Source organism: Stomoxys calcitrans, chromosome 1, assembly GCF_963082655.1.
Source record: "Stomoxys calcitrans chromosome 1, idStoCalc2.1, whole genome shotgun sequence".
Lineage (NCBI taxonomy): Eukaryota > Metazoa > Arthropoda > Insecta > Diptera > Muscidae > Stomoxys > Stomoxys calcitrans.
Genome location: NC_081552.1, coordinates 61,571,533 through 61,643,621, shown reverse-complemented (window position 1 = coordinate 61,643,621; position 72,089 = coordinate 61,571,533). Strand labels below are relative to the sequence as shown.

Sequence of the window (72,089 nt, the reverse complement as noted above, 5' to 3'; positions counted from 1 at the left end):
CTATATGAAAAATCCGCAATTACTTTTTGGGCATCCAAATAGTTACAGGAGGCACATTAGCAAGTAGCTTCCTTCGCATATTTGTATTCGAAGGAAGCTACTAGTTGGTGCAGTATACCGACCTAGTAAAAGGGTAAAATATGATGCCTCCCAAGAAAACATTAAAGAAATTATACCTCGTTACAGTGATATTGTACTCACTGGGGATTTTAACTGCAATGTTCTCGAAGAAACAGGCTTGCTAACGAGCATGGAATCGATTGGGTTATATATTGTTAATTCCAACACTCCTACGAACTATTCAACAACAACAGAAACTCTTATCGACTTCGTTTTTGTAAGTTCAAGATCTGATGTGGAACTTTATGATCAGTTGTCGGTACCCTTATTTCCGAAGCATGACTTATGTTTTTTGACATTCGGTATTCCAATGGAGGATGATAAGAAGACGTTTACTTACAGGGATTTTAAGAACATTGACTACAACTTGCTATTGTGGGAGATTGGATCTGTTGGGTGGTATAAGCTCTATACCATGTCCTTTGTTGACGAACAGGCAAACTTTTTTCAACAAAATATAAATAATTTATTTGACAAATGTGTCAAAATAAGGCCAAAAACTATTCAGAGTAGTGGAAGCCCATGGTTCGATAACGAAGTTAAAGCACTCATTGAGAGAAAAAATTATCTATACTCCCGTTGGAAACGTTTTAGGATATTTAAATTTCATAATGCTTACAAATGCGCAAGGAATCTAGTAACTTCCACAATTAAAGTCAAAAAAATTGCTAATTTTAGCTGAAATTTCAGGAGACATTAAATACAAAAGATATCTGAAGGCATATTAAGTTAATTGGAATAGGGGGCGATAATAAAGCAGTTGACGATAATGTGGATTTGGATGCAATTAATGAAAGTTTTTTTAATATATCTCTACCAAGGTCCAGTATTAACTTTTTTGGGAATGTATTAAGTAATATTGACAATGATTTTACTCCGAATCAGCTTTTTGATTTCGGACTCTTTGAACCATATGACATCATCGATGCCGTCAAATCAATTATATCAAATGCTGTAGGATCTGATCTAATTGATCCTAAATTTTTAAAAATAATATTTCCCCATATTCTGCCTTGCAAATGCAAATTTTGCCCATGAACATTCCACTTAGGAACATATCAAAGAGTGCAGTCCGATTCAAGTTTAAGCTCAATGATAAGGGGCCTCCTTTTTATAGCCGAGTCCGAACGGCGTGACGCAGTGCGACACCTCTTTCGAGAGAAGTTTTACCTGGCATAGTACCTAACAAATGTTGCCAGCATTAGGAGGGGAAAACCACCGCTGAAAATTTTTTCTCATGGTCTCGCCAGGATTCGAACCCAGACGTTCAGCGTCATAGGCGGACATGCTAACCTCTGCGCTACGGTGGCCTCCATTCTTCCTATTCAGTCTTACATTTGTTATTTCTTTAACAATGTTATATTAAGGAGCTGCTATCCACAATCCTGGAAACAGGCAAGAGTAGTCCCGGTACCGAAAAATAATCAAGAATTTAGACCTATAGCCATGCTTCCATATATTTCGAAGATATTTGAACAAACAAATTTCGCAACATATTGCGGACAACTCACTTTTAACCAACCTCCAATCAGGATTCCGGCCGAAGCACAGTTGCACTACTGCACTTTTGAAAGTTGTTGAAGATATAAAAAGGAATATTGATCACAACAAAATCACTTTTCTGGTTCTTTTAGATCATTCTAAAGCGTTTCACTCTGTTGACCCCAAAATTCTCTGTCTTAAACATAAACATTTTTTTAAATCCTCCGAATCTTCAACAAATCTGATTCATTCCTATCTTTCTAATCGTAGCCAATCTGTATCAGTTGGAAATCGTAATTCTAGATGCCTTCCAGTTTCACGAGGTGTCCCACAAGGTTCGATATTAGGCCCTCTCTTTTTTATACCCTCCACCATAAGATGGGGGGTATACTAATTTCGTCATTCTGTTTGTAACTACTCGAAATATTCGTCTGAGACCCCATAAAGTATATATATTCTTGATCGTCGTGACATTTTATGTCGATCTAGCCATGTCCGTCCGTCTGTCCGTCCGTCCGTCTGTCTGTCGAAAGCACGCTAACTTCCGAAGGAGTAAAGCTAGCTAGGTCGGTTGGTATTGGAAATGGGCCATATCGGTCCATGTTTTGATATAGCTGCCATTTAAACCGATCTTGGGTCTTGACTTCTTGAGCCTCTAGAGTGCGCAATTCTTATCCGATTGGAATGAAATTTTGCACGACGTGTTTTCTTATGATATCCAATAACTGTGCCAAATATGGTTCAAATCGGTCCATGTTTTGATATAGCTGCCATCTAAACCGATCTTGGGTCTTGACTTCTTGAGCCTCTAGAAGGCGCAATTCCTATTCGATTTGAATGAATTTTGGAACGACGTGTTTTGTTATGATATCCAACAACTGTGCCCAGTATAATTTAAATCGGTCCATAACCTGATATAGCTGCCATATAAACCGATCTTGGGTCTTGACTTCTTGAACCTCTAGAAGGCGCAAATCTTATCCGATTGGAATGAAATTTTGCGCGACGTATTTTGTTATGATATCCAACAATTGTGACTTCTTGAGCCAATTGAGGGCGCAATTCTCATCGGATTTGGCTGAAATTTAGCACGACGTGTTTTGTTATGATATCCAACAATTGTGCCAAGTATGGTTTAAATCGGTCTATAACCTGATATAGCTGCCATATAAACCGATCTTGGGTCTTGACTTCTTGGGCCTCTAGAGTGCGCAATTCTTATCCGATTTGAATGAAATTTTGTACAAGGCCTTCTCTCATGACCTTCAACATACGTGTCTAGTATGGTCTGAATCGATCAATAGCTTGATACAGCTCTTATATAAACCTATCTCCCGATTTTGCTTCTTGAGCCCCTACAAGGCGCAATTCTTATCCGAATGAACTGAAATATTACACAATGACTTCTACAATGTCAATCAGCATTCATTTATGGTCCGAATCGGACTATATCTTGATATAGCTCCAATAGGATAACAGTTCTTATTCAATATTCTTTGTTTGTCTAAAAAGAGATACCGCGCATAGAACTCGACAAATGCGATCAATGGTGGAGGGTATATAAGATTCGGCCCGGCCGAACTTAGCACGCTCTTACTTGTTTCTTTATACAGCAATGACCTTCCCAAACAGTTGCAGAGTTCTAGTATACATATGTATGCCGATGATGTTCTACTGTATATAAGCACGTCAGCTGAGAAAATAAATGATACCATAGATCGTCTGAATAACGACCTTGACAATATTAATGCGTGGGCGAATGCGAATGGCCTTCAATTAAATCCCTCGAAGTCAAAACGCATAGCCATTTCCAGAAATCGCACAATATTGCCCCTAAATATTAATATTGCAATTAATGGTTCTGCAATCGAAATGGTGACCTCAGCGAGTAATCTTTGCGTAGTTTTTGATGATTAATTTTCATGGGCAAATCATATTAACTCGGCAGTTGGTAAGACGTATGGTGTTTTAAGGACCTTATATATGAGTCGCTCGTATACTCCCATAGAAATCGGAATGCTCTTGGCAAAAACATATATCCTACCAAAAATTTTATATTCTTCTGAAATTTTTTCAAATTGTGATGCAGTTCTTAAAAATAAATTACATGTTGCCTTTAATGATGTTTCTAGATATGTTTTTTGGTTTACGTAGGATCGGATATCGGACTTTGCCAAACGGTTATATGGTGTCACTTTCGATTCATACCTTAAAATACGTTCGCTGCTGGCACTGCCCAAAATTATATACACAAATAAGCCGTCTTATTTGTCTGTTATACTTCGCTACGCTAACAATATTAGAGGCCAACAAGTGATTCAAATACGACACCAATATCGCATATCGGAGCAACAGTTTTTTATCAGTGCAATACGCCTCTGGAATACTCTTCCCAATAATATTGAAACTTTAAGTAACGAAAAACAATTTAAATCTTCAATTTTTAATCATTTTTAATCATTTTTAATCATTTCTAACCTTTTTAACATATTCAATCTAAACAATTTATGAACAATTATAACTAGTTTAACCATTTGTTATATAAGTTAAACAAAAATTTGCCCTCTACCAGAAAAGCTCTTGTGGGATTTTTAGAACTGACATCATATTTCAGGCGCTTTATTGAGGGATATGCTTCAATTGCACGACCACTGACTGATCTTCTACGGAGGGCAGCAGGTTTAAGATTGGGGGTGAGGAGATTTTAGCTTTTACCCAGCTTATAAATTCGTTAGTAAGCACGACCATTTTAAGGATTTTTGATCAAAAGTGTGTAACCGAAATTCATGCGGATGCCTGCATCTATGGATATGGAGCAGCCTTACTTCAAAAGAATGATGATCAGGAATTCCATTCAGTAGAGTACATGAGTAGGAAGACTACGCCAAGTGAGAAAAAGTATCATTCTCCATTTCCTCAGAACCTCTACTAGGCTCTAGGAAATGGAGAATTTACGTACTTGGTCTACGCGAAGAAATAGTAACTGACTGTAACACTTTTGCATTAACGATGTGTAAACAGGACGTTCCACCAAGGATATCTCGTTGGGCACTATTTTCTGTAGGATTTTGATTATACTATAGAACATAGGTAGATATATAGATAGTACATAGATTGACATGTCGGATGATAGAAGATTCTTTAAAGCATCGTATAAGGGAAGGTCAGCTACAGGATGAGTGGGTAAGGGCTGTTCGGAAGGTGTTAGAGGACAGCTCATATGATGATTTCTACATCAGATTTGATATATTGCATAGAGATCCATTTAAGGAACTGTTTGTAATACCGTCTTCAATGAAAAAAGATATAATTACTGTGGCACACAGCCAAGGATATTTTATTGCACGCAAACCTCAGTACTTAGTCTTGAGAAATCATTTCATACCGAACTTGACGGGAATGACTGAGAAGATAGAAAGGAATTGAGTGGAAACTATAGTAGCTGATTCAAAGAGGGTTGCAAGGATGGTTTTCTTTATCCTATGGATAAAACTGATAGATGTATCATTTGGATCATGTAGGGCCAATGTTGGCTATACATAAGAAATATAGCCACATTTTGGTAGTGGTGGACGGACACGAACGAGGTAGTCGATAGGTTGACGAAACAGGCGACAATATTTGGTAATACAAAAAGAGTAATAACCGATAGCGGCGCGGCATTTACTTTAGGACAAGCTAGAGAATATTGTGAGGCGCAAGGTATACAGCATTTACTAAACGCGACAGGAGTTCCACGAGGGAATGGACAAGTAGAGCGTATACACCGTATAGCAGTTGCAATGTTAGCTAAATTATATATCGAGTCACCAGTGAATTGAACGCAGACAACTACGAACGCAGACAATTTGCAACAACGAAAAAAGTGAAAGGACGCCGACAAAACGAGGCACATGCACAGGAGCAGTCGCTGAGTAGAGTTTCATTAGATGATTAGTGTGAAAACTTACATTGAACTAATTTAATTTCTAATTTGTCTTTATTTAAAAAACCGTTCAATATTATGAATGAGTTTTACTTAAACAAAAGGTAGTCAAACCCACATATATCAGGTTATAGTTCGATACTTAAAACAGTTGTTGGAAGTTTAACAGTATAACACAACACTATGTGCAAAATTTCAGCCAATTCGGACAAAAATTGAGGCTTCCAGGGGCTCAAGAAGCCAAATCGGGAGATCGATTTATATAAGACCTATATCCAAATCTAAACCGATATGGACGATTTGCAATCGCCAACTACCTACATAAATATGCAGCAATATATACTACTAGCTGACCTGGGCCCGCTCCGCTGAGCTTTCATTTACTTTATATGGAACAAAAGTTTCCATGGAATATTTATTTTCGGCACTTAAAGAGCTTTTAGTGAAATACCATGCTAACTTGACTAACAGTTTAACAATATAAGTTCCTTTATCTGAATCCCATATGATCTTTATTGGTCTACGAATTTAAGTTTGGATGTAAGGTGTACTCCATTCTTAAAATACTTCATTTCAGCCCGATTTTCTCATGATGTCTGATTTAGTGGTGTTTTCGGGGGAGAGGTGGTCCCCCAGATACTTGACCCTGAAAAAATATCAGCATCGTGCTCTTCTCTAAAATACCATTTATTAAACCCCATATTGCCATTGGCTTAAGAGGAGTTTACTGGATGAGGCGTCTCCCAAACACATGACCCCAAAATAGGTTATCAAATTCGTTTTCTAATCTCAAATACCTTTCATTTAAGCCACATATTGGCATGGTCGAAAAACTTTTTCCCTTTGGGTGTGTTTTGGGAAGGGGTGATGCCCTAAATACATGGTCCTACTTTTGGATATCAAATTCGTATTCTACTCCCAAAGACCTTTCATTTGAGCCCCATATTGCTATGGTCGTAAATTTGTCCCCTTTGGGGATGATTTGGTGAGAGGCGGCTCCCAAACACTAGGTCCCAAATTTGGACATCAGATTCGTATTCTACATTTAAATACCTTTTATTTGAGCACCATATTCCCATGGTCAGTAAATAAGTCTTGTATGGGGGGTGTTTTGGGAAAGCGTTGGACCCCCAGAAACATGGTCCCACATTTTGATATCAGATTCGTATTCTACTCGCAAATACCTTTCATTTGAGTCCCATATTGCCATGGTCGGTATATATGTCCGATTTAGGGGTGTTCTGGGGATTAGGGTAGTCTCCCGAACACTTGGTCCGACAATTGGATATCAGATATGTTTTCTTATCCTAAATATCTTTCATTTGAGTCCCATATTGTCGTGATTGGTCTAAATATATGTTTGGTAGGTTTTAGGGTGGGGCGGTCCCCCTAGGTACCCCATCCGAAATTTGGATAACAAATTTTTATTTTTTGGGTACTGTATGAGAGCACACAAAATTTCGCTTAAATTGCACCACCCATCTCCGAGATCTGGCGTTTCTGGAAATTGTGGTAAGGGGGATGGTCCGCCCCCCTTCAGATATCAAAAAATGTAGTACCCTATTTTCACCACGGGGTCATTATGCACCATCTGTGAAAATTTCAAAAAAAAAATCGGTTCAGCTGTTTCTGAGTCTATAAGGAACACACAAACATACAAACAAACACAAATTGATTTTTATACCCACCACCGAAGGATGGGGATATATTCATTTTGTCATTCCGTTTGCAACACATCGAAATATCCATTTCCGACCCAATAAGGTATATATATTCTTGATCAGTGTAAAAATCTAAGACGATCTAGACATGTCCGTCCGTCTGTCTGTTGAAATCACGCTACAGATTTTAAAAATTGAGATATTGAGCTGAAACTATGCACAGATTCTTTTTTTTGTCCATAAGCAGGTTAAGTTTGAAGATGGGCCAAATCGGACTATATCTAGATATAGCCTCCATATAGACCGATCCGCCGATTTAGGGTCTTAGGCCTATAAAAGCCACATTTATTATCCGATTTTGCTGAAATTCGGAACAGTGAGTTATCTTAGGCCCTTCGACATCATTCGCCAATTTGGCCCAGATCGGTCCAGTTTTGGATATAGCTGTCATATAGACCGATCCTCCGATTTAAGGTCTTAGACCCATAAAAGCCACATTTATTATCCGATTTTGCTGAAATTTGGAGCAGTGAGTTGTGTTAGGCCCTTCGACATCCTTCGCGAATTTGGCCCAGATCGGTCCAGTTTTGGATATAGCTGCCATATAGACCGATCCTCCGATTTAAGGTCTTAAACCCATAAAAGCCACAGTTGTTATCCGATTTTCCTGAAATTCAGGACAGTGAGTTGTCTTAGGCCCTTCGACATCCTTTATCAATTTGGCTCAGATCGGTTTAGATTTGGATATAGCTGCCATATAGACCGATCTCTCGATTTAAGGTTTAGAGTCCATAAAATGCGCATTTATTGTACGATGTCGGCGAAATTTGAGACAGTGAGTTGTGATAAAACTTTCGATATTATTTTTCAATTTGGCTCAGATCGGTCCAGATTTGGATATAGCTGCCATATAGACCGATCACTTGATTTAAGGTTTTGGGGCCATAAAAGGCGCATTTATTGTCCGATTTCGCCGAAATTTGGGACAGTGAGTTGTGTTAGGCTCTTCGACATTTGTCTGCTACTTGGCCCAAATCGGTTCAGATTTGGATATAGCTGCCATGTGGACCGATATCACGATGAAAAGCCTTGGCCCAATAAAAGGCGCTTTTATAATCCGATTTCACTGAAATTTGACACAGTGACGTATGTTAGGCGTTTCGACATCTGTGTCGTTTATGGTTCAGAGCGGTTTATTTTTAAATATAGCTACGAAAAAGAGCAAAATTTTGTTTTACACAGTTGAACAATGACTTGAATTTTTAGGATTTGGTCCAAATCGGAACATATTTCGATATAGCTGCTATGGGTCATAAGGTATGGAATTTTCACCGTATTTTAATGAAAGGTGGTTTACATATATACCTGAGGTGGTGGGTATTCAAAGTTCGGCCCGGTCGAACGTAACGTCTTTTTACTTGTTATATATAAGATACTGTTACAAACGGTGTACTAATCTAGTCATTCCGTTTGTAACAGCTCAAAATATTTACCTAAGACCCCATAAATTATATATATTCTCCACATTATAAGTCTATCTAACTTTTATTTATTAGATCACTCAATGTCCTAGAAAAATTTTGTCCAAATCGGACCGTATTTCGATATAGCCATTATGGGTGAAAAAAATTATCTATTTTTCACAGGATTTCAACAAAATGTGGTTTACATACATATATACCCGAAGTGGTGGGTATGCAAAGTTCGGTCCGGCGGAACCTAATGTCTTTTTGTTTGTTATCCCCATATTCCACCGTCATTCCGTTTGTAATTTATCAATATATTGATCTGAGACCCAACAAAGTGTATATATTCCTGATCGTCTTGAAATTCTAAGTCGATTTAGCCATGTCCGTCCGTTTGTCTGTCTGTCGAAAGCTCGCTTATTTTCTAAGCAGTAAAGACGCTTGAAATATTGCACAAATACTTCTTACGATACTTCGATTCGGCAGAAATTGTACACATGACTTCTTGAGCCCTTACAAGCGGCAATTTATGTCCGATTTGGCTGAAATTTTGCATATAGTGTTCTGTTATGACTTCCAACAACTTGCCAACTGAGCTGCCATATAAACCGGTCTCTCGATCATCCTTGTTCGGCTCCTATGACCTTTAATTTTTGCTGGTTTGGCAGAAGTTTGGTATGAAGAATAAAATTATGGCCTTCAACTAAATTTATTTTGTATACAATTTTAGCAGAATCCATGGTGGTGGGTTCCCAAGATTCGGCCCGGACGAACTTAGCATGCTTTTACTTGTTATACCCACATTCCGTTCACTCCCTTATCATTTCGTTTGTAACGTATCTAACTATTGATCTGAGACACAACAAAGTGTATTTATTCTTGATCGTCTTGAAATTCTAAGTCGATTTAGCCATGTCCGTCCGTCTGTCTGTCTATCGAAAGCACGCTAACTTTCGAAACAGTAAAGGCACTTGAAATTTTGCACAATACTTCCCTTAATGTAGGTCGGTTGGGATTGTAAATGGGCCAAATCGGTCCATGTATTGATTTAGCTGTCATATAGACTAAACGCCCGATTTTATTTCTTGAGCCTTTAGAGGGCGCAATTCTTATCCGATTGGGTTGAAGTTGGGCTAAGATTGGGCCCAGCCAAACTTAACGCGGTTTTACTTGTCACTTTTAGGCATTTGCAAGCGTATATATCAACTGATATTTTCAATATTTTACACAACGAATTACTTCTTTCTTATTTCGATAATATGTACAGATTTTGGTCAAAATTCTTCATTTAAAATTTAATAATTGCCAAACTATGTTGCATATTACGCTCCAGTGGAAAAGGGTAGAATTGTTTTGAAGCAGACCTAATACCTTTTTCCTAGCATCTTATATTGCAAACGAATCTCCATGGTGTCCCATTGATATTCTTTATATGTGCATGTTGGGTTCCAGTTAACACCCTGCATTTTTGATCGCCAAACAATCTTCCGCGAATCTCTCGATGAAGTTTACGGGCGAGATCGTCTAAAATTCGTAGACTCAGTCGTGAAGAGTTGTGTCCCCAGGAAGAGTGTTCCGCTAATCTTCCACATCAGTGACTAAAGAGTAAGACGCGAAGAGTCTTTGAATCGTGTGGGAGTGTAACAAACGAGTGTTTTGGAAGACTAATAAAATACTCTTCTAAAAGAGTTGCGCACTACTCGCCTGGCCGAGTAACTAAAGTGTTTTGGAACATATAATAAATATTGCTCTAAAAGGCTTGCGCGTTACTCGCTTAGAAGATCTAGAAACGCATGTCAAGATTAGTTGTTCATCAACAATGTAACAACTTTGAAAAAACTGAAATAAAACAAGTTAAAAGGCGTTAAGTTCGTCCGGGCCGAACTTTGGATACCCACCTCGGGTATACATGTAAATCGCCTTTCATCAAAACCCAGTGAAAATTGCATACCTTATATCCCATAGCAGTTATATCGAAATATGTTCCGATTTGGACCAAATACAAATAAGAACAAGTTATTGTTCAACTGTGTATAACAAAATATAGGTCTTTTTAGTAGCTATGAATAAAAATAAACCGATCTGAACCATATACAACATAGATGTCAAAAAACCTAACATAAGTCACTGTTTCAAATTTCAGTGATATCGGATTATAAATGCGCTTTTTATAGGGAAACGACTTTAAATCGAGATATCAGTCTATATGGCAGCTATATGCAATCTTGATCGATCTAGACCAAATTGCAGAAATATGTGGAGGGGCTTAACATAACATGTCCCAATATCGGCAAAATTGGAAAATAAATGCGCCTTTTATGGGCCCAAAACATTACAACGAGAGATCGGTCTATATGGCAGCTATATCAAAATCTGAACCGATCTGAGCCAAACTGAAGAAGGATGTCGAAGGGCCTAACACAACTCACTGTCCAAAATTTCGGCAACATCGGACAATAAATGAGCCTTATATAGCCCCAAAACCTAAAACCGAGAGATCGGTCTATATGGCAGCTATATCCAAATCTGGACCGATCTGTTCCATATTGCAAAAGTATGTCAGAGTCTTAACTTAACTCACTGTCCCAAATTTCGGCGACTGCGCCTTTAATGAGCCCACAACTTTAAATCGAGGGATCGGTCTATATGACAGCTATATCCAAACCTTTTCCGATTAAGGCCAAATTGAACAAGTATAAAGGCGTTAAGTTCGGCCGGGGCGAACTTTGGATACCCACCACCTCGGGTATATATGTGAACCACATTTCGTCAAAATCCAGTGATAAATGCATACCTTATGCCCCATAGCAGCTCTATAGATATCATCCGATTTAGACCAAATGCGTATAAGTACAAGTCATTGTTCAACCGAGAGATCGGTCTATATGGCAGCTATATTCAACTCTGGACCGATCTGAGCCAAATTGAAGACAAATATCGAAGGGCCCAACACAAGTCATTGTCCCAAATTTAGGCGACATCGGACAATAAATGCGAACAAGGATGAACAAGGAACCGAACAAGGATGATCGAAAAACCGGTTTACATGGGAGCAATATCAGGTTTAGACTGATTTGGACCATTTTTAACACAGTTATTTTAAGTCGTAACAGAACACCGCATGCATAATTGCAGCCAAAACAGAAAAAAATTTTCGGCTTGTAAGGACTGAAGAATTCAAATCATGAGATCGGTTTATATATGAGCTATATGAGGTTATAGAACTTGGCACAGTTGTTGGAAGCTATAACAGAATACTACGTGCACAATTTCAGCCAAATCGAAAAATTGAGGCTTTCAGACGCTCAAGAAATCAAATCGGTAAATAGAGTTATGTGGGAGCTATATCTAAATCTGAACCCATATGACCAGGTTGTAATCCCCAAAGACCTATACAAATATTAAGTATCTGTGCAAAATTTCAAGCGGCTAACTTACGCGTTCGACCGCTATAGTGATTTCGACAGACGGACGGCCATGGCTACATCGACTCAGAACGTCGAGACGATCAAGAATATATATACTTTATGGGGTCTTAGACAAATATTTCGAGGTGTTACAAACGGAATGACTAATTTGGTATACCCCCGTCTTATGGAGGTGGGTATAAAAATGTTTGTATTACTCGTCATAAAGGTACCAATCATCATATAAGCCAAGTGAGCATTCTGTTAGTTGTTGTGGAAGTTGTCCACTCTAAGCAAAATATAGAATAACATAATTCAATACTAATCCTAATCGCACCAGGCATGAAAATAATAAACAATTGCGGAAAGTTAACACAGGAAATTAGTAAACCAATTTTCTGGATGAGTATAACGCAATGGATTGCGTAATAGCCGTCGCGAAGAGTTGCAAAAACTTCCGCACATGCAATGGATTGTCTAATGATAACCTAGAAGGGTGTTTCACGAGTCATACGGACGATTTTATTATTATGAGAAATGTTTGTAGGGATAATACCATGGTGCTCACAAACACATTTGAGCACATACATATGTAGATTGTCAAGTGCAAAAAGACCCAACATAAGTTCAAGTGTGTTAAATTGAATATAACTATAACTTTTAGAGTTGTACTTTGCCTGACATGTTATTTGCTCTTATTTTCATTGTTTTTGTTGTTGTTGTTATTTTGTTCCATTGCTTATGCATCCATCGGCCATGGATGTGTAATATGGATTCCTTCATTCATATCTTGGCACTGGCTTCGTCACTTATGTTTTTGGTTGATTTATTCTATGATTTTCAATGAGTTTCTGAGAATATGAATGAACAAATGAATGAATGACGGTGTTGGGTTGAATGGTTGCTGCGATGCAAGGAGAGCAGGACAAGAAGATAGTCTGACAGAATTTTCAATATTTACGGGGTCCCTGTTCTTCTTATGGGGGTTTTTGTTCGATATGATGGCTTAAGGTAAGGTAAGAGTGTTGAGATTCTTTCTTTCAATCTTCAACTTACTTAAATGCATCAACATCGATAGATTCGTACATTTCCATACATATACAAATCTAAAGCCACCGTATACAATCAGAGATGATGAGGCGAATTTCAAGGGTAAAATGCAAATGTGCTCATGAACATTCCATTAAGGAACAGAGGCAAACTTCTCTTATATCAATGAGTGCTGTCCGATTCAAGTTTTAAGCTCATTGATTAGAGGCTTCTTTTTATAGTCGAGTCAGAGCGGCGTCCCGAGACATCTCTTTGTGGAATAGGTTTTACATGGCTGTCTTACCAAATGGTGCAGTACTACAAAAATCTCGCCAGCATTAGTAGAGGATAACCGCTGAAATGATGTTCTCGCCAGGACTCGAACTCAGGCGGAGATGCTAACTTCTATGCTGCGGTGCAACTTGGAAAATGGGCAAGGCCTAAAGAAATTAGAATTTAAATGAAAAGCATGTAAGGGGAAATTGTTTAAGGACTATAGTGCTAATGTTTGGGTAAAGGTTGGTTTTGCAAAGGATATTTACTTGTTTATTGTCGGTAGATGGGGGCAGGGTAATTTATATACTTTGAAAAGTTTGGGTATATCCACTATTGTACCCCAATTATGTTCTAAAAATTCCATAAAACTACACTTTTCCGGTATTCTTAAAGTTGTACTTCCTGGAAACTACGCCAAATTTAAATTGTAGGTGGTTGGTGTTAAAGACACAAATGTTTTCCACCAGGACCACCAATCCGCTAACATGCTTCCCATTTTCAAAATTGAAGCAACAAGTAAAAGGCATTAAATTCGGCCAGGGCGAACTTTGGATACGTTTCAATTCGAATATAAATATGTTAACCACTTTTCGTCAAAAACCAGTCAAAATAGATAATTTATGAGTCCGATTTAGACCAAACTCAATTTCAGCAAAATCAGACACCGGTGTATATGAAAGTCAAATCCAAATACAGTCTGATCTGAACCACAATCATCAAGAATGTTGAGAGACAAAACCCAACCCACATCAGGTAATAAATGCGCCTTTTGTGGCCCCTAGCCCTTAAATCCGGGGTGAGGCGATTTCATCAGCATAACGATAACAAGGAAAAAGGCATTAAGTTCGGCCGGGCCGAACTTTGGATGCCCGCCACCTCTGTTAACCACCTTTCGTCATTATCCGAAGAAAAATTCATAATTTATGAACCCATTGCAGATACATTTAAATATGGTCCGATTTGGACCATGTCGACCGGTATATATGGCAGCTATTTCGAAATATAGGCCGATGGGGGCCATATCGAACACGGATGTTGAAGGGTCTTACACGTCATACTGTGCCGATCCATCATGGATCGCATTTGACACGTTCTTTGAATAACATGTTCAAATAAAGGAAAGTTAAAACAAGTAAGAGCGTGCTAAGTTCGGCCGGGCCGAATCTTATATACCCTCCACTATTGATCGCATTTGTCGAGTTCTATGCGCGGTATCTCTTTTTAGACAAACATAGAATATTGAATAAGAACTGTTATGCTATTGTAGCTATATCAAGTTATAGTCCGATTTGGACCATAAATGAATGTTGAATAATGTAGAAGACATTGTGTAATATTTCAGTTCATTCGGATTAGAATGCGCCTTGTAGGGGCTCAAGAAGAAGGTCATGAGAAAAGCCCTAGTACAAAATTTCAGCCAAATCGGATGAGAATTGCGCCCTCTAGAGGTTCAAGAAGTCAAGATCCCAGATCGGTTTGTATGGCAGCTATATCAGGTTCTATATCGATTTACGCCATACTTAGCACAGTTATTGGAAGTCATAACAAAACACCTCATGCAAAATTTCAGCCAAATTGGATGAGAATTGCGCGCTCAATTGGCTCAAGATATCAAAATCCAAGATCGGTTTATATGACGGCTATACCAGATTATGAACCGATTTAAACCATACTTAGCGTAGTTGTTGGAAGTGATTCCAAAACACTATGTGCAAAATTTCAATAAAATCGGATGACAATTGCGCACTCTAGAGGCTCAAGAAGTCAAGACCCAAGATCGGTTTATATGGCAGCTATATCAGGTTATGGACCGATTTGAACCATACTTGGCACAATTGTTGTATATCATAACAAAACACGTCGTGCCAAATTTCAATAATATCGGATGAGAATTGCGCCCTCTAGAGGCTCAAGAAATCAAGACCCAAGATCGGTTTATATGACAGCTATATCAGGTTATAGACCGATTTGTACCATACTTGGCACAGTTGTTGGATATCATAACGAAACACGTCGTGCAAAATTTCATTCCAATCGGATAAGAACTGCGCACTGTAGAGGCTCAAGAAGTCAAGACCCAAGATCGGTTTATATGGCAACTATACCAAAACATTTACAGATATGGCCCTGGCTGGCACACTACTCACAATAGAACATATTCTACTCGCCTATACCGACGACATTTATTTTATTGATCGGTTATCGGAAGAAGCAATTGCAGCCTTTAAAAGAATCGAAAGAGAAGCAACGAAAGTTGGTCTGGCATTAAATGTCTCGTCTGGCAATTCCCATAAAGTTCTGTACACCCGAACAGATGAAGAAAGTAGAGAAAGTTGGGAAGATTACACAACACAAGACGCTGATACCACCCGTGTTGTTTTATGGTTCCAAGGCATGGGAACTTATATAAGTAGCTTGAAGTGTCTACAACTTTCTTATATGTTGATTTAGCGGTACATTTTGTAGAGGAGGACATAGGCTTTCAGGTTTAATACAGGGTGTTAAAATAAATGTATTATGCCATCGTGTACCGTTAACAAGATATGAGTTGTTTAACTTTAAAATATCAAAATTTTGACTTTCTTAGTGTTTTTTCAATATCTTCAGCCGTTTAAACGGTGAATTTTAGTAGACCTCTACACCTTTTTGTCGAATATGGCCTGGATCGGACCATTATTGGATATTGCTGTGACATATGAAAAATATTTCTTTCTTTCAAAAAATTTCAAAAATTTTCAAAAAAGATACTCGCATTTCCTTTAAGCTTTTGCAAACTTTGGTTAACTTGACTCAGTTTCATACCCTCCACCCATTTGAAATTTTGCAGGTCGGTTGGGATTGTAAATGGGCCAAATCGGTTCATGTTTTGGTATAACTGCCATAACAACCGATTTCGGATCTTGATTTCTTGGGCACCTAGGGGGCCAGTTTTCATTTGATTTGGCTGAAATTTTGTTTCTTGTGCCACTATAGGGCGCAATTCTTATCGTATTGGTTGAAATTTTGCACCAAGTGTTTTGCTTTGACTTTCAACAACTCTGCCAAGTATGGCCTACATCGGTTTTAAATCTTATAAACCGATTTCGGACTTCTCGAATCGCTAGAGGGAGCAAAATATATCCGATTTGGCGGGAATTTTCCACGAAGTGTTTTGTTCTAACTTCTAACAAGTGCGCCAAGTAAGGTTCAAATGGATTCATAACCTGATGTAGCTTCCATATAAACAGATCTCCCACTTTTATTTCTTGAGCCACTATAGGGCGCAATTCTTACCCGATTTTGCTGAAATTTTGCACAATCAATTCTACTTTGGCCTCCAAAAGCCAAACCAAGTATGCCCCCAATCGGTTCATAATTTGATATAGCTGAAATAGCATTGCAATTCTTATCCATTATCCTTTGTTTGCTTATAAAGAGATATCGGTCAAAGAACTTGATATCCACGGTGGAGGGCATATAAGATTCAGCCCGGCCAAACATAGCAAGCTTTTACTTGTTTTGATATCAACCCCCCCCCCCCCCCCCCCCCCTTTATTTTAAGACCAATGTGGCCAATTTTGTTTACTAAATTTCAAAAGTTTCTTGTTGCCAAAAAATTCCACGGGAATCTGATGCTGGTTGGATGACGGGAGGCTTAATACAAGTGACTGTGTCAATTCCAGCGAAATTGGGTAATAAATTCAGCTTTTATGGGCTTCAAACCCTTTATCGGCAGATATATGGCAGCTATATCTTAATATAGCCCGATCTGAACCATGTTAAGGCCAGATATCGGGAGGCTTAAAATAATTTATTGCTTCAAATTTCAGCGATATCGGATAAAAAAAAACTTTTATAGGCTTCAGATCCTTTATCGGGAGATCGGTCTATATGGCAGCTATATCTAAATACTATCCGATCTGAACCATATCTGAGTCAGATCCCTGGAGGCCTAAAACTACTCACTGTTTCAAATTTCAACGAAATTGGATAAAAAATAAAGCTTTTAAAGCTGAATTTTTGCATGCTGAAATTTTAGGCTGAAATTTTGCCAATCTCCCGATTTGACTTCTTGAGCCTCTGAAAGCCGAAATGATTTTAATATGTACAATATTACTGTATAGAATATTACTGTATATACTAATGTGTACATGACTGGTACGGCCTTTTGTTTCTTAAGTAAAATGGTGCTAAGTTCGGCCGGGCCGAATCTTATATAGCCTCCACCATAGATCGCATTTGTCAAGTTCTTTTCCCGACATCTCTTTCAAGACAAACAGGGGAAAAAAGAAAATAATTGCTATAATATTGGAGCTATATCAAGTTATGGTCCGATTCGGACCATAATTGATTTGAAGGGGCTCAAAAAGTTAAATAGAGAGATCGGTTTATATGGGAGCTATATCGAGTTATAGACCGATTCGGACAATATTTAACATGTATGTTGAAGGGCGTTGGGGAAGCCGTTGTTCAAAATTTCATATTTACGCCCTCTGGAGGCTTAAGAAGTCAAGATCCCAGATTGGTTTATATGGCAGCTATTAGGTTACGGATCGAATTGAACCATATGTGGCGCAGTTATTAAAAGTCATAACAAAACAAATCGTACGAAATTTCAGCCAAATCGGATTAGAATTGCGCCCTCTAGTGGCTCAAGGTGTCAAGATTCAAGATCGGTTTATATGGCAGCTATATCAGGTTATGGACTGATTTAGACCATACTTAGCACAAATTTTGGAAGCCGTACCAAAACATGCCGTGCAAAATTCATCATCATCAGCCACATCGGATAGAAATTGCGCCCTCTAGACGCCCAATAAGTCAAGACCCCAGATAGGTTTATATGATAATATCCGGTTATAAATCGATTTCAACCATACTCAGCATAGTTGTTGAAAGTCATAATAAAACACCTCATACTCAATTTCAGCAAAATTGGATAAGAACCCAAGTGGTTTAAGAAGTCAAGACCCAAGACCGGTTTATATGGCATTTATATCAAAACAAGGACCGATATAGAACATTTACAATCCTAGCTTGACTCCTTCGAAAGTTAGCGTGCTTTCGACAGACAGCCGGACGGACATTGCTAGATCGACTTTAAACGTCATGACAATCAAGAATATATGTACTTTATGGGGTCTAAGACGAATATTTCGAGGAGATACAAACAGAATGACAAAATTGGTATGGGGGAATGGTCGAAGGTATAAAAAAAAAGATTATGGAAAGTATACGTTCAGTGCGGATTATAAACATCCACTGAGATACACACTTTGTATTATATTTTTATACCCACCACCGAAGGATGGGAGTATATTCATTTCGTTTGCTACACTTCGAAAAATCCATTTCCGACCCTATAAAGTATATATATTCTTGATCGTCGTAAAAATCTACGACGATCTAGCCATGTCCGCCCGTCTGCCTGTTGTAATCACGCTACAGATATTGAGCTTTAACTTTGTGCAGATTCTTTTTTCATCCATAAGCAGGTTAAGTTCGAAGATGGGCTATATCGAACTATATCTTGATATATCCGCCCTTTTCAGGTCTTATGCCCATAAAAGTCACATTTATTATTTGATTTTGCTGAAATTTGTGACAGTAAGTTGTGTTAGGCCCTTAGACATCCTTCCTCAATTTGGCTCAGATCGGTCCAGATTTGGATATAGCTGCCATATAGACGGATTTATCGATTTAAGGTCTTAGGCCCATAAAAGGCGTATTTATTGTCCGATTTCGCCGAAATTTGGGACAGTGAGTTGCGACATCTTTCTGCAATTTGACATCTTTCTGCAATTTGACATCTGTCTGCAATTTGGCCAAGATCGGTATACATTTGGATATAGCTGCCATATGGACCGATATCCCGATTAAGGGTGTTTGCTCCATTAAAGGCGCATTTATTGTCCGATTTCTTCGAAATTTGATACAGTGAGTTGTGTTAGGCTCTTCGACATATTGTATTTCTGCAATTTGACCCAGAGATACGCTTGGAACGCGTTCGACCAATGGGACAAATGTACCGTCATAACTAATTAAAGTAAAGTAAATTAAGTAGCTTGCAGGTTTATTAAGATCGGGCAGATGCAGCCGTTTCAACTCCAACAGACCAAGGATTGAAGGCAACATACAGGACATATGTCCCAATTGTGAACCGACCTCCCAATTTGACTTTCTGAGCCTCTGCAGGGCGCAATTATTACTAGATTTGCTGAAATTTTGGAGGTGGTATTTTTCTATGACTTCTAACAGTCAAGACATGTACGATCCAAATAGATCTATAACTTGATATAGCTCTGAAATATTTCAAAAAGTTATTCAAAGAACTTGTCTCATGCAAGCCATGGCGGAGGGTATATAAGATTCGGCCCGGCCGAACTTTACGATCTTTTACTTCATGAAAACTATATCGTTATTTCAACAGTGGGGAGGGCAGACATAGCTAGATTGTCTTAGAATTTTGTGGTTATCAAGTATATATAAAAACTTTAAGGAACGGAAGTGGATATTTCGATATGTTCCCAAACGAATGGTAAAATGGATATACCTCCGTCCTTCGGTGGCGGATATAAATAAGTTGAAAAATTTCGTAATGAAAGGCCTCTTCGTTTAGGCCCTGCAAACCAGCAATACCTTCTCAAAAATTCTCTCCAAGACTATCCAAGTAGGTAACGTACAATTGTTGCCACTAATTGCATTTGCATTTCGAATTGAATTGAATTGGTTTGTGTGGCGTGTGAACCATAGAAGCGGCAGCAACAACACAGCTACAAGCTTTATGCGTACTCAGAATGAGCATTGGATTTTCTTGAGGTTTTTCCGGCCTTGTGGCCACCATTTCAGTTTCTCATTGGCAACGCAACGCTGATCATAGCTTTGCGGTATCTTTGTTGATGTGCCATTGCAAAGATTTTCCAGTTTGCATTTATGAATTTCCAAATGAAGTAAAATTGTGGTTATGTTGGTGCAACAAAAAGAAGAACGAACAAGTAAAAGCGTGCTAAGTTCGGCCGGGCCGAATCTTATATATCCTCCACCATGGATCGCATTTGTCGAGTTCTTTTCCCGGCATCTCTTCTTAGGCAAAAAAAGGATATAAGAAAAGATTTGCTCTGCTATTAGAGCGATATCAAGATATGGTCCGGTTTGGACCACAATTAAATTATATGTTGGAGACCTGTGTAAAATGTCAGCCAATTCGAATAAGAATTGCGCCCTTTGGTGGCTCAAGAAGTAAAATAGAGAGATCGATTTATATGGGAGCCGTATCGGGCTATAGACCGATTCAGACCGGTCAACCATATGTTGATGGTCATGAGAGAATCCGTCGTAAAAAATTTCAGGCAAATCGGTTAATAATTGCGACCTCTACAGGCTGAAGAAGTCAAAATTCCAGATCGGTTTATATGGCAGCTATATCAGGTTATGAACCGATTTGAACCTTATTTAACACTGTTGTTGAAAGTAAGAATAAAATACGCCATGCAAAGTTTCAGCAAAATCGGATAGGAATTGCGCCCTCTAAAAGCTCAAGAAGTCAAGTCCCCAGATCGGTTTATATGACAGCTTTATAAGGTTATAGACCGATTTGAACCATACTTGGCACAGTTGTTGGGTATCATAACAAAATACTACGTGCTAAAATTCATTCAAATCGGATAAGAATTGAGCCCTCTAGAGGCTCAAGAATTCAAGACCCAAGATCGGTTTATATGACAGCTTTATCAGGTTATGGACCGATTTGAACCATACTTGGCACAGTTGTTGGATATCATAACAAATTACGTCGTGCCAAAATTCATTTCAATCGGATAAGAATTGCGCCCTCTAGACGCTCAAGAATTCAAGACTCCAGATCGGTTTATATGGCAGCTATATCTGGTTATGGACCGATTTGAACCATACTTGGCACAGTTGTTGTACATCAAAAGAAAACACGTCGTGCAAAATTTCATTCCAATCGGATAAGAATTGCGCACTCTAGAGGCTCAAGTCAAGACCCAAGATCGGTTTATATGGCAGCTATATCAAAACATGGACCGCTATGGCCCATTTACAATACCAACCGACCTACACTAATAAGAAGTATTTGTGCAAAATTTTAAGCGGTTTATAATAATATATATTTTATATTTTTTGATAAAAATATTTTATTACAATATTTTAATACAGAAATTATCTCAATTTCAAATTTAAATTCTTTCATTATTGAAAATTCCTTATCTCTTAATAAATTATATAATTATCCAACTAATTTACAAACAATTGTATTGATAAATTATTTATTAATCCCATTAATTGCAGTTGTAAATATTACAAATTTATTTACGGACTTCTACGACCTATATTTAATTAAGCTAATGAATAAACCTTTACGACTTAAACACCCAATTTTAAGAATTGCAAATTATGCTTTAGTAGATCTTCCAGCCAGTAGAAATATTTCCTCATAATGAAATTTTGGATCTTTTTTAAGATTATGTTTAATTATTCAAATTCTTAATGGATTTTTTTATACCCTCCACCATAAGATGGGGGGTATACTAATTTCGTCATTCTGATTGTAACTACTCGAAATATTCGTCTTAGACCCCATAAAGTATATATATTCTTGATCTTCGTGAAATTTTATGTCGATCTAGCCATGTCCGTCCGTCTGTCTGTCGAAAGCACGCTAACTTCCGAAGGAGTAAAGCTAGCCGCTTGAAATTTTGCACAAATACTTCTTATTAGTGTAGGTCGGTTGTTATTGTAAATGGGGCCATATCGGTCCATGTTTTGATATAGCTGCCATATAAACCGATCTTGGGTCTTGACTTCCTGAGCCTCTAGAGGTCGCAATTCTTATCCGATTGGATAAAATTTCGCACGACGCGTTTTGTTATGATGTTCACCAAGTGTGCAAAGTATAGTTTAAATCGGTTCATTACCTGATATAGCCTGTCATATAAACCGTTCTTGGGGTCTTGAATTCTTGAGCCTCTAGAGTGCGCAATTCTTATCCGATTGGAATGAAATTTTGCACGACGTGTTTTGTTATGATATTTAACAACTGTGCCAAGTATGGTTCAAATCGGTCCATAACCTGATATACCTGCCATATAAACAGATCTGGGGACTTGACTTTTTTGAGCTTCTAGAGGGCGCAATTTCTATCCGATTTGGCTGAAATTTTGCATGACGTATTTTATCTTAACTTTCAACAACTGTGTCAAAAAAGGTTTAAATCGGTTCATAACCTGATATAGCTGTCATATTAAACCGATCTGGGATCTTGACTTCTTGAGCCTCTAGAGGTCGCAATTATTATCCGATTTTCCTGAATTTTGAACGACGGATCGTCTCTTGACTATCAACATACGTTTTTATTATGGTCTGAATCGGTCTATAGTCTGATACAGTTCCCATATTAATCGATTTCTCTATTTTACATCTTGAGCCCCAAAGGGCGCAATTCTTATTCAAATTGGCTGTCATTTTACACAGGTCTCCAACATATAATTAAATTGTGGTCCAAACCGGACCCAATCTTGTAATGTCCAAAAGGGGTTCGGATTGTGGTCACAAAGACGTTATAAGATTTCTACTACCCAGAAGGTCGCTAAAACTCGCCTTTCGACAAAATAGATTGTGGTGGAAGATGTTGACTTAATTTCCAATTATAATTCCTATGCAAACAAAGAGGACTGGGAGCCATTAAAAAGGGCTAGCAAGACAGTCGGGTGGGGGGGTTCGGACCTCCTTTATTCACCTGATTTCCACAATCTCGGACACAACAAAATATTATTTTAGACTCCCAGTAAACAAAAGCACTATGGATCTAGACTTTGAAAACTTAATGGACCAAACCAAATCAGAATGAAATTCCCCCATTAATTTGGTATTGTAATCTATAGTAAAGAAACATAGGCGACAAGCTAGTTCGATTCCCTGATGTTCTGGGAACCATGGCCTCCAAACCCTACCCTACCATGGCACCAGCGGCCTTAACAATTGCCAGTGCCCCAAACGCAATATCTACTCCATCTCTATATCACTACCAAGGAAAGTAAAAGAATTTAGAAATCCATTTCAGATTATATATCTATATTTAATAAAATTCATGAAGATGATGCCATATAAGCCAAAATCTTAATAACTAGTATTATATAAATAAAATATGAAATATTTGGAACGAACAACCAAAAGTTTATAATTCCAGTTCATATTTAACGATCTAAGGGTTAATCTCGTAATATTTAATTTAATCGGATAATTATTCAAACGCGTTCAAATTCTAAATATGTCAGCTCAGGGAAAACTCAACGGTCAAAAAAAATATATATTTATGCAAGCATGCAAACTGAGACGAAATAGTTCAAAAGGAAGGAAATGTAATAATTAATAGTTCATTGAATTTTCCTTGACATGACCCAAAATTGATTTCTTTTAAGTTTATAATTATAATGGACTAAAATTAACTTTTTACTACATTAACCTTTCATATGCAAAATTTAAATGAAAATTGATTTTTTTAACTCACTTTTGTTTTTAAGCCTTTTGGCTTTACTTTTTAACCATTTCCATTAGCCAGGTTAGCACGATGATCGCCGAGGCCTCGATGAGCATTTTACGCTGGACGTGGATTCTATTGGGCTTTTAGCTGTTTAGGAATGAGATAGGATGATAAACTTTGCATATGATAATAATTACACTTATCTGCTAATTTAATTTAATTAAAAATTATTCATCCTGGCCGGCTCGGGAATTGAACCGGAGACCTTAGATAACTGATGCGGTAAGTAGGTATCTGCTAGCTCACTCAGCCACTAGCCAGATACAATTGAGGGCGTCTTGTTGATGACGTTATTCGTGTGTGGAGTCTGTTATGCGGAGATGATTAAGCTGGGCTCCACGTTCCCATGCGTCTATTTATAGACTTAGCTCTGTCGTGTGTGGGTGTTGTAATTGGGTGAGCAAGAGGGGTTATGTCGATGAGTTGGCGCTGCTAATAAATGGGTGGCGGCAGTTCGCTGTCGACTTAGATAATAATGACCACAATTAAATAATGTCTTCAAAAAGGGGTAAGTCAGCACTTTATAGGCAAGGACAGCTTTGTATGGAACTTTCGTAATTTCTCCTCGAATTATGGTAAGTGTTTAGTCAAGCAACCAGACTGGCTGTAGTACCTCAAGCAATAGAAAACTACTCCGCTCCTTCAGGCCCCTTGGCTGAATTTTTTCACCAAAAGGTTGCCCTTAACTCATGCAATTCTCACCAAACTCTAGCAAGGAGGTGGATCCACACGTTAACTCGCAACAAGGCCTATGATTTACCAGGATAAGACCTAGTATCACGGTTGGTTTTCGTCTTTTTTCTTGGGATTTCCCCCAAATTGCGAACAAGTTAAGAAAAAACTCCACCACAAATTCGAAGGAGTCAATATAGATTCCCTTATAACGACACTATAAGGGAATGATGGCAATTGCACCTAAATAAAACCCTTGATCAAAATAAAACTTCATTGGTTACCACGTATAAAATTCGTTACCTTTAGGGTTTGATACAAGATTCACTTTTATATCTCCTTAAATAAGGACTCCACTGCTTTAAAAGGCTCTGTTTGGCTGTCTGTACGCCTTTTCGACAATTTAGAAAAAAAAAAAAAAAAAAAAAACACTTCACTTAAAAACTTTACCACAGGAGCGATGTGATTTAGATGATGTTCAAGATGGAAAGAATTAATAAAACTCGAAGTCTTGACACCATAACTGAAGCCAATGGAAAAAAGAAACTGACTCCAACCAAAAAAACTTGACGAAAATGAGAGATACTGGAAGATCCAGTGCATAAACCGTTAAAAGAATCCGATTGGCTAATTAAATCCATGAACATCCATCGGGAGCCCAAACAAGTTCACCTTGAACAAGTCTAGCATATTACTTAAAAGCAACAAATATGCCAACGGTTGTTCATGGTCGATCTCTTTTCCGCACATAAAACAATTCCTTTTCATTAAACCATTTGTCTGTCGACGAACAGAAAAAAAAAACTCGAGAAAGGGAAAAAATCCAGAAAAATAATGGCCTTAACTGGGCTCGAACCTGAGTCCACTGGCTGGTAGTCCGCCGCAATCCCCACTGACCCATCGCCAGCCTGGCTTAAACGACAGCTATAATAGAGTTTCATCACTTGACACCTACACTTGGGAATGCATTCACGTAGATACATCTCAATAGACATGAGATAAGAGCAAAAAAAAAACAATTGTGTATAAGAGTTAGAATGATTACTAAAGCAGAACTTCCTTACCCAGCAAACATTCCTACACCAATGTAAGTAAGTCTCCACTGATTGTAGATCACGATATTCGAAACAATATTGGACAATCGTCCAGCACAAACCGGGTAATCTCGATCGTATCGGTCAGGAGATTACCAGGAATTATACTTAAGGACGCATATCTTTCGCGTGATACGTTCCGCTTGAATTACCATCTACATCTTGTAACACATAGTAATTAGTCCCAAGTTTGGATTTCACTACCGCCTTTACAAATACCGGTGCGAACTTCGCACTGTACTGCTTCTCTGCACTGCTCTGTGAAAAGTTCCTGCGGAAAACGGTTTGCCCTACAGAATAGGAAACAGGACGAGTTCTCAAGTTGTACCGATCTCGATTAGTGGCATGAGCCTTCGAAATATTCTCTCGCAAGTCTTTCCTCAGCAAAGCCAGCTGATCTTCCCTCTTCAATGTAGAATGAGATTCATCTAACATATGGACATTACGCAGTAATCGATAAGAATCGCCATGGGTCACCATATCGAAGCCAAAGGTGGCAAAATAAGGAGAGCATTTGATGGTGTGATGAACAGAGTTGCGTAAAGCACAACTTATGGAACTAAGGTGTTCATCCCACATTTTATGATCCTTCTTCAAAAATGCTCTGATTCCTGCAATCATAGACCTATTCACCCGTTCAGATGCATTGGCCTGTGGGGAATAAAGAGCCGTGTAGGTATGCTGAATGCCCAATTTAGTCAAAAATGCATTAAAGTCATTTGACCTAAACTGCGAACCATTATCGCTAACGATAACTTCGGGTACTCCATAGACATGGAATATGTCTGACAAAAGAAATTTTCCAATGACCTGCGCCGTGAACTTTTTCATTGGGCATAACCAATGAAACTTGGTCAAATGATCAAGTACTATTAAGAGCCCAATGTGGCCGCCTTTCGATCTTGGATAGGGGCCCAAGATATCGATATAAAATCGCTGAAAAGGTCGCGTCGTAATAACTTGTTTCCCCATTTCCGGTCGTAAAACAAAATTGGGGTGTTTCGTCCCTTTACAGATCTCGCACTTGCGAACAAAGTCCCTAGTATCGGAAACCATCCCTGGCCAATAAAAGTTCCGTCGTATAAGGTCGAGAGTCTTTGACATTCCTCCGTGTGCGGTAATAGCCGAGTCATGAAAACGTGATATGAGGGAATCTCTCAGATTCCGTGGAACCCAGAGCTTCCAGGAATTGGCCTCTTGATCCCCATTTCCGCTATAAAACTCAGTACGAATATAAACGTATCTATCCAAAACCCTCAGATCCGGGTATGCAGATTGGTCGTTGCCTATGCGGTCCCTCAATTCTCTGTAATCCTCGTCATCAAAACATCTCGAGTTCAAATCTATTTCGGGGTCCGACAGATCCAGGCCAGATATCTCATCAAAGTCCCTCCTGGATAAAGAGTCTGGAACGACATGGTCCCTTCCCTTACGGTGGCTAACAGAGAATTTGAATGCCTGCAATTTAAACACCCACCTAGCAAGCCTTCCTGACAAGTCCGGTTGACCCATTAACCAGACTAATGACGAGTGGTCGGTGACGATTTCGAACTCCTGCATCTCGAGGTAACATCGGAATCGCTTCACCGCCTCTACGGCAGCCAGACATTCCTTCTCCGTTACGCTATAGTTCCTTTGGGCAGTGTTTAGTTTTTTGGACATGTAGGCGACGGGTCGCTCTGATCCATTTTCGTCCAGTTGAACTAAAACTGCCCCTATACCGTAATCGGAGGCGTCACAATGCACAAAAAACTTCTTCGAGAAGTCAGGGTTTATGAGGACGGGCGCGGTAGTAAGGCGTTTCTTGACCAATTCAAAGGCTTCATCGGCCTCCGGGGTCCAATGGAATTTCCTTTTCGAAGACAGTGTCTCCGTTATAGGAAAGGTCAACGACGAAAAATTTTTAATGAACCGCCTATACCACCCTGCCAATCCTAAGAAACCACGCACTTGTCTGATGCTCCTAGGGGCGGGCCATCTCGTTATCGCATCTATCTTCTCGGGATCAGTTCTGATTCCACCATTTCCGATCATATACCCAAGGTATTTCACCTCTGTAACACAGAAGTGGCTTTTATCGACATTCAATGTCAGATTAGCTCTTCTAAATTCCTCTGCAATTCGGACCAACGCAGAAATATGGCTAGGAAAATCCTTGGAAACAATTATCAAGTCGTCCAAGTAACCAAAGACGCAGTGTCTTAGTTCCGGCGGAATCAACTGGTCCATAAGACGGCACATCGTCTGCGGTGCCGTGCATAGACCGAAAGGCATTACGACAAACTGGTATAAAGGACGCCCAGGTACATTAAAAGCCGTCAACGGCTTAGCCTCATCGCTTAACGCAATCTGCCAGTAGGCGTCCTTTAAGTCCAGCTTGGAAATAATGTTGGCCCTTGGCAACCGCGAAAAAATTCCCTCCATCGAAGGCAGAGGATATGCGTCCTTTTTCGTCACCTGGTTCACCTTGCGAGCATCCAAGCACAAGCGCACCTTATTAGGTTTCACCACGAGTCGCATGGGCGAACTCCATGGTGAAGATGAAGGCTCGATCACGCCCAGCGCTAACATTCGGTCAATCTCCTGGTACATCAGCTTCTCCACATCGGGAGAAACCGGATAATAGCGCTGTTTAATCGGCCTTGAGCTGCCCACATCAATATCATGTGTCAATAATGTCGTCCTACCAAGACCCTGTTTGTGGAAATCCGGGAACAATGCAATTATAGTCCGCAACTGTTGACTTTGCTCTGGGGTTAATGGATATCTGTTCTCTAAAGTCCCAACAGACTCAGACCCCTGAACAGGTGAAATCTTCTCTACACCACTGACTCGTAAAAACCTATTCGTGTGTGGAAAATCACTAGGGGCAACAATAAGAGCCGAATCGAAAACATCCGATGCTAGTCCAAAAGCCTTCCAAAAATCGACGCCTAAGATCAGCCTTTGGGTGATAGAAGGGACGATCAATACCTTCAAACTCCTAGTTTGATTCCGAAAAACAACATCCACCATCAAATACCCATAAGTCCTTTGGAACTTGCCATCCGCCGTTCGCACGAAAGATTTCCCGGGAACATATTGGTCAAACTTCGAAAAGTCATAATCGGCTAAACTAGAGCCTATGCATGTGACATTTGCTCCAGTGTCAAGCAAACCAAATTCTCTAAATTCCAAAAAACGAACCTCTGCATAATACCTTCGGTCATCGGGGTTGTTGACAATAGCGGAAACAATATACTTATTTGAAGCTCTCCTTCTTTTAAAATAATCCCTAAGACGTAAAGTGGATCTCCTCCTCCTCATGGAATTCCGGTCAGAAATCGTATCTACCAAAAATATCTGGTTACGTCTCTGGATATAGTCAAAATATCGCTGGTGGTATGGACGAATTGGATGTAAAAGTCTAGGCCGGTTATCACTTTCAGAAGAATTTCTCCTGAGAATTGAAATTTTGGTTGTCAAATCAGGGTTGTGTGGAATACCTAAGTCAGCACCTAGGGATAATTGGTCTTTGGATTCGGGCGCTGGGAGTTTTTTGAAACAAGCACTTTCTTGGCGGCGCATTTCTCGCATTGGGGCTTATACACCCCCTTTGCCCCACAACCGTAGCAAAAGACTTTTCTCTCTCGAACACAGTCATCCCAAAAATGCCCCACCTCATCACAATTCCAACACTTATAAACTGTAGAGCTGTAGTTGATGGCATCCAGCATCTCACTGGTTGTCGACATATCCAAGTCCCTCTCTTCACAATCAACCTCAGCGACATTCCTACGGGCTGGTAACTGAGGAGTCATAGAAGTCTTTGAGGAAAGGCCTCTTCTAAAATTGTCATCGCTCAGAAGGCTCTCTCGCATTTGTACGAGCTTCCTCAATTGGGCAATGGAATAGATAGGGAAATACAGCAACTCGTGGCGGATGTCCGGACGTAAATTCCGTACCAGGATCTCGACCAGCTCCTCCTCCTCCATTGGATGCTCCAATCTATCCATGATTGAACATATCGAGTCATAGTATGAATCAAAGGATTCACCTGGTCGCATCTTCCTATTCCTGACCTCCTCCTTTCTGTCATATACGGACCGCATATCCTTGTATTGTGACTTCAACGCGCCACAAAATTCAGTCCACTCAATCTGGTCTACCTTCTTGTGGTAGCGCCAGAACCACTCGTGAGCCTTGCCCACTAAAAGAATATTCAGGTTCCTGCATATCATATCGAAATTACCCTCAAAATGCAAAGCTGTAAGAGATCTTATCCGATAGAGAAACTCGTCAACCGTGAGACCATCTTTGGAACCGTCGAACTTTACGTTCCAGTTCTGGATGATAGAAGTCACCTTTTCCGCATTTGGAATAGGCTGAGGACGAAGACTGGCCTGTCTACGATGTGTCCCCTGATCATAATGATTGGGATTTGAATTAGGAACTCTCAAAGAAGAAGGATCCAAACCCAAGGGAGACTGTCCAAGACCAGACTGCTGCACTGGTCCTGAAGATCGTGTAACACTCAAGTTCCGCATCATTCGAGAAAGTCTATCTTCAATCATCTGCCCGATCCGGTCATAATCCACCTCATGTCTGTTATTCACCATTGGCATGGGTGAACCCGAAGGTTCATCCAACTGATTCCGTCCCATACGATCTGAACCCTGGATATCATCACCCGGAGAATCACCATTGGTCATATCAGGCACACCGGAAGCACCAAGGCCCGTGTTAGGAAATAAAGCCCTAGTTATACTTCGCGTACCCATGCGATTTCCTGCCACTCCCCTAGGCTTACCGCGACCTGCCGTCTTTTTCTTGACCGCCCCTGTCGAGTTCACTAATGCCTCAGGCCTCATAGGAAGATCCGTACCATACTTTCTCAAATCTGAAAGCTCACATGATAATTTGCATGCCGGACAGTTCGACGAAGTCGACAAAGTCGTCTCAATACAGACTCTATGAAAAATATGACCACATGTCGAAAGCTTATAGCATTCTTGAACTACAAAATTCATAAACTCCTCACATATAGAACATTTCAGCTCGGTCAGACTAGAATTTACCAAACCTGCCATTGAAGGGTCCTGTCGTGGTGGTGGACTACGAGCCGTCGCCATTACAAATCCGAAATTCGGAAATTTATACAGTTCTGGTTTAAATTCCGTCAACTACCTATCAATGTGTGTCTATTCTAACCAAATATTCGCTTAAAAGTAAAGAAAAAATAATGCCTGACCTCGGAGCCAGATTAAAAACCTGTACAAAAAAACAATATATGAGTTCAATAATATAATAATAACACCTTCCTTGTTTCGGTAAGTGATTTCGAGAATGGAGTTGAAAAAAAAAAAACAATATCTTGTCGTCTAATAAAAAAAACAGGGCTATGGCGTGAAGTCGCCTTAGGTTCTATAGTAAAAGATAAGCAAACTAGCATACTTCTTAAACGTCACGAACTGTAATTCATGGACTTTAAAACGCCTGCAGCACCTTAAAGTATATCCTATAACCTACAGGATGCCAGAATCCAGCCACATCCTTTACCAAGAATATCAATAAGATCCTTCACCAGATATTATCCGCACCTTTCTATTCACACTAAAAACACACTGAAAGTGATAATAAGTTGATTCTCGGTCATAGGACTCGCAACAAGCAGATCTATGAAAATCCAGAGAGTCTTATTAAGTATTCGAGTGCAGTAAATCATCCAAATAAAACGGTGTCTCCAATACCTCTAAAACAAATGAACTCTAATCGTATAATTTATTTCTGATTAAGCAAATGGGCCTATATTCAGACTTAATAGAATTCCTCTGCCCTATTAAGCAAAATTTATTCTAAAAAGACAAAAACTTCGGCCCCACGTTGGGCGCCATTTATTTATGTAATGTCCAAAAGGGGTTCGGATTGTGGTCACAAAGACGTTATAAGATTTCTACTACCCAGAAGGTCGCTAAAACTCGCCTTTCGACAAAATAGATTGTGGTGGAAGATGTTGACTTAATTTCCAATTATAATTCTATGCAAACAAAGAGGACTGGGAGCCATTAAAAAGGGCTAGCAAGACAGTCGGGTGGGGGGGTTCGGACCTCCTTTATTCACCTGATTTCCACAATCTCGGACACAAACAAAATATTATTTTAGACTCCCAGTAAACAAAAGCACTATGGATCTAGACTTTGAAAACTTAATGGACCAAACCAAATCAGAATGAAATTCCCCCATTAATTTGGTATTGTAATCTATAGTAAAGAAACATAGGCGACAAGCTAGTTCGATTCCCTGATGTTCTGGGAACCATGGCCTCCAAACCCTACCCTACCATGGCACCAGCGGCCTTAACAATTGCCAGTGCCCCAAACGCAATATCTACTCCATCTCTATATCACTACCAAGGAAAGGTAAAAGAATTTAGAAATCCATTTCAGATTATATATCTATATTTAATAAAATTCATGAAGATGATGCCATATAAGCCAAAATCTTAATAACTAGTATTATATAAATAAAATATGAAATATTTGGAACGAACAACCAAAAGTTTATAATTCCAGTTCATATTTAACGATCTAAGGGTTAATCTCGTAATATTTAATTTAATCGGATAATTATTCAAACGCGTTCAAATTCTAAATATGTCAGCTCAGGGAAAACTCAACGGTCAAAAAAAATATATATTTATGCAAGCATGCAAACTGAGACGAAATAGTTCAAAAGGAAGGAAATGTAATAATTAATAGTTCATTGAATTTTCCTTGACATGACCCAAAATTGATTTCTTTTAAGTTTATAATTATAATGGACTAAAATTAACTTTTTACTACATTAACCTTTCATATGCAAAATTTAAATGAAAATTGATTTTTTTAACTCACTTTTGTTTTTAAGCCTTTTGGCTTTACTTTTTAACCATTTCCATTAGCCAGGTTAGCACGATGATCGCCGAGGCCTCGATGAGCATTTTACGCTGGACGTGGATTCTATTGGGCTTTTAGCTGTTTAGGAATGAGATAGGATGATAAACTTTGCATATGATAATAATTACACTTATCTGCTAATTTAATTTAATTAAAAATTATTCATCCTGACCGGAGACCTTAGATAACTGATGCGGTAAGTAGGTATCTGCTAGCTCACTCAGCCACTAGCCAGATACAATTGAGGGCGTCTTGTTGATGACGTTATTCGTGTGTGGAGTCTGTTATGCGGAGATGATTAAGCTGGGCTCCACGTTCCCATGCGTCTATTTATAGACTTAGCTCTGTCGTGTGTGGGTGTTGTAATTGGGTGAGCAAGAGGGGTTATGTCGATGAGTTGGCGCTGCTAATAAATGGGTGGCGGCAGTTCGCTGTCGACTTAGATAATAATGACCACAATTAAATAATGTCTTCAAAAAGGGGTAAGTCAGCACTTTATAGGCAAGGACAGCTTTGTATGGAACTTTCGTAATTTCTCCTCGAATTATGGTAAGTGTTTAGTCAAGCAACCAGACTGGCTGTAGTACCTCAAGCAATAGAAAACTACTCCGCTCCTTCAGGCCCCTTGGCTGAATTTTTTCACCAAAAGGTTTGCCCTTAACTCATGCAATTCTCACCAAACTCTAGCAAGGAGGTGGATCCACACGTTAACTCGCAACAAGGCCTATGATTTACCAGGATAAGACCTAGTATCACGGTTGGTTTTCGTCTTTTTTCTTGGGATTTCCCCCAAATTGCGAACAAGTTAAGAAAAAACTCCACCACAAATTCGAAGGAGTCAATATAGATTCCCTTATAACGACACTATAAGGGAATGATGGCAATTGCACCTAAATAAAACCCTTGATCAAAATAAAACTTCATTGGTTACCACGTATAAAATTCGTTACCTTTAGGGTTTGATACAAGATTCACTTTTATATCTCCTTAAATAAGGACTCCACTGCTTTAAAAGGCTCTGTTTGGCTGTCTGTACGCCTTTTCGACAATTCAGAAAAAAAAAAAAAAAAAAAAACACTTCACTTAAAAACTTTACCACAGGAGCGATGTGATTTAGATGATGTTCAAGATGGAAAGAATTAATAAAACTCGAAGTCTTGACACCATAACTGAAGCCAATGGAAAAAAGAAACTGACTCCAACCAAAAAAACTTGACGAAAATGAGAGATACTGGAAGATCCAGTGCATAAACCGTTAAAAGAATCCGATTGGCTAATTAAATCCATGAACATCCATCGGGAGCCCAAACAAGTTCACCTTGAACAAGTCTAGCATATTACTTAAAAGCAACAAATATGCCAACGGTTGTTCATGGTCGATCTCTTTTCCGCACATAAAACAATTCCTTTTCATTAAACCATTTGTCTGTCGACGAACAGAAAAAAAAAACTCGAGCAAGGGAAAAAATCCAGAAAAATAATGGCCTTAACTGGGCTCGAACCTGAGTCCACTGGCTGGTAGTCCGCCGCAATCCCCACTGACCCATCGCCAGCCTGGCTTAAACGACAGCTATAATAGAGTTTCATCACTTGACACCTACACTTGGGAATGCATTCACGTAGATACATCTCAATAGACATGAGATAAGAGCAAAAAAAAAAACAATTGTGTATAAGAGTTAGAATGATTACTAAAGCAGAACTTCCTTACCCAGCAAACATTCCTACACCAATGTAAGTAAGTCTCCACTGATTGTAGATCACGATATTCGAAACAATATTGGACAATCGTCCAGCACAATCTTGATATCGCTCTAATAGCATAGCAAATCTTTTCCTTTATCCTTTTCTGCCTAAGAAGAGATGCCGGGAAAAGAACTCGACAAATGCGACCCATGGTGGAGGGTATATAAGATTCGGCCCGGCCGAACTTAGCACGCTTTTACTTGGTTTGCTATACATTATACTGCAGATATCAATTTAGCTTTTAATCGAGTTAATTATATTTGTCGAGATGTAAATTATGGATGATTATTACGAATTGTATATGCTTATGGTGCAAGTTTTTCTTTATTTGTATTTACATGCAGGTCGAGGAAAATATTATGGATCATATTTATTTACTCCAACATGAATAGTAGGAGTAATTATTTTATTTTTAGTAGTAAGAACAGCATTTAAAGGATATATACTACCTTGAGGACAAATATCTTTTTGAGGAGCTACAGTAAATACTAATTTACTATCAGCAATTCCTTATCTAGGAATTGATTTAGTACAATGAGTATGAGGAGGATTTGTTGTTAATAGCGCAAATTAACTCGATTCTTTACATTTCATTTTTTTTTTTACCATTTATTGTATTAGCTTTATTTGCTTACGCAATTTTACGATCAATTCCTAATAAATTAGGAGGAGTAATCGCTCTAGTTTTTTCAATTGCAATTTTAGCAATCCTTCCATTCTATCATTTAAGACAATTTCGAAGAATTCAATTTTACCCAATTAATAAAATTATATTTTGAATTATATTGGGTTGCCCAAAAAGTAATTGCGGATTTTTCATATAGTCGGCGTTTACAAATTTTTTCACAGCTTGTGACTCTGTAATTGCATTCTTTCTTCTGTCAGTTATCAGCTGTTACTTTTAGCTTGCTTTAGAAAAAAAGTGTAAAAAAAGTATATTTGATTAAAGTTCATTCTAAGTTTTATTAAAAATGCATTTACTTTCTTTTAAAAAATCCGCAATTACTTTTTGGGCAACCCAATAGTAGTTACAGTAATTTTATTAACTTGAATTGATGCACGACCTGTTGAAACGCCATATGTATTAGTTGGTCAAATCCTTTCTATTGTTTGTTTTATTTATTTTATTATTAGTCCTTTAGTTGCTAAATGATGAGATAATCTATTAAGTTAGTTAATGAGCTTGAATTAAGCATATGTTTTGAAAACATATGATAGAAATAAAATTACCAAATAATTCATAATTTACCAAATAATTCACTATAATAAATATAACAAAAAAATCTTAATATAAATTTATGAAAAAGATTTAAAAACTCTTTCAAGGTAAATATAAAGTCATAGCACAGTTGTTGGAAGTCAAAATAAAACACCTGGTCCAAAGTTTCAGCCGAATCGGATAAGAATTACGCCCTCTAAAGCCTCAGGAAATCAAGATCCAGGATCGGTTTATATGGGAGCAATATCAAAACAAGAACGTATATAGCCCATTTGCAATCCTAACTGACTCACACTAATTGGAAATATTCGTGCGAAATTGCAACCGCCTAGCTTTATTCCTTCGAAAGTTAGCCTGCTTTCCACAGACCGAAAGGGCCAGACAGGGCTAAATCGACTTGTGAGGACCATCAAGGATATATATATATATATATTTTATTGGGGCTCATATCAATATTTCGATGTGTTACAAACGGAATGCGGAGCTTTTAGAACCCCCCTTTCATGGTAGAAGTTATAAAATGTCATCATCCCTGCTCTAACTAGAATCGTCAACAGAGATGGCATGGCTTAGTGCAGAAATTATAGCCACAATTGGAATTTTTAAAGCCGGTTTGTTGCTACTACTTTTGAGAAGGTTTTTAATTCTTTGGCAGCTCTATAGTTACCGTAATAACATCAGTAAATCGGCTAAGTCAATGCTAAGACAGCAACTACACTCCAGCAACTTACCACCATTCACGCAACACTAAGGGGCTAAACTCTTTGGCCTTCTTTGGAAGACTTTTGTATGAAAAGTTACTACTGAATGTCATGCACTTGATGTGGAATTATTGCTTTACACTGTGTGACACAAGTTTGCCTGGTTTGCGTAGGATTTTTTTTGTAGCTTTCCATACTTCCTTTTTTTGTTTCGTTGGTGGATTACTTTCAATTCAAGAGCGTTGATATGCCACTAGCAAACTACTTTTGTGCTAAAGTCAAGTACATATCGAACTATTGTGAAAGTAAGAGACGTTGAGTGTGTAAAAGATATGCAAGTGTCAACGATATGCATACGTAATAGAGAGGAGAGGTATAAAAAGTCTTGTGGTTCTTGGTTTTCTATAATCCCACCAGTAGTGAGTCCTAGGCAAAATGTTGATAATTGTCTTGGTAACAATGAATTTAGCAAGAGAACATAAAGTGAAGATGTATTTTTAACGATGAATTATATCGTAAAGGTTATTTGTTAGACGAAGTATGTAAGGGATGTTGAATATGAGCGAAAATTATTATGTGTCCCAATATGGGTTGGATATACTGCAATCAAAGGATTTTCAGTAAAAAACTCAAATATTGTAGCAGATATGCATTTTAGCTTGCTTCCTTGAAACAACATTGCGGACCCTTTCTAACAACCTCCCGTTCCACAATGTTGTCAAATCGAAAAATCTTGGAAATAATTCAGGAACTTTTGAACGGATAGATTTATGTACCCAAAACTACATAGTCAATGTTAAGGTGTTTTGCAATAAGTATGAAGCTTTTGGGGACCCTAGAAGGTATAGAGGTTGATCCATGGGGCTTGAAAGTTGGTCGCCTCGATTTCAAATTTTTGTCTGCTTGCCAACAGTCATTTTTGGACCGATCAGCTTGATTTTTTTTCAAGATAGAGATTGTAAAACCCTACAAAAACATGCGGAAATTTTCAGTATATCTCTTACGATTTACAAGTTATTGGACTTACAACGATTTTATTTTTGAACATTTTTGTCAAGGTATGGTCGGTATTTCTGAAATTGTGTTTTGGAAACCGATTGAAATTTTTTATGCAGCGTTAAAAAGGTTACAAAATTCTAAGAGCAATAAAAAAAGGGGAGATTGTCCCTTCCTATAAAAATGTATACGCTTCAGAATTTAAAATTTCCGAAAAGATCTAAATTAAACAAGTGAAAGCGTGCTAAGTTCGGCCGGGCCGAATCTTATTTACCCTCCACAATGGATCGCATTTGTCGAGTTCTTTTCCCGTCATCTCTTCTTAGGCAAAAGGGATATAGGGAAAGATTTGCTCTGCTATTAGAGCGATATCAAGATATGGTCCGGTTTGGACCACAATTTAATTTTATGTTGGAGACTTGTGTAGAATGTCAGCCAATTCGAATAAGAATTGCGCCCTTTGGGGGCTCAATAAGTAAAATAGAGAAATCGATTTATGTGGGAGCTGTATCGGGCTTTAGGCCGATTCAGACCATAATAAACACGTATGTTGCTGGTCATGAGAGGATCCTTCGTACAAAATGTCACGCAAATCAGATAATAATTGCGACCTCTAGAGGCTCAAGAAATCAAGATCCTAGATCGGTTTATATGGCAGCTATATCAGGTTATAAACCGTTTTGAACCTTATTTGACACAGTTGTTGAAAGTAAGAATAAAATACGTTTTGCAAAATTTCAGCCAAATCGAATAGGAATTGCGCCCTCTAGAATCTCAAGAAGTCAAGTCCCCAGATCTGTTTATATGACAGCTATATCAGGTTATGAACCGATTTGAACCATACTTGGCACAGTTGTTGGATATCATAACAAAATAAGTCTTTTAAAATTTCAATACAATCGGATTAGAATTGCGCACTCTAGGGGCTCAAGAAGTCAAGACCGAAGATCGGTTTATATGGCAGCTATATCAGGTTATGGACCGATTTGAACCATACTTGGCACAGTTATTGGATATAATAACGAAACACGTCGTGCGAAATTTCATTTCAATCGGATAAGAATTGCGCACTCTAGAGGCTCAAGAAGTCAAGAGCCAAGATCGGTTTATATGACAGCTATATCAGGTTATGAACCGATTTGAACTATATTTGGCACAATTGTTGGATATCATAACAAAATACTACGTGCCAAAATTCATTCAAATTGGATAAAAATTGCGCCCTCTAGATGCTCAAGAAGTCAAGACCCAAGATCGGTTTATATGACAGCTATATAAGTTTATGGACCGATTTGAACCATACTTGGCACAATTGTTGGATATCATAACAAAACACGTAGTGCAAAATTTCATCCCAATCGGATAAGAATTGCGCACTCTAGAGGCTCAAGAAGTCAAGACCCAAGATTGGTTTATATGGCAGCTATATCAAAACATAGACCGATATGGCCCATTTACAATACCAACCGACCTACACTAATAAGAAGTATTTGTACAAAATTTCAAGCGGCTAGCTTTACTCCTTCGGGAGTTAGCGTGCTTTCGACTGACAGACGGACGGACAGACGGACGGACATGGCTAGATCGACATAAAATTTCACGACGATCAAGAATATATATACTTTATGGGGTCTAAGACGAATATTTCGAGTAGTTACAATCAGAATGACAAATTAGTATACCCCCCATCTTATGGTGGAGGGTATAAAAAGATGGAACTAACCTTTGGCTGTTTTCGGTTTTATTTTTTATACCCACCACCGAAGGATGGGATTATATTCATTTTGTCATTCCGTTTGCAACACATCGAAATATCCATTTCAATTTCCGACCCTATAAAGTATATATATTCTTGATCAGCGTAAAAATCTAAGACGATCTAGACATGTCCGTCCGTCTGTCTGTTGAAATCACGCTACAGTCTTCAAAAATTGAGATGATGAGCTGAAACTTTGCACAGATTCTTTTTTTGTCCATAAGCAGGTTAAGTTCGAGGATGGGCCAAATCGGACTATATCTAGATATAGCCTCCATATAGACCGATCCGCCGATTTAGGGTCTTAGACCCATAAAAGCCACATTTATTATCCGATTTTGCTGAAAATTGGGACAGTGAGTTGTATTAGGCCCTTCGACATCCTTCGTCAATTTGGCCCAGATCGATCCAGTTTTGGATATAGCTGCCATATAGACCGATCCTCCGATTTAGGGTCTTAGACCCATAAAAGCCACATTTATTATCCGATTTTGCTGAAATTTGCGACAGTGAGCTGTCTTAGGCCCTTCGATATTTTTCTACAATTTGACCCTGATCGGTTCAGATTTGGATATAGCTGCCATATAGACCGATCCTCCGATTTTGGGTCTTAGACCTTTAAAAGCCACATTTATTATCCGATTTTTTTTTTTTCAACAAAATTTTGATAAATATTGTCACTCAAAATACAAAACAACGAGTAGACAAACACCGACACAACAAATAAGCATATCAGCTGACCTTATCCAACCAAGTTTAGTGATGGTAATCTACCGATAACAACAAAGCAAAAGTTATCGATATCTAATCTACTGCGATCGACAGCATTACCATTCATTGACAGGGTTCGGAAATATGCAAGATAATTTTCAAACACCCAAGAGGAAACACAACGAAATATCATCGCCAGAAAAACCAAAGTCATCAACATCAAACATGGAGCCAACTGAACTCATAAAACTTATAAAAGAAACTATTAACTCCAATTTAGACGAAAAGCTCAAATCGCTACCTACGAAAGCAGACATAGAAGACATAAAATGCGAGATAATTGCTATCAGCACTGATATAAATGCACTGAAGTCAGAGAATCAGAGTTTGAAAGAAGAGCTAAGTAAAGTGAAAATAGAAAATAGTCAGTATAAAAAGGATATTACTTGGCTAGAAAATCAAATCAGGTCAAGTAAGTTATTTATTAAAGGCCTACCAAGTGCAAAAAATCCAAAAGAAGAGGTGCAAAAACTGTTCAGAGAAAAATTAAACGTAACGGCAAGTACGAAAAATGTCCGCAAAGTTTTTGACCGTAACGGAAAAATGGCAGTTATAGCCGAACTTGAGAACGAAGATGCTCTACAACAGATATTTCGAAATACAAAAAAATTGTCGGGCTCTGATATCTCTATTGAACGTGATATGATACCAAACAAGCAACAGCACAAAAAGACTTTTCTTATTCTTCGAAAACAAATTTTAGCGGTTAGCAAACAGCAAAAAGTTGTTGTAAGAGAAGACAAGCTAAAAATAAAAGACCGTTGGTTTAAATGGAATTCCGATCACAAACTTGTATCTGGCAACGCTGATGGAGAAAAAGAACTTGTCAAATTATATGGGGAGGATATAAAAACTATTTGTTTAAATTATTATCAACTTAATGATGATTCGTATCCAAAAAACTAATAAATAATACACAAGCGATTAAACCGTATAATATTTCGATTTTATCGTACAACATTAATGGCCTAGAAAATAAGTATTTGTACCCAACTTTTTTTCAATATATCAAACAATTTGAGATTCTTATATTATTGGAAACGCACCTTGAACCGAACAAAATAGAAAGAGCAAAATCATATTTCAGCGGGTTTGATTTATTTTTTAAGCATGCGACACGCATTCATAGATACGGCAGAGCAATTGGAGGCTGTTTGATCGGTATAAGCAAACATCTACACGATACTGGTATTTCGTATGAAGTTATTGATATAGGGGAAACCCCGCATTTAAAATTGTACACAATGGAAAATACTTACAGCGTAATACCTCAATACTTAAGACCTGCCAATTGGGACAATGACTTTGAAAAACTGGCAAAGTATTTTCAAGACATAGAAATATAAAACCCTATACTCATAGGTGATTTTAATGTCCGAATCGGAGAAACAAACCAGAATATCGGAGAAATATATAAAAGTAGCTTTTGCTCAGGATATGATTGCAGAAAATCAAGAGATAAAACTGTAAATCAAAAAGGTGTTAAATTTATACAACTATGTGATAATTATAACATGCTTATTTTGAATGGAATAACGAAGGGTGATGAGGATGGAAAATTGACATACATTACGGCATTGGGTGAGTCAGTAAACGACATATGCGCGGTATCTAAGGAAATTTTGGGAAAGATTGAAGAGTTCAGAGTGGAAGATAAAGTATGGTCAGATCATTTCCCTATCCTGACGAAAATAAATATTGAACCCACTTCACGAACGGGGGAAAAGATGTCTCTATTGCCAAAATTGATATGGAAAGATGAAGAAAAGGATAACTATCAAAGAAAGATAAATGAAAGTATACGTAATATCGCTGGTGTAAATCACATCAACCTCAACGATATTAACCAAATAATAGTGAATTCCGCTTCAAAATTGATTAATTACAAAAAGCCTTTTGAGCCGAAAAATAAATGGTACAACAAAAACTGTAATAATGCAAGAATGAAAAGTTTTAAGCTCTTAAAGGTGTACAGGACAACAAGGAATTTGGAAGACAAGAGACGATATATAGTCGCACAAAAAGAGTACAAAACTGTATGCAGTACCAATAAATCCGTGTATTACAATACAATAGCCAACAAATTAAATAACATCAAAAACTCCAAAGAATGGTGGAAAATGGCGAAAGAAATTCGTAACCAATGTAACCTCGTGGGCTCAAATATTACCCCAGATGCCTTTAAATCCTACTATGAAAACTTATTAAATAAATCTCAAGAGACCACTCTTATTCACTATGCTCCCCCTTATAAAAATGATATGGATCTCGATAGGCACTTTACGATGTCGGAACTGCAGAAAATGCTAGTGAAAGTTAAAAGAAATAAGGCACCCGGCGAGGATAGGATACCATATGAGTTCTTCATAAACGGCACCGAAGAGTTTAATAGTCTGCTGTTAAGAATATACAATACCATTTATTCGAGTGGGGAAATTGATCCTGTGTTCACAAAAACTATTATTTACCCAATTCATAAGAAAGGTGATCTAAACGAGCCGTCAAACTACAGGGGCATTTCATATATGAATTGTGTGGCGAAGTTATTTATGGGTCTTATAAATGAAAGACTATATCATTGGGTTGAAAACTATCAAATTCTTACAGAATACCAAGCTGGATTCCGGAAAAATTATTCAACGGTTGATAATATATACAATCTGGCCTCGATCGTCCACTTGAAATTGGCAGAGAGGAAAAAAGTATATTGTTTTTTTTATCGATTTCAAGGCAGCTTTTGACAATATATCAAGGCAAGCCCTTATATATAAACTATTTAGAATGGGTGTATCATATAAAATGGTCTCAATAATAGAGAAAATATACAGCAACACGCAGTCAGCAGTATGGAACGGCAGGGAGCTATCTGAATACTTCGAAACAACCAAAGGCGTAAAACAAGGATGTCTTTTATCGCCGTTATTATTTGCCCTCTATGTAAATGACCTGCACGAGTTCATCGAAGGTGGTTTGTTTGTGGAAAATATTAACATCCGACTTCTCTTGTATGCAGATGATATCGTTTTCCTAGCAGATGACATAAAAGTACTACAGAAAATGATAGATAATCTGGAAATATACTGCAAAATGTGGAGTTTGGAAGTAAACCTAGCTAAATCCCAAATTATGGTCTTTAGAAATGGAGGAAAATTAAGCAAATACGAAAGGTGGATGTACAACGGCAGAGAAATTAAGATCTCCAACGAGTTCAAATATCTAGGGGTAGTCTTTACTCCGAAAATGAAGTTCAACAAACATGTACAAACCAGAAACAATGAAGCAAAAAACGCTATTAATGCCACATGGAACCAATTCATTGGAAGAGCAGATATAGATATGAATTCTAAATGGAAATTATTTTTAGCCGTTTGTAGATCTATACAAACATATGCTGCCGAAATTTGGGGTTTTTCACACTTCGAAGAGATTAATGCACTCCAAAGATATTTTCTGAAGCGAATACTTAGGGCACCAAGTTTTACACCAAATTATGTACTAATGCTGGAAACGGAAGTGGAAGACTCACAAATATACACGCTGGGAAAACATTTAAACTATTTGGGGCGAATTTTGTATTACTATACACAAAACAGGCTCCCAAATCAACTATCGGAGATTATATACCAAAAAAATATATTTTGGGTAACAGAATTAAAAGACTTATCTCGTAGCCTACACGTTCAATGGCCACAAACGATGTCTTCACAAGGCAATTGGAACACTTTCTGCAATGATTTATTAAGTGGTATGAAACAACGATTGCATGAAGAAAGACTGTATAGAAAACAATTCAGCCAGAGCTGGCGGATATATAGATATTTAAACCCAAGCAGATCCCATCTTTACCTAAACAGAAAGTACTCTCAAGCGGAAATCGTGTGGATATTTAAAGCGCGCAGTGGAATGATCCCTCTAGGGTGTAACAGTTTTGATCCCGATGTCTTAAATAAAGAATGTAAATTGTGTAACATGCATGAAATTGAAACAATGCAACATTTTCTGGGCATCTGTCCTATACTTCGGGAATTTAGAATGATATCATTCGGAAAGCCGATATTGAACGATGAGGAAATAATCAACATTCTTGATGGTACAGAAGAAGAAAATTGGCACAAATTAAAAAATTATCTCGAAATGAGCTATAAATATAGGCAACTTTTAATAAATGAATTCAATTAAATAAGCAAATGCTTATATAATGCGACAGACGTATTTTACATTGTCGCTAAGTTATAAAATTACTTCTTAGAATTGTAAAAAAAAGAAATGTATTTTTATGAAAATATTCAATAAAGAAGTTTACTACTACTACTACTACTTATCCGATTTTGCTGAAAATTGGGACAGTGAGTTGTATTAGGCCCTTCGACATCCTTCGCCAATTTGGCCCACATCGGTTCAGATTTGGATATAGCTGCCATATAGACCGCTCCTTCGATTTAGAGTCTTAGATCCATAAAAGCCACATTTATTATCCAATTTTGCTGTAATTTGTCTTACGCCCTTCGATATCCTTCGCCAATTTGGACCAGATCGGTCCAGTTTTGGATATAGCTGCCATATAGACCGATCCTCTGATGTAGGGTCTTAGACCCATAAAAACCACATTTATTATCCGATTTTGCTGAAATTTGGGACAGTGAGTTGTCTTAGGCCCTTCGACATCCCTTGTCAATTTGGCTCAGATCGGTTCGGATTTGGATATAGCTGCTATATAGACCGATCTCTCGATTTAAGGTTTTGAGCCCACAAAAGGCGCATTTATTGTCCGATGTCGCCGAAATTTGGGACAGTGAGTTGTGATAAAACTTTCGATATAACTTCCGTGTCGTTTATGGTTCAGAGCGGTTTAATTTTAGATACAGCTACTAAAAAGAGCAAAATTTTGTTTTACGCAATTGAACAATGACTTGTACTCATTAGTATTTGGTCCAAATCGGAACATATTTCTATATAGGTGCTAGGGGTCGTAAGGTATACATTTTTCTCCTGATTTGACGAAAGGTGGTTATAAATATACCCGAGGTGGTGGGTATCTAAAGTTCGGCCCGGCCAAACTTAACGCCTTTTTACTTGTTTAACCCTCCTACCCTTTGAAAAGCTTTCACAAGTAGCTATATGCAAATCTTGATCGATCTAGACCAAATTGCAGAAATATGTGCACGGGCTTAACTTAACTCTCTGTCCCAAATTTTGGCAACATTGGACAATAAATGCGCCTTTTATGGGCCCAAAACATTAAATCGAGAGATCGGTCTATATGGCAGCTATATCCCAATCTGGACCGATCTGAGTGAAATTGAAGAAGGACGTCGAAGGGCCTAACACAACTCACTGTCCCAAATTGCGGCGACATCGGACAATAAATGCGCTGGCCCCAAAACCTAAAATCGAGAAATCGGTCTATACGGCAGCTATATCCAAATCTATACCGATCTGTGCCATAATCCAGAAGTATGTCACGGGGCTTAACTTAACTCACTGTCCCAAATTTCGGTGACATCGGACAATATATTCGGCTTTTATGGGCCCGTAACCTTAAATGGAGGGATCGGTCTATATGGCAGCAGTATCCAAATCTGATCCGATCAGGGCCAAATTGAAGAAAGATGTTGAAGAAGATGTCCTAAATTTCTGCAAAATCGGAGAATAAATGTTGCTTTTATGGGCCTAAGACCCTAAATCGGAGGATCGGTCTATATGGCAGCGATAACCAAATCTGGACCGATCCGGGCCAAATTAAACCAGTAAGGAAGGGCAAAAGTCGGGCGGTGCCGACTGTATAATACTCTACACCTACCCTATAAGTACAATGTGGGACCTATATCCAATTCCGAACCAATTTTGATGGATCTCGGCGAGCAAATATGTTCAAACTGTAAAAATTACGGTTGACAAATGACAACATTATGGCAAATAAACCGAAATCTGGCGAACGTATATATGGGAGCTATATCTAATTCTGAAGCCATTCCGAGTATACTTCTCAGATAATGTGGTAGTCGTCGACGAAAGCGTTGTGCAAAATTGGTCAATAAATGCGATTGCAGTGGCTCTTAAAGTGAAAATCAGGCGATACACATATATGAAAGCTGTATCTAAATTTCGGCCGATTTCTATGAATTTCACCAGTTATATTGAGAGTCATAAATACTTCCTGCAAATTTTGACAGAATGGGATAGCAAATGATCACTTTTTTGCAATATTTCTCAAAATCAGACGAACATATATATAAGAGCTATATCTAAATCTGAACCGACTTGGAGCAAACTCCTCAGTTACTGTGGCAGCCGTCGAGGAAAGCGTTTTGCGAAATTTTGGCAAGATGGATTAATATTTGTGCTGGCTGTGACTCTAGAAGTTAAAATCGGGCGATATATATATATGAGAGCTATATCTCAATTTGAACCGATTTCCATGAAATTCGCCAGTAATATTGAGAGTCAAGAATTCAAGACCCAAGATCGGTTTATATGGTAGCTTTATCAAAACGTGGACCGATATGGCCCATATACAATACCAACCGACCTACACTAATAAAAAGTATTTTGCAAAATTTCAAGCGGCTAGGATTACTCCTTCGGAAGTTAGCGTGCTTTCGACAGACAGACGGACGGACATGGCTAGATCGACATAAAATGTAGCGACGATCAAGAATATATATACATTATGGGGTCTCAGACGAATATTTCGAGTAGTTACAAACAAAATGACGAAATTAGTATACCCCCCATCCTATGGTGGAGGGTATAAAAATCAATTTGTGTTTGTTTGTATGTATAGACTCAGAAACGCTGAACCGATTTTTTTGAAATTTTCACACATGGTGCATAATGACCCCGTGGTGAAAATAGGGTACTACATTTTTTGATATCTGAAGGGGGGCGGACACTTCCCCTTACTCTAATTTTCAGAAACGCCAGATCTCGGAGATGGGTGATGCGATTTAAGCGAAATTTTGTGTGCTCTCATATAGTACCCTAAAAATAAAAACTTGGTATCCAAATTTCGAATGGTGTACCTAGGGGGGCTGCCCCACCCTAAAACCTACCAAACATATTTTTAGACCAATCACGATAATATGGGACTCAAATGAAAGGTATTTAGGATAAGAAAACGTATCTGATATCCAATTGTCAAACCAAGTACTAGGGGGACCACCCCAAATCCCAAAAGACCCCTAAATCGGACATATTATTTAATATGGGACTCAAATAAAAGGTATTTGTGAGTAGAAAACGAATCTGATATCTAAATGTGGGACCACGTTTCTGGGGATCCACCCCTTTCCCCAAAACACCCCCAAACTAGACTTATTTACTGACCATGGGAATATGGGGTATTTGAATGTAGAATACGAATCTAATATCCAAATATGGGACCAAGTGTTTGGGGGCCGCCTTTTCCCAAAAACATCCCCAAAGGGGACAAATTTACGACCATTTCAATATGGGGCTCAAATGAAAGGTTTTTGGGAGTAAAGCACGAATTTGATATCAATATTTGGGAAAACTGTCTATGGGGCCACGCCACTCCCACAACACCACCCAAATAGTTAGTATTTTCTGACTATTGCGATATGAGGCTCAAATAAGAGGGTTTTTAAAGTGGAGCACGAATCCGATATATATTATCAAGGCCAACACACTGAGTGGCCGCCCATCCCCCAAAACCCCCCCAAGCCAGTCATGTTTGCCGACTATGGAAATATGGGGCTGAAATTAAAGGTATGTGGGAGTAGGCCACGTATCTGATATCAACATTAGGGACCAACTGTCTGGAGAACGTCCCACCACCATAACAACCCCCAAATAGGACAAATTTGCTAACCAAGACAATTTGGGTCTTAAAGAGAGGGGAACTACATATTCATAGTTTCTAGGGCCAATACCCCAAACCGGACATGTTTGCTGACTTTTGCAATAAGGAGTTTAAATGAGATTAGAAAACGAATTTGATATCCAATTTTGAGGCCAACGGCAATAAGGGGTTCAAATAAATTATATATAGATATATGAGAATAGAGCACGTTGCAAATATATTTTGCGTGTTTAATGTTTGGGGGACCACCCCAATTCCCAAAATACCCCTAAATCGGGCATATTTTCCGATCATGTCAATGTGGAGCTTAAATGAAAGGTATTGGGAGGTAGAGCAAGAATTGATACCCATTTTCGGGGCCAATTTTCTGGGGGTCTACCCCTTTCCCAAAATACCCCACAAACAGCAATTTTTTAGTGACCATCGCAATATGGGGCTCAAATAAAAGTATTTGGGAGTAGAATACGAGTTTGACATCCAAATGTAGGTCCTTGTATTTAGGGCATCACCCCTTTCCCAAAACATACCCAAAGGGAAAAAATGCTTCGACCATGCCAATATGTGGCTCAAATGAAAGGTATTTGAGATTAGAAAACGAATTTGATAACCTATTTTGGGGCTATGTGTTTGGGGGACGCTTCATCCTGTAAACTCCTCTTAAGCTAATGGCAATATGGGGTTTAAATAAATGGTATTTCAGAAAAGAGCACGATGCTGATATTTTTTCAGAGCCAAGTATATCCCTGGTTTGTAGACTGCATTGACTTTCCAGTCACTGCACTGCCTGATGTCATCGTATTAGGTTCTTTGCCTATACTAGTCTTCCGGCTCCTTATAAAGTCGGTAATGGTTCTATCGTCGGATCCTTGTTCGTTAGGTTGTATTGAGATTTCATTCCCTGTACTGCCTATTGTTTCAATTCTAGGATCTTTGCCTATCTTAGTCTTCCAAATCTTAAGCAAATGGACTTCTTGGGAGTAGGTGATGGTACCATCATCGGTTCCTTGTTCTTTAGGATGCATTGGGACTCGTTTCCCTGCGATGCCTAATGTTTCAATATTAGGATATTTACCTATACCAGTATTCCGAATCTTGAAGTTGGTGTTGGTTCCGTTGTCGGGTACCTGTTTGTTTGGTTGTGCTCTGTCTCTCGGAACTGCACTGTCTGATATTTTTGTTTCTGCTTATTCTAGTCTTTCCAATATTGAGAGAGGCCGTGATTGTCTCGTTGTCAGCCTGTTCGTTGGGCGGTATTGAGTCACCTGCCACTACACGGCCTGATGTCTCAAAATGAGAATTTCTGCCTATCCTAGTCTTCCCAATCTTGAAAAAGGCAGTTTTGCTCTCGAAGTGCGCCATGCCTTTAGTCTTAGCCAAACTTGTCACGGAGACTTGATCAATGCCAACCACAAGGAGAGTTCCATTCTCCTTCTCCTCTCTGTGGAAGACCTTCCACTTCTCTGTGACCAAACCTTGGTTTTGCTTGCCCAAGAATCCCAACATGCGTTCCGTCGCAAATTTACTGCCCCGACCCTCGATGAAGACCGTAGCCTTTGTGAGCTGGGGGTATCCATGTTTCTCACCAGGTCGAGCTTTGCGCTCTCCCAGGGAGCATGGATACCTCTGACGAGCTGTTTGACGGTATCAACACATTCCGCCGACGCAAAACGCAGCGTAAAGACGTCCTCTGCATATCGGACCCTCTAAAGATTTCCACACATGTTCGAAAATCCGATTGTTAACTAGATTCTTCACTTGGGACCGATGATCTGGTGGAATCCTACCGGATTCACAGCCGATATTGATGACTGCATAAGTCAGCTCATCTATGTTGTACTTCCTTGCCACTCTGGCGTAAGAGGGCGGCTCTATACCATTCTCAGCGACCATCTTCCCCTTCCGTGATGGCTGTGGTCTCAGTTTGCAAGCCACAGTCCTCCATGAAGACTCAATGGCCATGAGCGCTTCTTCGTTCCTGTTCTGACTTTGTCTACCTCCGCAGGACACTGTCTGGAGTCTCCATTGCAGGATGGCTGGCTTGGTTTTCCCAGAGTACTTGAAAGCGGGGACCTCTTTTTCTTCTTCGGCATTTTAGCAGTGTTATGCTCTTCGGGAGATCTGATTCTTTTTAAAGCTTCCGTAAAAGTGCTTGGAATGTCAGTTCTATCTCTTCCAGCATCCTGCACTGCATCCGATTGCGGAACCGGTACATAACCCTCTGTCTCTTTTGTCGTGCACCGGATCGCTTTCTCGGTCTGCTTGTTAGCTTAGCAAAGTCATCGTCCTCTTTTGCCCTCATCCCGATGCCATCATCTCTCGATTTGGCTGCGATGACTGTTTCATTGACACTGTCGCTGTCTGAATCCGAGTCAGAAACACCAGTTTTACTTAAAGGCTGGGGACGAACTGTGCATCCCTCTGGTTTATCCATCTCTTCCTCGTTAATTAGTCTGACGACTAGTTGTGCTGCGCTTGAAGCATTACTCTCTACTACAGATGCCAAGGCACCCACACCTTTGGGAAGGGAGGACAACACGCTACGGGTTGACGCCACCACCGCAGCTATTAAGTCTTTGGTGTCCATTTCTAGCCTACTCCAAAAGGATTTTAAATTTTTTTCGTAATAGGTAGTACCTATTCCGAGATACGGATATTTTTTTTCTTTGAGGAGCGAAATAAAAACACGTCCGCTCCACTCAACGCCTACAATACAATATAACGAAAAACAGAAAGAAGATAACGAAAACAATGATAATGATGATGATAATGATAATTTTGAAAATAACGAAGAGCAAAGAATTTCGAAACCACCACCAGTATTTATTCCTGGAGGTTTCCAGCATATACAATATGATTAAACAATTGAAAGCGTGCTAAGTTTGGCCGGGCCGAATCTCGGGAACCCACTACCATGGATTGCTAAAATATGGGAACTACATCTGGATATGGACCGATTTGGACCGTACTTGCCGTACCGCACAGTTATTGAGAGTCATAACAGAAGACAATGTGCAAAATTTCAGCCAAATCGGACAAAAATTGCGACTTGCAACGGCTCAAGAAGTCAAATCGGCAGTTCGGTTTATATAGGAGCTACATATATAAGGTTATTAACGGTACTTGTCACAGTTGTCGGAAGTCATAATAGAACAATATGCGCAATATTTCAGCCAAATCGAAGTTAAATCGGGAGATCGGTTTGTATGGGAACTATATCAGGTTCTTGACCGATTTAAACCGTATTTTGCACAGTTGTTGGAAGTCAATACCGAACTCCACTTGGAAAATTTAAGCCAAATCGGACAAAAATTGCAATTGAACTAAAGAATAGCTATGTGGATTGCCAATGGTTTCAGAAATAAAATAAATTAAATTGCATTATTTTTAAGTCAAAACATATTAATGGATTCCTAATCTCCGAAACTCACGAAACAAATAAATCTCAAGCCAGAATACGAGGATACGACTATATAGGCGCTAATCACCCGCTCATGCAGGGTCAGGAATCTTCATAAAATCTACAATTAAATACGAAGTAGCAGAATTTGTCGAAAAATCTTTTCTTCAGGCAGCAGTTATTAGATTGAAATACAACAACCAGCACATCGCAATTTACTCTATTTATTTTCCACCATGACACAATGTATCTTTTGAAGATTATGATTCCTTTTTTAAGAAAATTGGATCCCGTTTCATTGTAGCTGAGGAAACAATGCTAACCACCCTAGGTGGGGTTCAAGGCTTGCGAATCCTAAAGGTGGAAAATACATATGATTGCACCCTCAAAAACAATTATAAAGTTTTATCAGGTGGATGGCCAACTTATTGGTCATAACAAACTACCGGACCTACTAGATTTCGCTGTCATTTCGAGAATTCTACGAATATGGTAGATATAGTAAATAATGATGACTTGAATTCAGATCACACGCTCTTGATAATTAACTTCAGTACCACACTTAACCTAGTTCTAAAAAAAGTTTCCAAGTTCTCTCACAAGAACAATTTAGACTCTTTTAAGAGCATATTAGATCAAAGTCTTGACCTCAATTTGCAAATAAAATCCGGAGATGACTTTGGTGACTGAGATGACTGTAGAAATTTTCACGGCTTCTATCCATGAATCTGCTGCATTCTCAACCCCAATGGCAACGCCATATAATCGTAACGACTCCCAAGGGCAAGTTACTGCTGAAATGAGGCGATTGATTCCCAATAAGAGAAGACTTCGTCGTTTATGACAAAGGACAAGGAATTCAAACTGCGCCACAAAAACTGTTTCGGAAAAAAATCGAATTTGAAAAAACCAAGAAATAGCTAGATATCTGCAAAACCTAATATACTCATCAAAAATTCTGATTACGATCTATGGAAAGCAAACGACCTGCTTAACGAAACGACTCAATAATACATGGTGTTGCACAGATTCGCAGAAAGCCTCATCATTTGCCACTCATTTAACCAATACATTTAAACCATTTACATTTTCTTGCCAAGAAACAGAAGTAATGCAATTTCTAAATGTGGCCTGTGAAATGGACAGACCTATTAAACACATATCTCCAAGGGAAGTTGCAAACGAAATGCAAAAACTAAACTCATCAAAAGCACCTGGATATGACAAAATAAACTCCAAAGTAGTTAAAGTCCTTCCATTTTAAGCCATAATTTTCTTCACACTAATTTTTAACTCTATACTAAGATTACAACATATCCCAACCCAATGGAAATGTGCCGAAATTGGAATGATACATTAATCAAATAAACCGGAAAACAACATAAGCTCGTATAGTCCAATAAGTATACTCGCTGTATTTTGGAAGATTTTTGAGAGGATTTTTATACAACGCTTGCTACCAGTATTGGAAGAATATAACATTATTTAAGAATAGCAGTTCGGATTTCGACAGAAGCACGCGACACCTGAACAATGTCACCGAATTGTAAAAACTATATCCACCGCACTCCAGCTACAATTTTATTGCTCTGCTGTATGTTTAGATGTCCAACAAGCTTTTGACAAAGTTTATCACAAAGGACTGCTCTGCAAATTAAAGAAACTTCTTCCAGCTCAAGTTTATTTATTTTAATACCCTACACTACTACTGTGGTACAGGGTATTATAACTTAGTGCATTTGTTTGTAAAACCCAGAAGAAAGAGAGATAGATACATTGATAACTATACCGATCGACTCCGAATCACTTTCTGATTCGATTTAGCTGTGTCCGTCTGTCCTTCTGGCTAAGATAATTTGTGTACAAAGTACAGGTCGCAGTTTTCATTCGATCGTTTTAAAATTTGGTACAAGCATGTTTTTCGACCTAGAGACGAAGCCTTTTGAAATTGGAAAAAATCGGTTCAGATTTGGATATATCTCCTATATATATTTACGTACGATTTGGCCTTATATTGCAAAAAAGTGGACATTTGTTAACCGATTCTGTCGAAATTTGGCAGGAAGGGTTTCCTCTTGACTCTTAATATTACTGGTGAATTTCATAGAAATCGGTGTAGATTTAGATATATCTGTCATATATGTATATCGCCCGATTTTGACTCCAAGAGCCACTGCAAGTGCATTTATTGATCAAATTGCCAAAATTATGCACAACGCTTTCCTCTACGACTACCACAATATTTGAGAAGTTTGCTCGAAATCGGTACAGATTTAGATATAGCTCCAATATATATGGTCGTCAGATTTTGCGTAATTTGCAATAATGTTGTCATTTGTCAGCCGTAGTTATTATAGTTTGAACATATTTGATCGAAATTTGCTACGAATTGTTTAATAACTCATCTGAAAACATCCGTTGAGGTCCATCAAAATTGGATATAGCTCCCACATTGTACCTGTGTCCTAGGTGTAGGGTATTTTATACTCAGCACCTCCCGACTTTTGCCCTTCCTTGCTGGTTTTCAATATTTTGAATTTTAAAAATGTTTCAATTTTCTATGTCCCTACAAGAAAAAATAATTTTCTTAATATTTTATGACCATTCAGCGAAGAAAGCTGGATTTAATGATATTGGTATGAAATAGCACCTGCTGTTTAAAGAAGTAGGATTATTGCCATATATATCAAAAGCATTTAGACATTACAAGCGAATGCAATTTTTTTTAAACCGAATCGCAATGTAACTTTTTTAAAAGATAAAACTAAAATTACTGAAAGTTTAAATTTTTTGCCACCAAAGTAGTTAATAAAAAAATTGTTCCGAAAGCCAAACATTTATCAAAAATGTTTCTAAGACATGATTCCATAGAATTTTTTCTTAATTATCGTTTTATTATTTTTATTGAAATTTTTAATCTGTAGAAAAAATATTATTCAAAAAATGTCTTTAAAATAAATACTTAGTTTGTTAGTCTGAGCAACTTTTCCAAAGAATAATTAGTAATTATACCCTGCACCATAAGATGGGGGTATACTAATTTAGTCATTCTGTTTGTAACATCTCGAAATATGTGTCAAAGACTCCCTAACGTTTATATTTATTCTTGATCGTCATGACATTTTCAGTCGATCTGGTCATGTCCGTCTGTCCGTCCGTCTGTTTGTCGAAAGCTTGAAATTTTGTGTAAATACTTTTTATTAGTGTAGGTTGGTTGGGATTGTAAATGGGCCAAATCGATACATTTTATATAGCTGCCATTTAAACCGATCTTGGGTCTTAAATTATTGAGCCTCTAGAGTGAGCGATTTGACTGAAATTTTGCACGTGGTGGTTTGGTATCACTTACAACAACTGTTCTAATAATGGTTCTATTCGGTTTATAACCTGATATAGCTGCCATATAAACCGGTCTTGGGTCTTGACTTCAGCTTTTGAGGGCGCAATTGGTAAAGTTGCCAAATTTTTTTTTTTAAATCGTGTTCGATTGCATGTGGTGAAATAAAAGAAAAAACACTAAACATTTGTGTTTTCATGGACCTATAGCCGATACAATACAACACAATTGAAGATATTTTTAAACAGGTCAACACTATCCAAACAAAATACCCAAACGAAGGAAAATAATGCCGGTAAAAATTGTATACAAATATTGTCGTATATGCTTATAATTTCCAAAAATTTTTTTAAGTTCTAAAGATTTTCATTAAAGGTTTTCGCACATAACACATAATGAAATCATTATTCGCAAAATCTTTACATTTTAAAAAGATTTTGCTTGGAAGAAGATCAAAAATTCAAAGCAGTAAATTTTAAAATGCTTTAGATAATATTTCACTGTGCTCAAATTTCTACTAGAATTTTCGTCCCTTAATCACTATAAGCTCCGTATCAATTGCGTTAAACACTGGATTGTAAATTATAGAATTCTAAAAAAAAGAAATGGTCTTATATGAAATACTTATTTTGTATATTTAAAATGTAAGTCAATCTGGGTGATCATTTCGGGGTTTTAAAATTGTGTTTTCGAATCCTTAACACTTTTCATATAATTACTGACGTAATTCAAATAATTTATAATTAAATACAATATTACTAATTATTCTTTTTTTTAAATTGAAATTTTAAAAAGATAAAAAAAAAATTTTTCTTTAGCCCCTACAACAAAAAATAGTTTTCTTAATATTTAATGACCATTTAGCGGAGAAAGCTGAATTTAATGATTTTGGCATTAAATAGAACCTGCTGTCAAAAGAAGTAGGGTTATTGCTATAAATTTATTTTTATGCCCTCCACCATAGGATGGGGGTATACTAATTTCGTATATATTCTTGATTGTCATGTCATTTTAAGTCGATCTATCCATGTCCTTCCGTCGAAAGCACGTTAACTTTCGAAGGTGTAAAGCTTGTCGATTGAAAATTTCCCATCCTCAGAGAAGGCGTTAATCTCCTTCTTACACTGCAAGATTGTTCATGACCTTACCGTCCTGGTTGTTTTTGCCCTTATGGCAATTTTACTGTCGATAAAGATGTTCACACTCGACGTCCTCGCGTTAGTACCACACCACTTCACGCATTCCGTGATCGCCCGTATCTCCGCCTGCAGGACCGTTTTATAGTCAGATAGTCTAAAACAGATGTCAGTCCCCGGATTTTCAATGTAAACCCCCAGGCCCACTCTGTCCACTAGCTTTGATCCATCCGTGTAACATGATCTTCCAGATGGCAAGATTTCTGGAATTTGTTTTATGTCTTGTTGAATTGATCGTTTCTATTTTAAAAACAAGTAAGCGCGTGCTAAGTTCGGCCCGGGCGAATCTTATATACCCTCCACCATGGATCGCATTTGTCGAGTTCTATGCGCAGTATCTCTTTTTAGGCAAATATAGAATATTAAATAAGAACTGTTGAGCTATTGGAGCTATATCATGTTATAGTCCGATTCGGAACATAAATGAATGCTGAACAATGTAGAAGTCATTATGTAATATTTCAGTTTGCGTGCTTTCGACAGACTGACGGACGGACATGGCTAGATCGACTTAAAATGACATGACGATCAAGAATATATATACTTTATGGGGTCTTAGACGCATATTTCGAGGTGTTACAAACAGAATGACGAAATTAGTATACCACCATCCTATGGTGGAGGGTATAAAAATAAATTTATGGCAATAACCCTACTTCTTTTGACAGCAGGTGCGACTTAATGCCAAAATCATTTAATTCAGATATCTCCGCCAAATGGACATTAAATGTTAAAAAGACGTTTTTTCTTGTTGTAGGGGCCAACGAAAAAAAAAAATTTTAACTTTAAAATAAAATTTAAATTTTTTAAAAAAAAAATTCTACGTTAATATACGTTTTTATACCCACCACCGAAGAATGGGGATATATTCATTTTTTTATTCAGTTTGCAACACATCGACATATCCATTTCCGACCCTTTAAAGTATATATATTCTTGATCACCTTAATCGTCTAAGTCGGCCTAGCCATGTCCATCCGTATGTCTGTTGAAATCACGACACAGTCTTTAAAAATAGAGATATTGAGATGAAACTTTGCATTGATTCTTTTTTTTATCCATAAGCAGGTTAAGTTCCTTTTATGGGCGCTAAACCTTAAATCGAGAGATCGGTCTATATGGCAGCTATATCCAAATCTGAACCGATCAGGACCAAATTGAAGAAGGATGTCGCAGGTCCATTAGCATCTCACTGTCCCAAATTTTGGCAAAATGTGGTAATAAATGTGGCTTTTATTGGCCTAAGACCCTAAATCGGCGGATCGGTGTATATGGGGGCTATATGAAGATATAGTCCGATATAGCCCATCTTCGAACTTAACTTGCTTATGGACAAAAAAAAAAAATCTGTGTAAAGATTCAGCTCAATATCTCTATTTTTGAAGACTGTAGCGTGACGGACATGTGTAGATCGTCTTAGATTTTTACGCTGATCAAGAATATATAAACTTTATAGGGTCGGAGATGGATATTTCGATGTGTTGCAAACGGAATGACAAAATGAATATACTCCCATCCTTCGGTGGTGGGTACAAAAATTAGGTCGAAGTGTAGGGGTTCACCCCACCACGATTGTGGGGAGTGGTTCGAATGGAGCAATAGGCTATATAATTTTTTGATGTCTCCAGGGGGGCGGACCCTCTCCTTAACCCCAATAGTACCACTCAAAAATAAAAGTGGATCGATCCGGGCAATATGGGACTCAAATGGCAGGCCTTCGGAAGTAGATTACAAAGTTAGTATCGAAATTTGGGCTCAAATAGGCATATTGGACGATAATGACAATATGGGACTCGAATGAAAGATATTCGGGAGTAGATTACGAATGTGATTAGGAAGGAGTAATAGGCTATATAATTCCTTGATATTGGAATTTGGTGGACCCTACCCCGGTACCCCAAAAACACAACCCAAATCAAGGATGACCGATCGGACAATATGGGTATCAAATGAAAGGTATTGGAGAATAGAATACGAATATGGTATTAAAAGTTTTGTTCATGTATCCAAGGGGTCACCCAACCCTAAAAACTTTTCAAACAAACATATTGGATGTACATATCGATATGGGACTCAAATGAAAGGTATTCGGGAGAAAATTTTTTTTCATATACCTTTCATATAGCTCTATAAGACGCATATGAGAGGCATTTGGGAGTTGATTACGAATTTGACATAAAACTTGGTGTCCAAGAATCTAGGTGGCGCCTTACCTCCAAAAATCGCCTCCAATAAATTATTTGACCAATTAAAACAATGGGGGATCAAATGATTTATATTTTTGAGTAGAATGCGTCATTCAAATTTGAACTCAAGTGGCAGATGGAGTGTGGCGCACAACCCCCATATATACACCCTCCACTAAACGGCTGCATACACCAATCATGACAATATGGTGTTAAATTAAAGGTATAAGATTGTGGACTGCGAATCTGATATCTTCATTCTGCTCATATATCTAGCGGACCACCTCACCCCAAAACAGTCGAGCAATCATAAAGTCCTAACAGGACACTGTGTGATTTAATTAATGTGTGGGGTCACAAATAAATGTAGGCCGCCATACACCAAAAATTATGACGGTCAGCGTGATAGGAGGAGTTGCAAACCTTAACGTTAAGATTGCAACCATTTTTAGCTTATCGATAGACAACACCAAATGACGTGCTTCTGTGCAACACTTTTTTGTTAAAAAGTTTTACATGGTTTAATAGTAAGAACTGCACCAAATATATAGACTGGCAAATTAGTTCTTTACCACAGAAAATCGTTTAGTATGGCAATTTGATATGATTTAAAAATAGACTAAATGATGACAATTTAATTGGTAATCATATAGTGATTTATCGACAACTACCACATGATGAACACTGTTATAAGCGTTAAGCCACTTACGGCGAGTAGTAGCACTAACATTTCTCCTGATTTCGGAGATGGGTATGGCGATTTAAGCGATTTTTTTTTTGGCACACTTACATTATCAAAAATCGAAAAATTGTTATCAGAATCTGAGGTGGGGTGCCTAGGAGGGCAGCTCACTCCCAAAACTCGCCAAACGGATTTAAAGACCAATCACTACAATATGGGTATCAAACTAAAGGCATTTGAGAGTAGAAAGCGAATCTGGTATCCAATTGTGGGACTAAGTGTATAGTAGTTCACCCCACCCCCAAAAACCCCTCAAATCGGACATAATTACCGATCATGGATTTTAAATGAAAGTTCTTTGGGGGTAGAGCACGAGATTGATTTTCACGTTTGGGACCAAGTGTCTGGGGTTCCTCCACACCGAAAGAAGGTATTTGAGTGTAGAAAAATCCACAAGAAAATTGGAATACATTTTCAATTGAAATGAGGCATAAATTTTCAAATTTAGAGTACTTCTCTCTAATATAGCATTATCAGGCGCAGCAGAGCGGATATATAAGTATAGTCTTGTATATAAAAATTAATTTGAGTTTGTTTGTAGGTTTTTTTGTTTCTTCCTTATAGACTCAAAAACGGATGAACCGATTATCTTGAAATTTTCAGAGATTGTGTAGGTTGGTCTGGAAGGAAACATGGGTTATATAATTTTTTGATATCGGAATGGGGCGGACCCTCTTCCTAACCCCAAAAGTACCACCCAAAAATAAAAGTGGACCGATCAGGATAACATGGGATTCAAATGAAAGGTATTCAGAATTAGAATACGAATTTTATACTAAAAATTGGGTTCAAATAACTGGGGGCCGCTCCAACTCCAAAACCCCCTAAAATAGGTTCATTGGATAAGCATGACAATATGGGACTCAAATGAAAGTTATTCGGGATTAGATAATGAATATGGTAAGGAGGAAGAAATATGCTTTATAATTTGTTGATATCGGAATGAGGCGGACTCTTCCCGTTACCTAAAAAACACCACCCAAAATCACAAGTGGACCGATAAAGACAATATGGATATCAAATGAAAAGTATTGAAGAGTAGAATACGAATGGTATTAAAATTGAGTCGATGTTTTCAGAATGTCGCCCTAACCCCAAAATGTCTAAAGGCAGACAAATTGGTCGTTCATATCAATATGAGACTTAACAAGTAAAAGCGAGCTAAGTTCGGCGGGGCCGAATCTTATATACCCTCCACCATGGATCGCATTTGTCGAGTTCTTTTCATGGCATCTCTTTTTAGACAAAAAAATGATATAAGAAAAGATTTGCTCTGCCATTAGAGCGATATCAAGATATAGTCCAGTTTGGACCACAATTAAATTATATGTTGGAGACCTGTGTAAAATGTCAGCCAATTCGTATAAGAATTGCGCCCTTTGTGGCCTCTAAAAGTAAAATAGAGAGATCGATTTATATGGGAGCTGTTTCGGGCTATAGACCGATTCAGACCATAATAAACACGTATGTTGATGGTCATGAGAGAATCCGTCGTACAAAATTTCAGGCAAATCGGATAATAATTGCGACCTCTAGAGGCTCAAGAAGTCAAGATCCCAGACCGGTTTATATGGCAGCTATATCAGGTTGTGAACCGGCTTGTACCTTATTTGACATAGTTGTTGAAAGTAACAATAACAAGTAAAAAGGCGTTAAGTTCGGCCGGGCCGAACTTTGGATACCCACCACCTCGGGTATATATGTAAACCACCTCTCATCAAAATTCGGTGAAAATTTCATACCTTATGTCCCATATCAGTTTCATCAAAATATGTTCCGATTTGGACCAAATACTAATAAGTACACTAGCTATATCTAAAAATAAACCGATCGGAACTATATACGACACGGATATCGAAAAGCCTAATATAAGTCACTGTTTCAAATTTCAGTGAAATCGGATTATAAATGCGCCTTTTATGGGGCCAAGACTTTAAATCGAGATATCGGTCTACATGGTAGCTATATCCAAATCTGGACCGATTTGGGCTAAGTTGCATAAAAAATGTCGAAGAGCCTAACACATAGCACTGTCCTAAATGTTTGCGAAATCGGACAATAAATGCCTGTTTTATGGGCCCAAAACTTTAAATCGAGAGATCGGTCTATATGGCAGCTATATTCAAATCTAGACCGATCTGGGCAAAATTGAAGAAGGACGTCGAAGAGCCTAGCCAAACTCACTGTCTCGAATTTCAGCGACATCGGACAATAAATGCGTCTTTTATGGCCCCAAAACCTAAAACCTAGATATCGGTCTATATGGCAGCTATATCCAAATCTGGACCGATCTGTGCGATATTGCAGAAGTATGACATCGGAAAATAAATGAGAATTTTATGGGCCTAAAACCATAAATCAAGAAATCGGTCCATATGGCAGCTATATCAAAATCTGAACCGATATGGACCAAATTGACGGGAGATGGTCGAAGGGCCTAACACAACTCACTGTCCCAAATTTCAGCAAAATCGGACAATAAATGTGGCTTTTATGGGCCTAACACCATAAATCGGAGGATCGATCTATATGGCAGCTATATCCAAATCTGAACCCATCTGAGCCAAATTAACGAAGGATGTCGATGGGCCTTACATTATTCACTGTCCCGAATTTCATCAAAATCGGATAATAAATGTGGCTTTTGTGGGCCTAAGACCCTAAACCGGAGGATCGGTCTATATGGCAGCTATATCCAAATCTGAACCGATCTGGGCTAATTTAACGAAGGATGTCGAAAGGCCTAACACAACTCACAGTCCCCAATTTCAGCGAAATCGGATAATAAATGTGGCTTTTATGGGCCTTAGACCCTAAATCGGAGGATCGGTCTATATGGCAGCCATACCCAAATCTGGACCGATCTGAGCCAAATTGACGAAGGATATCGAAGGGCCTAACACAACTCACTGTCTAAAATTTCAGCAATAGGGATAATAAATGTGGCTGTTATGGGCCCAAGACCCTAAATCGGCGGATCGGTCTATATGGGGGCTATATCAAGATATAGTCCGATATAGCCCATCTTCGAACTTAACCTGCTTATGGACAAAAAAAGAATCTGTGCAAAATTTCAGTTCAATATCTCTATTTTTAAAGACTGTAGCGTGATTTCAACAGGCAGACGGACAGACGGACGGACATGAATAGATCATCTTAGATTATTACTGATCAAGAATATATATACTTTATAGGGTCGGAAATGGATATTTCGATGTGTTGCAAACGGAATGACAAAATGAATATACCCCCATCCTTCGGTGGTGGGTATAAAAAACGTCTTGCAAAATTTCAGCCAAATCGGATAGGAATTGTGCCCTCTAGAAGCTCAAGAAGTCAAGTCGCCAGATCTGTTTATATGACAGCTATATCAGGTTTTGAACCGATTTGAACCATAATTGGCACAGTTGTTGGATATGATAACAAAATACTACGTGCCAAAATTCATTCAATTTGGATAAGAATTAAGCCCTCCAGAGGCTCAAGAAGTCAAGACCCAAGATCGGTTTATATGGCAGCTATATCCGGTTATGGACCGATCTAAACCATACTTGGCACAGTGCCTCTAGAGTGTGCAATTCTTATCCGATTGCAATGAAATTTTGCACTACGTGTTTTGTTATGATATACAACAACTGTGCCAAGTATGGTTCAAATCGGTCTATAACCTGATATACCTGGCATATAAACCGATCTTGGGTCTTGACTTCTTGAGCCTCTAGAGTGCGCAATTCTTATACGATTGGAATGAAATTTTGCACGACGTGTTTTGTTATGATATCCAACAATTGTGCCAAGTATGGTTCAAATCGGTTCATAACCTGATACCTCTGTCATATAAACAGATCTGAGCACTTGACTTCTTGAGCCTCTAGAGGGCGCAATTCTTATCCGATTTGAATTAATTTTGGCACGTAGTATTTTGTTATGATGTCCAACAACTGTGCCAAGTATGGCCCAAATCGGTTTATAACCTGATATAGCTGTCATATAAACAGATCTGGGGACTTGACTTCCTGAACTTCTAGAGGGCGCCATTCCTATCCGATTTGGCTGAAATTTTACATGACGTATTTTATTCATACTTTCAACAATGTGTCAAATAAGTTTCAAATCGGTTCATAACTTGATATAGCTGCCTGTTGAGCTGAATCTAAAACGCACTTCTCTGATGCTAGATTTATACTGACCATTTATTTTCAAATTTCCTATCACTACAATAAATGAAAATCTTAAAACTAAACTAGAACGAGATACCAACGCAGTGATATCTCCGTTTCTCCTTATCTGATATTTTACGATCCTAAGTAAACACACACATGCATTTCTTAGACTCATTATCTATTCCCTTTTTAAAAGTACACATGCAGGGTTTATACGGCTGTGCGTATTGGTTTTATGAGATAGGCGATCGTACAAATAGACCCTAAACCGCACACAGACTCTATAAGATAACAACGCGTGGGCTATGAAATGCTAATGCGTTATCTCTCATGTTCAAAATAAATGTATTTTGAACATTCTGCCGGGCGCGTAAGTCTACATAGTGGACTGACTGTATTTTTGTCTAATTATATCTTTGATTTGTCGTTCGATAATTTGTAATAGTGGACTGTAATATTAGATATATTATTTTACATAAGTTCTAAAGATCTAAAAATTTAAAGCTGATACATTTTGCCTTTGAATAAACTTCTTAATAAAACATATCGCTAATATTATTATTATGAGAATAACTAAAATAAGAGCAGCATGACCACTCATATGATGAAACTGCAAGCCCCTTAGATCGACATTTGTTTTCTGGACATCTCTAAGCTTCGTCATCACTTCATCAACTTGGCGGGTGTGATTGATAATCATTGGTCCCAAAGGAAGCATGTTAAATTCTTCAATCTGAGCTAAGTCTGCTGTGAAATTCACTCTATCTTCTACATCTCGACTAGACTGGAGGCTTAACGGCGCAGTGATTGTTGTTCCTAGGGTTCTAACGGTGCAGCCAGGTTCCACTTCCAAGACGCCTTGCAGGGGTAACTCTATTATTCGTTGTGAGCGGCTCGAGCATTGAATATGTCCCGTTGTCTGGTTGAAAACTTTAAACATCCAGCTGTTTACTAGCGCCAATTTCTTCCAAAATGAATCCGCAGCAAAGTCATCAAACTTGCAGCTTGGTTTGATGCGAGGTTTTAGAGGAGATGTCTCACAAGATTGATCGTTAGCATCTATCCAGGGCCACCCTCCATCGCAGACGTACTCTTCATCGCCAAAGGTTTGGCAATTGTTTAATTCAGACTCCGAGAACAGGTGATAAGCGTCCATTTTAAAATTATAAATGATGTAATCACTCCGAAGGACTGGTATCAATCTTCTTCCTAGTCTCTCAAACGGCACGCCAATCATCTCATGAAGTTGAGACACCTGGTCACTAAACAGAGGAATCCAGACGGACACCACTAAGCGATTCTCTATGACCGATGCCTTAGCCTTTAGCAATTTATATATGCTGCGTAGCTGATTCTCTGCTGTTCCTGGTAGCTTCAAGTGGTCTGGAATATATTCCCGAATTTTATTTATCTCCTCTTGCAGTTGTATAGGCGTAATCAAGGACGGGTTTAATTTCCCATGATTAATATCAATTAACAACGCCAGCATTTGCAGTTGAACCCTTTCGTTCTCTTCTACTATAATTTGAAGTTCCTTAACGACCATAAAGAACTTAGTTGATTCACGGTATACAAAGTATTCTTCTTTCACTGTTTCCGTGATATTGTCTACCCGGTCTACTATACTTTTGAAGTTCTGATTAACTTCATCTGTAGTCCTGCGAAGAATGTTAATTGTTGACTCCACCACTGATGTTTGCTGCTTCACCAGAAACTTCAGGTTATACTGGTTATCTAATAGATTTTTCATGTTTAGCTCCATTGCCTTTCTATCCTCTGCATCCATAGTCCCGAAAAGAATGTGTTGAAGAGATCCGATGAACTCCAGTGGCGCGCGTTTCGACCTCTTGGTTATTAGAGGAAAGAGATACTTGTTCGTTTGTTCCATGTTCAGTAGCTGGCGTTCTATTGTATTCAATATATAATTACATTGTGGTTCGAATGTTTGCAGCTTCCCACAAGTCATCCTGATATCTTTCACCAAAGGATTTGCCTTCTCAATCCCCCAAAAAATGGCTCCATGTCATAATAAACAAGTAGATTCCATTTTGATGAGACAACATCCACCGATCCGACGTGGTCCAGGTAAATTATGGCAGATTCTTTAATTTCTTTCAACGAAGCTCCAATTTGTATAGGATCCGATCTAATGCAGCCAATATAGATTAAAAGTAGAGCCCAAATGTGCGACATTTTCCATCGTACCTTCTTCTCGACTCTGGTGTAGTTTACATGAGTCACATCCCGATTGTCCTGGACAGACGACACGTTCTCCAAAGGACATATCTTATTTACAGGTCTCTTCATTATATTTGAAGCTATCTTTACCGTCACCGCTCGCACCAAGCTATCTTTACCAGGGTGAACCTGGGTAATCCTTGCCAAAGGCCATCTCGCTGGGTGCGTTTCCTCATTTTTTATAATTACCACCTGGCCTTCCTGAAGATTTTTCCTACGTTGGCTGGTAATTGCTTCCATCTGCCGGTAAATGTTTAATTACTTTTGACGCTTCTCCTTTAATATGAGCTTTCAGATAAAACATTTTCTCAACGTCCGATAAGCTCTCGGCATCATGTACGAGCTTCTTGTATAAATCATGGAAAGATGGCCATTCTTCCACGTTACCGTAGAAGTCCGGTATTTTTATCTCCGCTAGTTTTATAGGACATCTCTCCTCCTTACATTTGTCCAATCTTAAGATCAGCGTTGTTTTACTTCTTTTGTAGAGGTTTTCTACTTCATCAACTTCTTTAGTGATGTCTTCGTAAGACCCCTCATGGTTGATAGTGAGTTCCCATAATAGATCATTAATTTGATTCATCTGTGTTTCCCATGATCTTTTTGCTTCTTCCAGCAAGACTTTAATATTGAGTTGTTCCAACTCTAGTAGTTCTCCTACTAACTTTCGAATAAGTTTTCTTATTCTTTCCTTCCTTTTTCCCGCTATTCTTTCCTTCTCATTTTTGGACTCCCCATTTTCCTGCGGTTGGATTTGTTGTAATTTCAACCCCGACGATTCAGTTTTTCCAGTTTCCAATTGGCTGGCTGCATCCTCGTTCGTCTCTAGGGCTGCACAGATTTCCTCCACCAATGAGTTCACCTTCTCATAATACTTGTTTTTAAAGTACGGTTCCTCGGTGATACCCAATTCGGTTAACTTCGTGTGGTTATTTTTGAATTCCTGCCAAACTTGCCCCAACTGGGCTTTGCAGGTTTCCTTAGCCACACTTCTTGCGGTTTCCTTAAGGCAGCTTTGCTTCAAATTGATGATATATTCACCAATCTCATTTTGACGCTTGTATAACTGCTGACGAACCATTTTACTTTATTTGTAGTTTTGTTTGTTTATTTTTCTGATATTTTTATTATGTGTTTTTTTTTTTTTCTTCTCGTTGTCTAAAGCCACGAGAACGCTTCTTCACTGTATTTCCACTTTTTAGTGGATTGTGATTTCTATTATTATTTTTCTTCTCGTTGTTTAAAGCCACGAGGACGCTTCTTCACAGAATTTAATTTTTCAGTGGGTGTTAAACAATTTTTATTAAATTGCTTTATAGGCCTAGTTCCATTGAGCTTCTTACCTCGGGTGGGGGATAACTCAATTTTACGAAGGACCAAATGTTGAGCTGAATCTAAAACGCACTTCTCTGATGCTAGATTTATACTGACCATTTATTTTCAAATTTCCTATCACTACAATAAATGAAAATCTTAAAACTAAACTAGAACGAGATACCAACGCAGTGATATCTCCGTTTCTCCTTATCTGATATTTTACGATCCTAAGTAAACACACACATGCATTTCTTAGACTCATTATCTATTCCCTTTTTAAAAGTACACATGCAGGGTTTATACGGCTGTGCGTATTGGTTTTATGAGATAGGCGATCGTACAAATAGACCCTAAACCGCACACAGACTCTATAAGATAACAACGCGTGGGCTATGAAATGCTAATGCGTTATCTCTCATGTTCAAAATAAATGTATTTTGAACACTGCCATATAAACCGATCTTGGATCTTGACTCCTTGAGCCTCTAGAAGTCTCAATTATTATCTGATTTGCCTGAAATTTTGTACGAGGGATTCTCTCATGACCATCAACACATGTGTTTATTATGGTCTGAATCGGTCTATAGCCCGATACAGCTCCCATATAAATCGATCTCTCTATTTTACTTCTTGAGCCTCCAAAGGGCGCAATTATCATTCGAATTGGCTGACATTTTACACAGGTCTCCAAAATATAATTTAATTGTGGTCCAAACCGAACCATATCTTGATATCGCTCTAATAGCAGAGCAAATCCTTTCTTATATCCTGTTTTGCCTAAGAAGAGATGCCGGGAAAAGAACTCGACAAATGCGATCCATGGTGGAGGGTATATAAGATTCCGCCCGGCCGAACTTAGCACGCTTTTACTTGTTTTCTCTCAAGCACCTTTCGTCCGAGCTCTTTATTGTCGTGATTTGGCGGGTTTTGGACGGCCGCCGAGGCACCAGACCCCAACAATAGAAACCATGTTTTGTTTTGACTGTGATAATGCAAAAAAAAAAAAAAATTTCGAACGAATCGCGTTAACAATCTCCGTGATCTGGTGGTTTTGAAAATTAGGGAAATCAGAAATGCTTTTTAAGGGAGGGATGACACTCAGACATTTCGACTCAAATCTAATTCGTGTTGCACTCCTAAATCCATTTAACGTGAGCTCCATATTGCCATGGTCAGTAAATATGAAATGTTTTGAGGGTGTTTTGGGGCGGGGGCGCCCACCGGCACTTTGCCCTGAAAATAGATATCAAATTCGTTCTAAATCCCAAATACCGTTGATTTGTGCTCCATATTGCCATGATCGGAAATTAAGTTTAGTTAAGGGGGGGCTTTAGGGCGTACCCCTAAACTTGGTTCCAAAATTGGATATGAAATTAGTTTTCTACTCTCAAATATATTTCATTTGAGTCCCATATTGTCATAATGGGTCAATCAACCTATTTGGCTTATATTTGGAAAGAAAAGCGCCACCTAGACTTGAACTCAAATTGTAATCTCATATTCGTAATCTACTCCCAAATACCTTTCATTTTAGTCCCATATAGACATGGTCGGCTAATATGACCATTTGGGGGTATTTGAGGTATTTAAATTTTTTATCCCATATTTGTAATCTACTATCGAATACTTTTCCTTTGAGGGCCACATTGACATGAACGTCGAATATATCTGTTTTGGAGGAGTTTGTGGATTGGGGATGCCCGCTGGGTACTTGGACCCAAATTTTAATACGATATTCGCTTTCTAGTCTCCTATATCTTTCATTTGATATACACTTTTGGTTTTGGATGGCGTTGTTGGGATAAGGGGAGGGACCGTCTCCAACCGATATCTAAAATTTATACTGCCTATGTTTCCTTACAAAATCCGTAAAAATTTTTAGAAAATCGGTTCAGCCGTTTTGGATTCTACGAAACAAACAAAAAAACCGAGTTCCATATGGTCATGATGGGTCATATGCTCATTTAAAGACTTTTTGGGGCCCTTTAATCTTCGATCTGATTTTGTATGCCAGATTCGTAATCTACCCCCGAATACCTTTCATTTGAGGCCCATATTGACATGAACGCCCAATATGTCTGTTTTGGGGAATTTTAGGGTTGGGGCGGCCCGATGGGTACAAATTTTAATACCACATTCGTGTTGTATTTTCCAATATCTTTCAGTTGATACCCATATTGTCCCAATCGGTCCACTTTTGTTTTTGGGTGGTGTTTTTGGGTAAAGGGGGAGGGTCCGCCCCCTTCCAAAATCTACAAACTATAAAGCCTATTTCTCGTTCCTGACCTATTGGAGAGAACTACTCTAGATTTGAACATTTCTACGAAATTGTTGTTGAAAATGTATTCCAATTTTCCTATTGCTTTTTCTACACTCAAGTACCTCTTATTTAAACCCCACATTGCATTGGTCAATAAAAGTCCTACTTGTGGTGTGGTAGACCCTCAGAGACTTGGTCCCAAAATTGAAGGTCAATTTCGTACTCTATTCCCAAAGACCTTCCATTTGAAATACATATGCCATTTGCAATACAAATGTCCGATTTGAGGGGTTTTATAGGCGCGGGGTGACCCACGAAATTCTTAGTTCCACAATTGGTTATCAGATTCGTTTTCTACTCTCAAATATCTTTAATTTTAGTCACATGTTGTAGTGATTGGTCTAAAAATCCGTTTGCCGGGCTTTGGGGTTGGACGGCCCTCCTAGACACCCCACCAAAGATTTTGATACCAATTTTTGTACCCTCCACCATAGGATGGGGGGTATACTAATTCCGACATTCTGTTTGTGACTACTCGACGTATTCGTGTGAGACCCCATAAAGAATATATATTCTTGATCGTCTCGACATTTTATGTTGATCTAGCCATGTCCGTCCGTCCGTCCGTCTGTCTGTCGAAAGCACTCTAAATTCCGAAGGAGTAAAGCTAGCCGCTTGAAATTTTGCACAAATACTTCCTATAAGTGTAGGTCGGTTGGTATTGTAAATGGGCCATATCGGTCCATGTCTTGATACAGCTGCCATCTTGGGTCTTGATTTCTTGGGTCCCAATCTCTATCCGATTGGGATGAAATTTTGCGCGACATGTTTTGTTATGATATCCATCAACTGTGCCAGGTATGGTTCAAATCGGTTCATAACCTGATAAAGCTGTCATATAAACCGATCTTGGGTCTTGACTTCTTGAGCCTCTATAGTGCGCAATTCTTATCCGATTGGAATGAAATTTCGCACGACGTGTTTTGTTATGATATCCAATAACTGTGCCATGTATGGTTCAAATCTGTCAATAACCTGATATAGCTGTCATATAAACAGATCTTGGGTCTCGACTTCTTGAGCCTCTAGAGTGCGCAATTATTATCCGATTGGAATGAAATTTTGCACGTGGTATTCTGCTATGATATCCAACAACTGTGCCAAGTATGGTTCAAATCGGTTCATAACCTGATATAGCTGCCATATAAACCGATCTGGGATCTTGACTTCTTGAACCTCTAGAGAGCGTAGTTCTCATCCGACTTGGCAAAGATTTTGTACAATGGCTTCTCCCATGGTCTTCAACATCGGTTTATATGAAAGCTATACAAGATTATGAACCGGTTTGAATCATACTTAGCACAGTTGTTGAAAATGATACCAAAACACTACGTGCAAAATTTAAGTTAAATCTGTCGAGAATTGCGCCCTCTAGAGGCTCAAGAAGTCAAGGCCCATGATCGGTTTATATGGCAGCTATATCAAAACATAAACCGATTTGAACCATAATTGGCACAGTTGTTGGATATCATAGCAAAGCTCGTCGTGCAAAATATCATTCCAATCGGATAAGAATTGCGCACTCTAGAGGCTAAAGAAGTCAAGACCCAAGATCGGTTTATATGGCATCTATATCAAAACATGGTCCGATATGGCCCATTTACAATATCAACCGACCTACACTAATAAGAAGTATTTGTTCAAAAATTCAAGCGGCTAGCTTTACTCCTTTGAAAGTTAGAGTGCTTTCGACAGACAGACGAACGGATGGACGGACGGACATGGCTAGATCGACTTAAAATGACGATCAAGAATATATATATATACTTTATGGGGTCTTAGACGCATATTTCGAGGTGTTACAAACAGAATGACGAAATTAGTATACTCCTATCCTATAGTGGAGGGTATAAAAACATTTAAAAGTCAGCAAAATATGTTTTGTTGCTAGAAGCATTTGACTGGTTACCCGTATCGCGATTTCTTTTCAATAAAGACATATCATCAGCGGGCGATATCAAATGGATCATGGTGCTTAACAACCATCCCAACTAAAGTTAATTGTAAAGTAAGGCACACATCTGCATTTGAAAAGGGCTCTTTAAGACGATTTGCTGGCTTTTAAACGTTTTTTGCTATACTATTCTTTGAATAGAAAGCATAAAACAAAACTCAATAAGTTTTTTAGACCGAAAAAGAAAGAAGAAGTATAAGCGTGCTAAGTTCGGCCGGGCCGAATCTTATATACCCTCCACCATGGAGCGCATTTGTCGAGTTCTTTTCCCGGCATCTCTTTTTAAGCAAAAAGGGATATAAGCTCTGCTATTAGAGCCATATCAAGATATGATCCGGTTTAGACCACAATTAAATTATATGTTGGAGACCTGTGTAAAATGTCAGCCAATTCGAATAAGAATTGCGCCCTCAAGAAATAAAATAGAAAGATTTATTTATAAATGATTATATGAGTATATGACTTATATGAGAGCTGTATCGGGCTATAGACCGATTCAGACCATAATAAACACGTATGTTGATGGTCATGAGAGGATCCGTCGTACAAAATTTCAGGCCAATCCAATAATAATCAAGAAGTTAAGATCCCAGATAGGTTCATATGACAGCTATATCAGGTTATGAACCGATTTGACACAGTTGTTGAAAGTAAAAATATAATACGTCACGCAAAATTTCAGGCAAATCGGATAATAATTGCGACCTCTAGAGGCTCAAAAATCAAGATCGCAGATCGGTTTATATGGCAGATATATCAGGTTATGTACCGATTTGAACCTTATTTGACACAGTTGTTGTAAGTAAGAATAGAATACGTCATGCAAAATTTCAGCCAAATCGGATAAGAGTTGCGCACTCTAGAGGTTCAAGAAGACAAGATCCTAGATCGGTTTATATGACAGCTATATCAGGTTATGGACCGATTCGAACCATACTTGGCACAGTTGTTGGATATCATAACAAAACACGTCGTGCTAAATTTCGTTCCAATGGGATAAGAATTGAGCACTATAGAGGCTCAAGAAGTCAGGACCCAAGATCGGTTTATATGGCGGCTATATCAAAACATGGACCGATACGGCCCATTTACAATACCAACCGACCATCGCTAATTAGAAGTATTTGTGCAAAATTTCAAGCGGCTAGCTTTACTCCTTCGGAAGTTAGCGTGCTTTCGACAGACAGACGGACGGACATGGCTAGATCGATCGATCGATATATACTTTATGGGGTCTCAGACGAATATTTCGAGAAGTTACAAACAGAATGACGAAATTAGTATACCCCCCATCAATGGTGGAGGGTATAAAAAGAATTTTATACATATTTATAATTAAGACAAGTAAACGGGCGTTAAGTTCGGCCGAGCCGAACTTTGAATACCCACCACCTCGAGTTCATATGTAAACCACCTTTCGTCATAATCCGGTGAAAATGCATAACTTATGCCTCCATAGCAGCTATGTCGAAAAATGGTCCGATTTGGACCAAATTCGACATGCGTATTGAGTGGTCTAATAAGTACAAGTCATTGTTCAATTTTGTAGATCAAATATTGGCCTTTTTGGTAGCCATAGCCAAATATAGACCGATCTGAACCATATACTATATGGATGTCGAAAATCCCAACATAAATTACT

At 38.4% G+C, this 72,089-nt stretch overlaps 1 protein-coding gene and 1 pseudogene across 1 annotated transcript; both read left to right on the top strand.

Moving 5' to 3' along the window:
• The first annotated feature begins 21,711 nt into the window (after window positions 1–21,711).
• LOC131995903 (cytochrome b-like) lies at window positions 21,712–34,953 on the top strand (annotated as a pseudogene).
• Window positions 34,954–41,289: 6,336 nt separating this feature from the next.
• On the top strand, window positions 41,290–50,455 carry LOC131995902 (uncharacterized). Its single transcript, XM_059365205.1, has 2 exons — window positions 41,290–42,477; window positions 50,327–50,455. The coding sequence occupies exons 1-2, from the start codon at window positions 41,290–41,292 to the stop codon at window positions 50,453–50,455; spliced, it is 1,317 nt and encodes a 438-aa protein (XP_059221188.1).
• Window positions 50,456–72,089: the final 21,634 nt, after the last annotated feature.

What these genes read in the sequence shown, in the direction of transcription:
- LOC131995902 (XM_059365205.1), top strand. Translation starts at nt 41,290, where the DNA reads ATGCTTATTTTGAATGGAATAACGAAGGGTGATGAGGATGGAAAATTG. An exon ending in AATTGGCAGAGAGGAAAAAA is followed by an intron (nt 42,478 to 50,326) that starts GTATATTGTTTT and finishes AACGAAAAACAG; the next exon opens with AAAGAAGATAACGAAAACAA.